This window comes from Amblyomma mixtum, chromosome 1, assembly GCF_055824585.1.
Source record: "Amblyomma mixtum isolate Tamu chromosome 1, ASM5582458v1, whole genome shotgun sequence".
NCBI lineage: Eukaryota > Metazoa > Arthropoda > Arachnida > Ixodida > Ixodidae > Amblyomma > Amblyomma mixtum.
This window is the reverse complement of record NC_143012.1, coordinates 157,346,071-157,418,159: the sequence shown is the minus strand read 5'-3', so window position 1 is coordinate 157,418,159 and position 72,089 is coordinate 157,346,071. Positions and strand designations below refer to the sequence as shown.

Here is a 72,089-nt window from a genome sequence, read left to right as displayed (position 1 = left end):
ACGTTGCGCCAGAAACGCTGCCACCTGCCAGGGTGGCAGGGTGGGTGGAGACTTTACTGTAGATATAAAGACAAGTGGGAATTTCTAACCAACTATGCGGGAGAACATCCTTTTCCTCTCGCTCATAGCTTTCGCAGACCTCTTCTTTGAAAACCAGGCATTCAGTTGGGCTTATATCCATCTATTTCTCCGTCCACAAAGCTTCCTTCATGATAATCAGGAACTGTTAGCGGAGTGTTTCTTGAAGAAGGAATTTGTGGGAAAAATAACAAGTTGTATGTAATTGTACATACATGTCTTGCTCGAATTCTTTGGCTCAATCTATCGAAAAGCTGAAACAGCTGAAGAGCTGCGCTCGAATTTCGCATTAGGATGTAACGTAATCGTCGGCAATTTTTCAAAGCAGACCTTGCGTGGTAGGACGTGCCTTATCGCCAAGGGGACGCTTCCGCCGTGGTCACTCAGTTGGTACCTATGGGAGCAACATGAAGCTAGGTGGTTGGCTCCAAACTCGCCGCCGGACATCCACCGCTAAAAGGGGCACAAAGCCACCCCTGGCCCGGTGCCGGCTTCCTCAGGGGTGTGCGCTTGGAGCAGGCTCTGCGAACCCCGCTGGGGAAAACCCAATTTCGAACACTCAGCCTGCAAAGGTGGTCCGTGTTCCACTGCGAAGTGAAGAGTTCAAGATCGCACGCTGTAACCAGCGTGTCTCAACAGAGTGATATGATCAGCTGTCACTACTGTAAGCGAACCTCCAGTGTTTCGAAGAGACAGCATCGAAGTATCATTGCACTCTTGGGCAAGCGCGGTTTCTCCGGCTGTATGACTGCGAGAAAAAAGGAAGGGCCACAAGTGGGCTTTAGCGCCCCGAGGCGGATTCAGGGTTGCTTGAATGGGGATATAATCACTGGCCCGTCAAAGAAACGTATTTCTCAAAGACCCCTATTCCAAGTATTTCGTTCCAGAAAAGCCGAGCCGACGGGCGGCAATCTTGTACCCATAAGAAAACCGGTGGGCTCCCGGCCGCACTGGGGATCGAACCCAGCACCTCCCGAATGCGAGGCGTGTGCTCTACCACAAGGCCATCACTTTTTGTTTTCTTTATCGCACAAGTCCACCTCTTCGGTGGGTAAACTGTTTCGTTGTGTCGTTTATCTGTGGTCTTTTAGGGCGCACTTCAGCAGGCTCATAAAAAGGTTCTTGAGATGAGGTGTTCACTATAAGATTTTTTTACCTCTAATGAAAAACCTCGGAACTCCCGTGTGAACTTTTTGTGTTAATAGGACTGTTTCTCATGACGCAAACACGTAGGCACGTAGGACGTAATGTTCAAAGAACAATGCATTGTAGCGCAGGAGATGTGCGCCGTTCAAGTTCGGATCCTATGGTAGCCCTTTCTTGAAGTGCGCGTGTTCCGGAATGTTCATGTGCGAGCGGATTAAGCAGCAATGATGGCGTGAGGCCGAATGACCAGATCGCTGAATTCGACGCGGTCAAGTACGGCACTGGGAAGTGCATTGTGAGGAATGTGAGGAACTGAAGAAGCGATGTTCCGACCTTGAGCAACGACTAATAGGCCTGGAACAGTACTCCCGAAATAAAAACATTCAGATAAAGGGACTTCGATCCCAGGAAAATGAAAGCCTGCCAAACATGTTGCAAAAATATCGGCGAAATGATCGAAGAGCCAATACTGGAGAGTGATGTTGATGTTTGCCACCGTGTTCAAATGAAGAACAAGACTAGCTCGAATGTGGTTGTCCAGTTCAAAACACGAACCAAGCGTGACACTGCGCTGGCAAAGGCGAAAAAGACAAAGCTTGCAGCTGAAGACCTCGGTTACGATGGTTCGGATACTGTCTATCTGAATGAGCACTTGTGTCCCCTGCTCAAGAAATTGCTGGGCATGGCAGTAGCTCGAAAGAAGGAGCAGAAATGGAAATTTGTTTGGACGAAAAATGGGCACATTCTTGCTAGGAAAACAGAGTCATCGACGATTGTGCGTATCGCCTGCGAGCGAGACCTGGATAAGATATCATAGATCTGGCGTTTTTTCTAATACCAAAAAGTAAAATGATGCCCTAAGATGTGCACAATAGTTTTGCCTTCTGACCTTTGTGCTGTGTCTGCTCAGGAAAAGAATGCTGTATCCGTCTTTCATCTTAACGCGCAATCTTTGCGAAGCAAGGGTGACGAGATAGAAACATTTTTCTGTACACTAAACTTCTGTTTCAATGTAATAATGATTACAGAAACATGGTATGAAAGCAGTAACGAAACTTTGCGCTTGCCCGGTTACAACACGCATGTGCAGAACCGTACTGGTAAACGAGGCGGTGGTGCCCTGATAGCAACCGAACAAACTTACAAATGCACCATTCTTACAGACTTTTCAATAACCCATGAGGACTACGAAATACTGTCGTTTCAAAGCGGCAGTAGCGTCTTCTCCGTTATATACCGGCCTCCTAAAGGCAGCTTTTCTAATTTCATCTGCTTTCTTGATGAATATCTGCAATGGATTACAGAAAACAGGCTTAATCTAGTTTTAGGCGGTGATATTAACATAGACTTCCTATCCCAATCTGCAAATAAACGTGAGGTCGACTACGTATTGCACAGCAACGGATTTGTAAATGTTATAAATAAACCTACACGGCCGAAGGCAGCGACCGCCATTGATGTCTTCTTAGTAACTGTTCAGTTGACTGTCTTCATTCCGGAGTCAGTAATGCCCAGATAAGTGACCATCTACCCATATTCATGTTTGTGGATTCCTTAACTCCACCAAAACAACGCAAGTTTCCTGTGGTGCAATATCCGCCTATAAAGCAGACCACATTAAATTGCTTTCGGCCAGCACTTGCAGGCGTGGACTGGCATCATGTGATCGGCAAAAATTATCCAGAGGACGCATATGGTGCCTTTATTACTACATTTAAGCGTATCTATGAGAAAAGTTTTCCACTTGAGACTTATAAAAAATCCCGCACGGCCCGCAAGCCCTGGATAACAAAAGAATGCCTTCGAATGATAAAACAAAAAACGAATCTTTACAACTGCTTTATCAAAAGCCGTTCCCTTGACGACCTAGCGCGCTTTAAGGTGTACCGAAACCAAGTGACTTCCTTTCTTCGTCAAGCAAAGCACGAGTATATGGAAAAACTATTTAATCCAGACGTAATTAAAAGAAGTGACCTTGTATGGAAAACAATCAATGAAGTTTTGAACCGAGGTGGACATGCCAACGGCATACTTGAGGTCTTGGTCGACACACACCAATGAGTGGGAAACTTTTGGCAGAAAAATTTAATGATTTCTTCGTGTCACTGGTAAATGGCAGCCATGGCCCCAATACTACGAAATGCCTTGACCCGCGGGTGTCTTCCACGGCATTCTTGATGCCAACGGCCGCAAATGAAATTAAAACCTGCCTCTTGACTCTCCGCAATAGTAGGTCACGAGACATAGACGACCTTAAACTCCAACCAATAAAGTATGTAGCCGATGTAATTAGCCCAGTTTGAGAGCACATTTTTAATTGTTGCCTCGAACATGGAGTGTTTCCCCGACAATTGCAGATTGCCAAAGTAACTGTTGTTCATAAGGGTGGAGACAAAAACGATATGTCAAATTATTGCCCAATTTCTATCCTTCCCATTTTCTCGAAGCGTTTTGAAAAAAATATTATACAAGCGAATGTCCAGTTTCTGCGAGAAATGTAAAATAATAACACCTAGCCAGCACGGCTTCAGAAAAAACTTTTCTACAGAAACTGCGCTTCTAACCCAGAAAGAACTAATTTTAGAGTCCTTTGAACAAAAACTCTTCACTCTCGGCATTTTTATCGACTTTTCGAAAGCGTTTGATCGCATCAATCACAACACAATGTTGGCGAAACTCGAGCACTATGGTTTTCGCGGAAAATTTCATGAAATAATCAGATCTTACCTTAGTTGCCGTGTCCAACAAGTAACGGTAAACAACGAGTCATCAAATTTAGAACATCTGTTTTCTGGCGTGCCGCAAGGCAGTACTCTAGGGCCGCTGCTTTTCCTCCTTTATGTTAACGACATAGTCTGCATCAGTAAACTGCCAATTTTTGTGATTTACGCCAATGACACCACTCTATTCTTCCGAGCGGCACATGTGCGTGATCTTGAACATAAAGCTGCAGATTGTTTGCACCAGCTTCACGACTCGTCTGAGTCGAATTCGCTGGTCATAAACACCGAAAAAAGGAAAGCTGTACTTTTTAGACCTCGCAATAGGGATCCTGCTGTCTCACTAATTTCTTTGAAAATGGGTTCCTCATTCATTCAAATAGTTCTTACGGTCAAAAGTCTAGGAGTGCTTTTTAATGAAAATTTATCTTGGGATGAACACGTTTCAAAGGTCAGGGACAAGTTGTCCAAGGTTGCTGGTATTGTGTCCTGACTGCGATGCCTTTTACCAAAACATATTGTTGCGGGAAAGAATATATTTACAGATATTTACAAATCGACAAGAACAGCTGCGAGCGGCACCGAGAACACAGTCCGAACTTCGTTGTAGTCTTCTACTCTTCCCACTCGTGCCATCGCTCTTTGTCGTCGTCGTCTACCCGCATCAGGACCCCCGGCTGCTGAAACGCCGTCTCGGCGTTAGGGCGGCGACGTATGAGCGTCGTGATAAGGTTTAAGGCGACAGACGTGGACGATGTCGGTGGTGGCGCCAGAGGACGATGGCGAGGTTTCAAAGGGAGCAATTTCATAGTTCACGTCCGTAACACGGCGCACGACACGGTAAGGGCCACGGTAGTGCGAAAGGAGCTTCTCGGAGAGACCGACGCTGCGAGAGGGCGTCCAGAGAAGGACGAGTGATCCTGGGGCAAATTCGACGGCCTGGTGACGGCGGTCGTAGGTTGACTTCTGGGAAACTTGAGAAGCTTGGAGCCTACTACGTGCTATTTGGCGCGCCAGCGTGGCCTGGGAGATGGCGTCCCGAGCGTAAGCAGTGGTGGGGGCTGAAGAAAGCGGCTAGAGTGTGTCCAAAGGCAAGGTGGGATGCCTACCAAACAAAAGGTAGAAAGGAGAATAGCCTGTTCTGTCATGAACGGAAGAGTTATATGCAAATGTCACTGTAAGGGATCGTTAGTGTACGCGGGGTCATCGGAACGCGGCTGGGGGCACTCAAAGCGGAGCGTCTCGTTTCTTGGAACGCGGCCGCTCGCGAACGCGCCGGCAAGTACGGGTGTCCCCCCACCCGCGGTACCGATTCGCACACGTGCTGGTACGGATGTGTATTTGTGTTTGTTTTATTTTTATTTTGTGGCGGAGGGAATGTTCGGCTCCGCACGTACTGGCACGACCGTGCGTTTGTGTTTGTGGAAAGGGCGTTTTGCCCTACGGAAGCTGGAGGGCTGGCCAGGCTCTTGATAAACCAATCATGTGAGCAGTGCAACTTGATTGTAACCTACGAAATGTGGGCCGGGCCATTAGGGCTTTAAAACCGGGCCCCGGAGCTGGAAGCGGGGTCTGTGCTAATGTCAGATGCTCTGCATCTTCGGCTATGCCGAATAGGGGCCTCCCCTAGTATTAGCCAGTTCCACCCTTTTTGTTGTTTGGTTTGTCCGTTTTGCTGCTTAATGTCTCCAGTTCCTTAATTTGTGTATGCATTGTAAATATATGTATATAAACCTTTAAGTTTCCCTTGATCCCTGCATCTCTATTCATCGAGAGACCGTCTCTGACGGGGCACCCCTGGTGCGAAGAAATCAGCTTCAGTCTTCGAGTTACCAACCGTCTCTGGCGGGGCACCTCCGGTGCAAAGAGGAAGAGAAGAACCTGTGAAACTTTACTGGCGCAGTCGACAGGATCCTGCGGCCATCGGAAGACGGCGCAGGAAAAAGAAGGCAGGGAGAAAGGGGACGGTCAGGCAACAGCAGCGTTCGAGAAAGGACCTGCGGAGAGACGGCGGCAAGGACGCAAGGACCACGGCAGTAGTCCAGCGACGCGGGACTGCATACGATCCAGAAAAGCAGCGCGTCGATAACGACGGTCACCGGTGGCGGACCAGCGGCGTGCGACAGCTCATCGCAGCGTCCGGGGAAAGTGGCGGTGGACTCCGACGCCAAGGAGTTGGCAATGCGGATCGACGCATCGAAACCGTGAGTTTCCTTGGTCGCATTGTTCACGTCCCTGTGTTCGAGCCGGTAGGACAGCTGAGGGGTACGGAAGGCGGTATGAAAAGCTATCCAAGCCGGCCCTCACTTGATGTGAAGTACCGAGTAGAATTGGCGAAGGCACGCTTGGCTTATTTTCAGGCAGAGCTTGCAAAAGTGAATGGAGGAAAGGCGCCACTATGCGAGGAAAAACCTCCGGATTTGCAGGCGTTAGAAGCAAGGCGCCAGCAGCTAGAGCTCGAGCTGGCTAAGCTCAAAGAGTCTCGGAGAGCTAGTCAACTAGCCAGGGAGAACTGCTCCGAGTCCCGAGCAGAGAGGCCGCCTGTGCTAGAAGACAAAGGATTATGCTTGTCAAGCACAGGTCAAGAAAACAGCCAGGCTGAAGTAAAAAGTGAGCCAGATTTCTGCGAAGCTGGAATCGCAGTTCAACAAAGTATCGTGACGGAACGCAGCGTCGCGGTATTAGAGGCGGTGAACGCGCACTCCGACGATCCAGCTGCACAGGTTAACTCTACCCCAAATGACACCAGGGACGCGGACGCGAGTTCAGGATTGTTGGAAGTGAGTATCAGAATTCCAAAAACTCGGTCTCAGATAAGCTGCGAAAAAGAGCAGTTGATTCAGCTTGAAACGATCAGTGAAGACCGACTTCAGATCGGCGAGCGAGTGAAAGGAGGAAGTTTAGCGTTGCTGGAACGGCACACTGTATCGGGCATGGGGCAGGAAGGGCCCCGTAGTGTTATTGATGGAAAGAGATTTTCGTCCGAGGCAGAGAACGGAGTTGGGCCTGCTGGACCGACCGGGCAGAGCGCCGCGCAATCCTGAGAACGCACCCGATGTGTGTCTGGCCAGGTCATTTGAGGACCCGGAAATGAGTGGCGACTTGCCACAAGGCAAATTAGGGTCAATTCACTGCGAGGGGTCTCATGCAGCCTCAGAGTTAGAAGATGCCACGAAGCCGGCAAGCGCCGATCAAGGAGGTTGCGGCAATTCCAGTGTTTACCTGAGCAGGAACAGGGCAAATGGCTCCAAGAGAGGCAAAGTAGAGAGAGGCAGGTGCATGGCTTTCACGCTGAAAGTCGACGCGAGGAACAGTATGTTCCGTGCTAGAGGTCAGCATATCAAGTGTAGCGAGACTGACTGTACTGTTATATTTGGACGGGCCAGGGGCTATGCTCTTTACGCACCACGCGTGTCGTACTGGTGCGCCGGAGAGAGAGTAATCTCAAGTGCGTCGCATGGTCAGAGATTTTCACCTATCGATGACCAGGATGTTTTTGATCCTGGAGGGCACCGTCTTTTCAGTTCACGCCCCGTTGTGGCGCCAGCCTAATGAGTGAGTTACCGTTTAGGCGTTAATTGTGTTACTGACAACACGTGGTGGCTCGAATGTACACAGGGACGCTCGGTGCGACTAAGGAGGCTCACGTGGCCACTTACGGACGTCGTGCGAGTGCTACTGAACGCTCAAGTTGCGAGTGTCTGTGTGTGTGTGCGTGCGCTCGTTCGCGAGCAGGACGAGGGTGTGTTCTTGGAGTTGGCGAACTGGGTGCAACGCACCAACTTGGACGCTGTGTTACGGCGCACGGCAGGCATGCCACTGTGTGTATTTAAGTGTGCATTTTGCGTAATGTTGTGTTGGTGCCCGTGTGCGTTATTTTGTTTTTGGTTTTGTTGGTGCCAGTGCTGGTGTAGCTGCGGCATGTCACCCACAGGGTGGTTTTGTGACCCGTACCGATCCCTTTGTTATAATTCTAAAAGTGGCATTTGAGCCCTTTGTAGAATCTTGGGAAGGGCGTGTAAGGGATCGTTAGTGTACGCGGGGTCATTGGAACGCGGCTGGGGGCACTCAAAGCGGAGCGTCTCGTTTCTTGGAATGCGGCCGCTCGCGAACGCGCCGGGAAGTACGGGTGTCCACCCGACCCGCTATACCGATTCGCGCACGTGCTGGCACGAATGTATATTTGTGTTTGTTTTTATTTTATTTTGTGGCGGAGGGAATGTTCGGCTCCGCACGTGCTGGCACGACCGTGCGTTTGTGTTTGTGGAAAGGGCGTTTTGCCCTACGGAACCTGGAGGGCTGGCCATGTTCTCGGTAAACGAATCATGTGAGCAGTGCAACATGATTGGGAGCTACCAAATGTGGGCCGGGTCTTTAAGGCTTTAAAACCGGGCCCCGGAGCCGGAAGCAAGGTTCTGCGCTAAGGTGAGATGTTAGGTATCTTCGGCTATGCCGAGTAGGGGCCTCCCCTAGTGTTAGCCAGTTCCACCTTTTTGTTGTTTGGTTTGTCCGTTTTGCTGCTTAATGTCTCCAGTGCCTTAATTTGTGTATGCATTGTAAATATATGTATATAAACCTTTAAGTTTCCCTTGATCCCTGCATCTCTATTCATCGAGAGACCGTCTCTGACGGGGCACCCCTGGTGCGAAGAAATCAGCTTCAGTCTTCGAGTTACCAACCGTCTCTGGCGGGGCACCTCCGGTACAAAGAGGAAGAGAAGAACCTGTGAAACTTTATTGTCACATAAGGCAAGGCTGCGTCCCAATCTCGGTGGTCTGGCGATACGTACATGGCTAACATGTCGGTGAGCGTGCGGTTGAACCTCTCCGTAAGCCCATTGGTTTGTGGGTGGTAAGCTGTCGCGAGCTGGTGCTGCATGTCACACGAACGAAGAATGTCGTGAACTACTCTGGATAGAAAATAACGACCGCGGTCGGTGAGCAGTTGACGAGGGGCGCCGTGGTGAAGAATGACGTCTTGCAGAAGAAAATCGGCAACATCGGTAGCGCAGCTGGACGGCAAAGCACGCGTGATGGCGTACCGAGTCGTATAATCAGTTGCGACAGCGATCCACTTGTTGCCGGAGAGGGACGTCGGAAAAGGGCCAAGAAGGTCGAGGCCAACACGGTGAAAAGGTTCCGGATGTATGTCGATGGGTTGCTGAAGACCGGCAGGCAAAGTGGAGGGCCTTTTCCGACGTTGACACAGGTCGCAAGCGGCCACGTAACGCTTGACGGAACGATAGAGACCAGGCCAAAAGAAGCGATGCCGCACCCGAGCGTACGTGCGGGACACGCCAAGGTGTCCGGCTGTCGGCAGATCGTGCAGTTCTTCAAGGACAGAAGAGCGTAGACGTTGGGGTATCACGAGCAGGAGCGGAGGGCCATCGGAGCGTAGGTTCCGGCGATACAAAATGCCGTTCTGGAGCACATAAAGGTTCAGAGACGGAGATCGGTTTGCAGAACGGATGCCATCAAAGATAGGACGTAAAGATGAGTCGTGGCGCTGTTCGTTGGCAATATCGGCAAGATCGGAGATAGCTAAGAGGCAGGGTAGGGTCTCAGCGTCCTCTAGGTCAGGTGGTTCCACAGGGTATCGGGATAAACAGTCAGCGTCCTGGTGATGGCGCCCTGACTTGTACACGACGGAGTATGAGTATTCTTGGAGGCGCAATGCCCAGCGACCAAGGCGACCGGTGGGATCTTTTAGTGAAGACAGCCAACAGAGAGCGTGGTGATCAGTGACAACAGCGAATGAACGGCCGAATAGGTAGGGTCTGAATTTAGCTACTGCCCAGACAAGGGCAAGACACTCGCGCTCAGTAATGGTGTAATTTTGCTCTGCGGCTGAAAGTAGGCGGCTGGCATAAGCGATGACTCGATCTTGACCCTGTTGACGTTGGGCTAGGACGGCGCCGATGCCATATCCGGAGGCGTCCGTGCGAACCTCTGTGGGAGACGACGGGTCAAAATGTGCTAAGATGGGCGGAGTGGTCAGCAAATGGACGAGGGATGAAAATGAGTTCTCTTGAGCAGGGCCCCAGGTAAAGGGGGTGTCGTTCTTCAGAAGATCGGTGAGGGGACGAGCGATGCCGGCGAAATCTTTGATAAAACGGCGACAATACGAGCACAAGCCGACAAAGCTGCGCACATCTTTCGACGACCTTGGAAGAGGAAAGTCCTTCACAGCTTGAATTTTGATGGGATCGGGGCGTACACCAGAAGCGTCAACGAGGTGTCCGAGAATAGTGAGTTGGCGACGACCGAACTTGCATTTCGATGAGTTCAGCTGAAGTCCGGCGTTACGAAACACTGTCAGAATATTGGAGAGGCGCTCGAGGTGCGTGGCAAAAGTAGGCGAGAAAACCACAACATCGTCTAGGTAACAGAGGCAAGTGGATCATTTAAAGCCACGAAGAAGGAAGTCCATCATTCGTTCGAAGGTAGCCGGGGCGTTACAGAGGCCGAACGGCATGACTTTAAACTGGTATAAGCCATCAGGCGTCACGAAGGCGGTCTTCTCGCGGTCCTTTTCATCAACGGCAATTTGCCAGTACCCCGATCGAAGATGTATTGAAGAGAAATATTTGGCGCCGTGGAGGCAATCTAATGCATCATCGATCCTTGGGAGTGGATATACGTCTTTTTTTGTGATGCGGTTGAGGTGCCGATAATCAACGCAGAAGCGCCAGCTGCCGTCCTTCTTTTTCACCAGGACGACTGGTGAAGCCCAAGGACTTGACGAGGGCTCGATGATGTCTTTTGCGAGCATCTTGTCCACCTCTTGATTTATGACGGTGCGTTCGGCGCTGGACACTCGGTACGGACGTCTGCGGAGAGGAGCGGAATCACCGGTGTTTATGTGATGCGTCACCACAGAGGTCCGAGCCAAAACACGGCTATCAAAGTCGAAGATGTCGCGGAAAGATGATAAGAGGCACCTGAGATCGCGAGCTTGCATCGGCGGTAGGTCAGAAGCGATCATGTCGGCGTGGTCGTCGGTTTGGTTCACTGTTGATGGGGCCGCAGGCAGCCGGCATTGCTGAGTGGAAGGTAAGCAACTGTCCACCACTGATATCACACATTCGGCAGCAGGGCACAGCGTGGCGAGTGAGATGCCTTGCGGGAGCGGTTGGATGGATGAACCAAAGTTCAGGACCGGAAGGCACGCTCGGTTGGCCGACACTGTAAATACAATGTGTGGAAGCGCAATGCTGCGCGTCAGGGCGACGTCAAGTTCCGGAGTGACTACGTAGTGGCCATCAGGTACAGGGGGAACAGATGAGAAATAAATGTAAGTTGCGGCTTGAGGCGGTAGACGGACAAAGTCGACAGCACAAAGACGGTGTATAACTGGGGACGGCGACTCAGCAGAAAGAGGAAGGTCAAGCTGAACAACATTAGTGGCGCAGTCAATGAGGGCTGAATGCTCAGACAGGAAGTCGAGGCCAAGAATGACTTCATGAGGGCACTGGTCCAGAACAGAGAACAGAACGGATGTATGGCGGCCGGATATGGTCACACGGGCTGTGCATAGTCCAACAACATGAGGCGTTCCGCCGTCGGCAACGCGGAGAACGGCTTTGGGTGCAGGGGTCAGTACTTTTCGGAGGCGGCGTCGTAGGGCTGAACTCATGACGGATACGTGCGCGCTTGTATCGATCAGGGCTCGCACAGGCACTCCATCGACATGAATGGCGAGCAAATTATGGTGTGCGCGAAGGGCTAATCGAGGATTTTGGGACTGGGGCTGTACTGCAGCATCACCTCCAGACACTGCAGCGTCTAGTTTTCCGCTTGCGAGCGTCCGTAGGGGCCAGGAGAGGAGCGACGGCGTTGGGGCGAACGAGACTGTCGACGCAGGGGGGACGGGGAGCGGCTGGAGCGGGGAATCTGGCCGTCGACTGTAGCACTGTGTTGGGCTGGAGGGGGCGTGTAGTGGCTGGGCTGTTCGTCGTCGCGGTAGGAGCTGAGAGGACGGTATGTGCTGCGACGGGACCAATAATTTCGACAGTGGCGGGAGATGTGGCCAATGCGGTGGCAATGGAAACAAATGGGCCTGTCGTCGGTTGTCCGCCAATCGTTAGGGTTTCGACGACGTGGAGAGAAGTACGAAGGTCGTCCAGGAGCAATCGCAGTGATTGCGGGTGGTGGTGAAGACCGTATAGGGCTGACGGGCTGAAAACCAAGGTTTGCAAGCTCTTGGCGGACGACAGCTTGTACCAGAGAGATGGTAGGCAAGCGGTTGTCGCCATCATGCAGATGCAGGGGGGCAGGAGACATAGCTTCGAGCTCGCGTCGGATGATGCGGGTCACATTTTCTGAGGGCGCTGGAGTTTCCCGGCGTCGCAGGTCTTCAGATGAAGAAGTCGCAGCCGTGTTGGGGAGGCGTGTGTACGGCTGGCTAATACGCCTGCTTTTGGCTTCCTCGAAGCGTCGCCATTCCTTAATAATTCCGTCGACTGTAGTGCAGTTCTTGTATACGAGCAAGTTGAAGGCATCGTCGGCGATTCCCTTCAACACGTGGCCGACTTTGTCAGACTCGGGCATGTTGGCGTCAACTTTGTGACAGAGGGCCAGCACATCTTGAATGTACGACACATAGGACTCCGTAGATGTTTGAGCTCGGGAGGCGAGGTCCTTCTTAGCGGCAAGCGTTCGGCCGAGCGGCCGTCCAAACAATTCGCGGAGTTTCTCTTTGCACACGTCCCAGCTGGTCAGATGGTCTTCGTGCGTCTCATACCAGACCCGGGCGGTGTCTTTTAGATAGAATATTACATTCGCGAGCATAAGGGTCGGATCCCAGCTGTTGTAGGTACTCACTCGCTCGTACATGTTGATCCAGTCGTCGACGTCGGTGTTGTCGGTACCAGAAAATGTCCCAGGGTCACGAGGGGGAGACAGAACGAGTGATGTCATGGCCGGGGCTGAAGTTTGCTGGGCGGCGTCTTGGGTCATGATGAGTGAAGGCAACTGGCGGCCGCTGCGGAGCTCCGTCGTCGGTAGACGTAGGGGAAATCCGCACCTCCACCAAATATGTTGCGGGAAAGAATATATTTACAGATATTTACAAATAGACAAGAACAGCTGCGAGCGGCACCGAGAACACAGTCCGAACTTCGTTGTCGTCTTCTACTCTTCCCACTCGTGCCATCGCTCTTTGTCGTCGTCGTCTACCCGCATCAATATTAAGCAGATGCTGTACAATGCACTATTTTCTTCTGTTATTAATTATTGTATTTTGGTATGGGGCACAACATCATTTATTAATATTAAACGGGTACATATACTTCAGAAGAAAATTGTTCGGAATATTGTTAATGCTTCACGATTTGAACACACCGAACCGATTTTTGCATCTCTTAGCATTACCCCTCTCCCACACGTTTTTGAAAGTATACTTTTAAGGCGGTATAAAACAAGTATTAGGCAAAACAATCCATTTATGATGAACCTGTCGAACTTAAAATGTAAAGAACAGAAGTGCACCACCCGTACTGGTTTCACATGGTTCGTGCCAAAAACTCGAACGAATTACGGTCGCCAAATGCTCTCCTATACCCTTTCGTGCTCATTAAATAAGGCATCTAAATTGCTGTAACCCTAGGTACCGTCGGCACTTCGTGTCACGGAGATTTTTACTCACGATTTGTACTTTTTTTTCCTGTGTGCTCACTTGCCGTGGACTGTACAACATTCTGATGCTGCTGTCAAGTTATTGTAGGGTGCGTCGACCCCTGTCAAGCCTTCTCTCTGGCTTTTTGTCGGCGCACCCAACATCCTCAAGATGTTGAATAAAATTGAATTGAATTGAATTGAACTAAACGCCAACACAAAGAAGCTTCCAAGATTGCCCAATAACCTAAAGCATCGGCAAACGAAGCTGCTCTGTTGCGCAGCCATTGGTCCGAATCCCACTGGCGGTCAGAGTATGCTGGTTATTTTTGTTTCTTCCTTGCCGAAAGGCACCGTTGGTGCGGCCAGCGTGTGCGTGCGCGTGCCAGCGTGCGCGTGTGTTCACCAACCTTCACCTCCCCCACTATACCTACAGCCGTTCTAGCCTAGGAGGATTGCTGTGAATATTATGCCGTCGCTCAAGCGTTCTACGAAAGAACGCCAAAAAGCATAACCTTCCGTCTCAGATCTCACGAACGTGAAGTACGACACCGAGAGGCAGATATAAGCCGCCCGACGGAGAGTTCAAAATCCGCAAGTCCAACGACAGCGTTACGAAGCCGCAAGATAGCGACTGAGATCTTTTTTATATATAAGCAGAACGCTGTCAGCGCATCTGCATAACACAAAATCATTTCATCACAGTTGCACTTCAATGGAGTAGCATCTTTCTAGGTGAATTCACTACGGCACGCCAGTGAGCGCATGCCATCGAGCACACCACAGGCCCTTATCTCAGATTGGACGAAATTCAGAAAAATTTTAACTCACTTCATAAGACACCCATTTCCGCACGAGGCAACTAAACATGATCCCAAGAGCTGCTGAAATACCTTCGCTCGCATGAAAGTCTGATCCACTCTCATAGGCGGTCACGAACGTGGATAACCGGCTCCTACACCTCTGGGAAGCCGCGTCGGTGCCTCGTCCGCCGTTCGCGACGCCAGAAACACAATAGAAAGCCTAAAGCTCGAATTGCCGAGCTCGACCAGAGAGCGACAGTGTACGCGGTCCAACTCGCCCATTCTAACTGGGTGGATAGATGCAACACGGCCGCTCGACAAATGTCCAGCCACAACACATGGCGCCTCTTTCGAGCCTTAATTGACACAGCCCAAACACGAACCGAAACACAGAAACATTTACAGCGAGCCATGCAAGCCTTCTCTGGCAACATAATTCAACTGGTACAGAAACTTCTGGACCAGTATTTGTGTACAGCCCAAGACCCCCGTGTATCTGCATACTATTATGTGGGCAGAGAGAACACCAAGCTGGATCAACCTTTAAAACTCCATGATCTGCGGGCAGCTCTCGTCGAAATGAAACGGGGCACTGCACCGGGAAGGGATAAGGTAACCGTCAAGCTTTTGGCGAACCTTTCCGACTCGGCATACCAGACCCTCCTTAACTACACCAATTGGGTTTGGCACGGGAACACCCCACTGCCGATCGACTGGAAAACTGTTCTGATGACCTTTATTCCTAAAGCAGGCAAGCCAGTCGACACAGATAACCTCCGCCCCATCTCACTCACCTCCTGTATGAGCAAGCTGATGGAGATGATGATCCGGGATCGGTTATCTGCATATCTTGAACCCAAGCATGTTTTGTGATCACAATGTTCGGATTCCTTCCGCGCAGGTCCGCACAAGATGTCCTCCTCCAACTCAATCGGGAGTCCTTGACCCCTTCGAGTGCTCCGTTATGACCGGCCGCAACTCGCCTTGGATCTTACAGGAGCAATTGACAATGCACCAAACGAGATCATAATCATCAACCTAAGCCAGACCGACTGTGACCTCAATACATTCCTATGCATACGCTAATTTCTAACAGATCGTCAGTCCAGCATCCGCATTCAAGAGATAAAGCATGGTCCTTACCTACTCAACACGCGGGGAACCCCCGAAGGTGCGGTACTTTCCCCGCTGCTCTTCAATCTGGCTGTGATGCGCCTGCCGGCCCAGCTGGCTGGAGTCGCCGGCGACACCACTACTTTCACTATGGCACTGAAAACTTCCTCACTACCCGAATGATGAAAAGGCGAAGTTTCCAACTTTGGAAACAAAGCGGCAGCTCAATCCAGGCAACCACGGGGTCTAAGGCTTGTAATTAAGTGATTGAGTTGACCTGCCGAAGGAGAACCAGAATACGACCAGTCACCCATGATAATCTGACCTAAATGTATATTTTTGTTTGTACCAAGAAAAAAAAATCATTTAAAAGTTTACAAACGCTTTTAGATCCTTACTGCTGATGGTGTAAGGAGATTGGTAGGGAGATTAAGTGGTAGTTTGGTGCTCAGGATTCCGAGTAGGCATACAATGTGTCAAGAGCCTGGATCTACAGTTCATAATTTTAACTTTCAGCGCAGTCACGTAAAGCTTACGGACTTTACCCTTTGAGAGTTTTGCCCTCCACAGAAGGCACTCTTGTACCTATCTCTCAACTTATGCAAACAAAGCTCATAACAGTCATCAACAGAATAACCAGCAAGAATGGTCTCCAGCCCGGGACGCGTGCACACTCACTAGAACAGGCAAGTGTGTCATTACTCCTGCGCTGTTAGGGGAAACCATATTCGTTTGTCGGCAACTCAGAGTAGTAGATAATTATTGCCGCGAATCTTTGTAGCGTTTGTTTGTAGTGTTTGTTTGTTCATGCCTCAAGGCTGCCGACACGCCGCTTTATCGCTTCGTTTTTCACGCAAGACGCGCCTAGATTTATCTCGATTGATCGCATCCGGGCGGAGCCGGGTTTACTTTGCGCCAGAATGTTCTAGTAACTTCCCAAGCTTTATCTCGAATATTCGCTATCACCTTTAAAAAGAGCACGGCCGACTGCGGCGGGCATTCTGTTCGACGACCGCCGAGCACGCTTGTTGCTACGCCGTCGCCGAGTGATTCAGTTCTTTGCGGGCGCAAGTCAGCCCGAATAAAGACATTCGTTTCGTAGACATTCTCGCTGTGTTCCTGTTCGCCGGACTGCAGTCCCCACTACGTGACATCTGGAGGAGGCGCTGACCTGCTATCCAGCTATGCCCCTCACAATAGAATCTGGTGCACAGTCAACGCCCGTGGTGCTTCGCCAGCCCCGTGAGTCTCCGTCTTTCCGGGGAGAACCACACGAGGATGTGGAAGACTGGCTGGACATGTACAGTCGGGGACAAAAGTCTCCGGATCACGTGTTCCTCGAACGAAGCTTATAGCTTTGCTATCAGACAGCGGCTGGAGACCGCACTTGTACAGATTAAAGAACAAAAATTTAACTTTTACCTCCACAAGTGTGGTCTCCAGCCGCTGAATAATAGCAGACCTATCGGCTTCGTTACAGGAGTACGTGGTCCGGAGACTTTTGTCCCTGACTGTACGACCATGTGGCAGCGCTGAACGCCTGGAACGACAGCACCAAGCTACGAAACGTTTATTTCGCATTGGATGGCACTGCGAGAAGGTGGTTTGAAAACCACGAATCTTCCCTCACGACCTGGGCGACCTTCAAGAAGCAGTTAGTTGGTACGTTCACTAGCATCGTACGGAAGGAAAGAGCGGAGCGCCTGCTGCAGTCACGAATTCCGCTCCCAAACGAGACCGTGACTGTGTATGTGGAAGAAATGAAACGCCTTTTCACGCGCTCCAACCCTGACATGACTGAGGAAAAGAAGCTCACCTTTCTGATCCGTGGCGTAAAGAAGGAAGTGTTCACAGGTTTGATCCGAGATCCTCCAGAAACCGTCGCCGAGTTTTTAGTTGAAGCTTCCACCACTGAAAAGACCCTTGACGCCACGACCCGTCACTACAATCGACGACTTCAAGTGCTCATGGCAAGCCCCCCAGAAGATACCCTTGCAAGCGGGGATAAGCTGCAAGATTCGATACGCGAAATTGTTCGCGAAGAACTTCATCGTCTACTGCCATCCCCAACACAGCAGAAGCAGCAGACTCAGGTGGCGTACAGCATGCACTTGGCTGCTCGTCAAAGACGACACCAACGGAAGTTGAAGCCATGAACTACGCCGCCGCTCTACGCAGTCCTGCGCCCCAACGAGACCGACGAAGCCCTCTTCGACAGTCACCAGCTCTACAAGAACGACGACCCCTTGCTCCCGCCCGCCGACCTTACGAGCGAAGCAACGGAACTAGGAAATGTGACCAGTGGAGAACTTCCGACAACCGCCCACTCTGTTTCCATTGTGGTCATGCCGGGCACATACTTCGCCACTGCCCGTACAGACGCGCCGGCCTGCGAGGTTTCGCCATCGACGCCCCACGACCGCTCCCCGCCCAGCTACCACGGGAAATCGACGACTACTTGCGCAGACGAGAGTACGTGTCGTTAAGCCGTCTTTCCCACTCCCCGTCACCGTCCCCCGCACCGCACGCTTTGCATCACCGGGCCGCAGCTACGCCGCGGCTCTGTGAGAAAGGTCCCCTAGCCGCCGTAGCGGAAACTAAACAAATCAACCTGTGGAGGTCAGGTTGCTTGCCGAGGAAACGACGAAGATCCTCCATCGACCACACCGTATGAAGAAGCCGCACCAACTACGCCGACGCCGCATACAACGACAACCTCGACCACGACGCGAACCACCTTCAAAACGACGCCGCCATCATGAAAAGCTTCGACCACACGCCCCACCCACTATTCACATACCCGAAGAAGCCTTGACCGGACGCTGAAGACGACGTGCAACGCCAGAGCCAGGACATCCGACTTAGAAGTCGTTTTCGACGGCCGGAAAGTTACCGCTCTAGTCGACACAGGAGCCGGTTATTCGGTGATGAATGGACCATTCGCTGCGCAGCTGAGGAAAGAGACGACCGCTTGGGACGGCCCACATATTAGCACCGCAGGGGGCCACCTTATTACGCCATTAGGACGATGCACAGCGCGAGTGACTCTCAAGGGACATACCTATCCCGCGATCTTTGTAGTGCTACGCCATGTTCCCGCGAAGAGATCTTGGGCATGGATTTCCTTAATGAGCATCAGGCGATGATCGACCTGCAATCCAAGATGATCACGCTTTCCATGGACGAGGCCATCCCGTCGACGAGGACTCCGGAACATCGCGTTTCACTGAGTGTCCTGGAGGAACAAGTTAGTGTCCCACCCGACTCAAGCGTCATCGTCACGGTAGGCGCCACGGAAGCGAGTGATTATCGAGGGGAACATGCAGTTGCTTCTCGACCGAGGAATCGACATCGCAAGATGCATCGCACATTTCCGCAAAGGACAAGCCGAAGTACTGCTGACTAACTTCAGCGAAGAATACCGGCACATTAACAAAGGAACTAGGATTGCTTTCCTCGATGAAAAAATGGCCTGGCTTAGCTTATGGTTAAGCCTAGGATGCGAAGCATACCGCCGGCGGAGGCTGCGCGTCCGCAAGCGAGCGCACGAGTTGAGCCCCAGCTTTCACAGCTGTTGTGACGTCATATTACGGGGTGCGCCGATGTAGGTCAAGTGGTAGCTACGCCGCCGCGAGCGGCGCAGCAACGAAGAGCTCGGTTGTGCGGCTAGTATGCTTCGTATAATATCCGACGTACGAGATTTCTTCGCCCTCTCCGACCCATCCGCAGAAGATTCGCCTGAGCAAGAGAACTCGCCAACTTTCGACATAAACCCAGCCCTGCACTGGAACAGACAAGACCAGAACCGCAATCTCCTTCGAAGCTACAGCGAGTTCTTTTCGTCATCGCTGAAGGTCCGACAAACGCCGATTGCCAAGCATCGCATTATAACCGACCAACACGCCCCACCACTCCGCCAAAGCCCCTACCGAGTGTCGCCGCGAGAACGACAAGCCATCCGCGACCAAGTGGAAGAAATGCTTCGCGACGACGTCATCCAAGCTTCAAAGAGCCCCTGGGCCGCACCGGTTGTTCTAGTGAGAAAGAAAGACGGCACCGCCGCTTGAACAACATCACACAGAAGGACGTCTACCCCCCCCCCCCTCCCACACCCCCGCATCAACGACACATTGGACTGGCTCTGCAACGCTAAGTATTTCTCATCGATGGACCTCAAGAGCGGCTACTGGCAAATTGAGGTCGATGAAAGGGATCGCGAGAAGACCGCGTTCATCACTCCAGATGGCCTCTTCGAGTTCAAGGTGGTGCCTTTGGTCTCTGTTTGTCTCTGTTCCGCACCAGCGACATTTCAGCCAGTAATGGATACAGTGCTGGCAGGCCTGAAGTGGTAGATCTGTCTGGTATATTTAGATGACTTCGTTGTCTTCGCCTCGAACTTTGAGGAACACCTAAAAAGTATTCGAACAGTGCTCGACGCAATCAAATCGTCCAGCCTAACGTTGAAAGCAGGGAAGTACCACTTTGCCTATGAAGAGTTGCTTTTTCTAGGCCACATTGTTAGCAAGGAGGGAGTACCCCCAGACCCACAGAAAACAGCTGCTATCGCAATGTTTCCGCCGCCAGCCGATAAGAAAGCTGTGCGCAGATTCCTCGGATTCTGCGCGTATTGCCGACGATTTGTAAAGACCTTTTCGCGCATCGCCGAGCCACTGACCCACCTTACAAAGGCAGACGTGCCCTTTAAATGGGATGTGCCGCAAGTGGAAGCCTTCAAGGAACTTCAGCGTCGATTACAGTCCCCACCGATCCTCGCGCATTTCGATGAAAACGCCGAGACTGAAATTCATACACACGCAAGTAGTGTGGGCCTAGGCACTATCCTCGTTCAGAAAGTCGACGGAGTGGACAAGGTCATCGCGTACGGTAGCCGTTCCCTGTCCAAAGCCGAAGCTAATTATTCGACAACTGAGAAGTCCCTGCCATCATCTGGGCTACATCGAAATTCGGCCCCTACTTGTACGGACTACCGTTCAAGGTGGTCAGCGATCACCACGCAATGTGCTGGCTCGCCAGTTTGAAGGACCCCTCCGGCCGCCTCGCTCGATGGAGCCTGCGGCGCGAGGAGTTTGATGTAACCGTCGGTTACAAGTCTGTACGGAAGCACTCTGACGCCAACTGCCTGTCACGAGCCCCTGTAGATGCACCACCGCCGGAGGACGCTGAGGACGCCTTCCTGGGACCCATCAGCTCCAGCTCCTTTGTACAACAGCAACGCGCGGACACCGACATAAAATCCCTCATCGAATACTTGGAAGGAAACATTTCTTCGCCCCCCGGCTCGTTCAAGCGAGGATTGTCTTCGTTCTGTTTACAGAACGATGTCCTCGTGAAGAAGAACTTTGCAGCGAACAAGACAGCCTACCTCCTTGTTGTACCTTTAAGTCTGCGTGGAGCAGTTCTTCAGGCCTCCCACGGCGAGCCGACAGCTGGACATCTCGGGTTTTCTCGCACCCTCCGCCGCATTCAAGACAAGTATTACTGGCCCCGACTGTCTGCCGATGTCTCACATTATGTGAAAACGTGTCGAGATTGTCAGCGACGAAAGACCCCTCCAACCCGACCAGCAGAATGTCTGAACCCCATTCAACCCCCCTCAAGGCCCTTTCAATAGATCGGCATGGATTTGCTTGGCCCTTTCCCGAAATCATCAGGAAATAAGTAGATAATTATAGCGACCGACTACCTGACCCGCTACTCCGAGGCAAAAGCCCTACCGAACGGAACAGCTGCACAAGTCGCCAAATTGTTCGTGGAGAACGCTCTTCTGCGACGCGGCGCCCCCGATGTGCTCATCACTGACTGAGGAACAGCATCCACAGCGGAACTGACGCAAGCCATCCTCCATCACAGCCAAACCATCCAGCGGAGAACAACTGCATACCACCCGCAGACCAACGGACGGACCGAGCGCCCCAACAAAACCATCGCTGATATGCTCGCCATGTATGTCGATGCCGAACACAAGACCTGGGCCGTCATCTTGCCTTACGTAGTCTTCGCCTACAACACCGCCGTGCAGGAGACCACCCAGATGAGCCCTTTTAGGATCGTCCATGGCAGAGAGGCCATGACCACGCTAGACGCCATGCTGCCGATCGTTACCGAGGAAGATAACGTTGACGTCGCCGCCTCCCTTCAACGCGCAGGAGACGCCCGAAGACTTGCCCGATTAAGGATCAAAGACCAGCAGCAGACCGATGCCAGACGCTACAACCGACGAAGACGCGACGCGGAATACAAGCCAGGAGACCGCGTGTGGGTTTGGACGCCCATTCGCCACCGAGGATTGAGTGAAAAGCTTTTGCGCCGCTATTTCAGCCCATACAAGGTTCTTCGTCGGCTAGGTGAATTGGACTATAAAGTCGTCCCTGACCAAATTACTACGTCCCAGCGACGCCGCGTACGACCAGAAGTAGTCCATGTCGTACGCCTAAAGCCCTATCATGTACGCTAGAGGACGCCGTGCTTCCACATTCGGTGTTTGTTTTTGCAAAATCCGTTTTTTATTGTTTATAGCCGCATTAAGTTCTAAAGCATCGAGTCGATGCTTTTTTGAGAGGGGAGTAATTCCGCGAATATTTGTAGCGTTTGTTTTTAGTGTTTGTTTGCTCATGCTTCAAGGCTGCCGAAACGCCGCTTTATCGCTTCACTTTTGACGCAAGACGCGCCTAGATTTATCTCGATTGATCGCATCCAGGCGGAGGCGATTCTACTTTGTACCAGAATGTTCTAGTAACTTCGCAAGCTTTATCTCGAATATTCGCTATCACCTTTAAAAAGAGCACGGCCGACTGCGGCGGGCATTCTGTTCGACGACCGCCGAGCACTCTTCTTGCTACGCCGCCGCCGAGTGATAGAGTTCTTTTCGGGCGCAAGTCAGCCCAAATAAAGAGTTTCGTTTCGAAGACATTCTCGCTGTGTTCCTGTTCCCCGGACTGCAGTCACCACTACGTGACAATATGATACGCATGCAAAAATGGATAAGAAGTCAGTAAAATAACAGGTAATAGGGTGAGCGAAAATTATGCATGAAAGAATATCCACAATGAAAAGATCAGTGGCACTGCAAGAATAAGAATTCCATGTCGGCGTAGCACTAATGTTATTACGGGGCAGAAAGCCGTCGTAGCACGTAGAAACACACATGAAGGGTCGGTTGGGGCGGTCGGTAGGCGCTCTATGTTTGATACGAGCTCATTATCACGGCGCTGTTCTTCGGCAATAGTGGTGAAAGAGGAGAGCAAGAGCAGGTCAATAACGCATGTAGTATCAGTAATATCTGCCTTCTCAACAGGCTAACGAATGAGGCAGTCAACACCCCTGTGAAGCTGACCAGATATCTAGACCGCGATGTTGTATTCTTGAAGGCGTAACGGCCAAGCACCGAGGCGACCTGCAGGATCCTTTAGGGAAGAGAGGCAACAGAGTGTGTAATGGTCGGTGATTACTGTACACTTCCTGGCGTATAGGTTAGGTCTAAATTTCGCAGTAGCCAACACTATGGCCAAGCACTCTCTTCTGTAATTGAGTAATTACTACGAGATTGGGAGAGGAGGCGGCTGGCATAGGCGATCACGCAATCAGTTTCTGTTTGACGCTGGGAAAGGATGCCGCCAATTCCATCGCCACTCGCCTCAGTACGGAATAAGTACGGGGCGGTTACATCAAAATGTGTCAAGACCGTTGCGGTGATAAGCTTTGTAGGAAGTTTAGCAAAGGCTTTTTCGTGAGAGGGTCCCCAGAAGAAAGCGAGATCTTTTCTAGCAAGTGCTATGAGGGGCTGAGCAATGTCGGCGAAGCCTTGAAGAAATGAACGAAAGCCGACCCGCACCTCCACGAAACGTTCCGTGACGGCAAGCTGATGAAAACAGAACTACATGACAGATGGCGTTGCCATGATTTTAATGGAGGCGGGCCGAGCGCGAGCGCTCCGTGCTGCACGGCTGCCCACTTTTTCGACATCTTGTCCGTGACACTACTCGAGGTCACTGAGCAATCGTCCGTATCGTGCGAACTAGAAGAATGGCACTGACGATCGGCGTAACAGGTGGGATGAACACAGAAGAGAAGATGTAGGGCTTTTCGTCAGGATGAAAGAGATGAGATGATCGGATTAGCACTGATCCGCAGGCTTCCGGCACACAGGTCACCTTGAGAGGACGGCCAAGGTCCATGGGCGCACCAAGTGGCATGGGCATGTGGATTGTGCTCACATGTCTCGGAACGGCCGGGCCGCTTAGGGTCTGGCCAGTAGAATCAGTTCGTCGTGTCTTGTGGTCGGGGCTGGGCGAACGGAGAGGTCCGTTATCGTCACGCACGCTGGGGCACAGCCGGGCGGTGCAAGCCAGCAACACAAGGACGACGACCACGGGATACACAGCACGCCGAAGCCCAAGCAGCAGCATGGCAATGATAGTCCAGTACCTCCACCAAGATGTTATGGGATAGAATGCCTTCGCAGCGCGTACAAACACACATCACAAGCACAAGTACAACGCACACACGCACGCACGCACGCACACACACACACACATGCACGCACGCACGCACACACGCACGCACGCACGCACGCACACACGCACGCACACACACACACGCACGCACGCACGCCCGCACGCACGCACGCACGCACGCACACACACACACACACACGCCAGGAGCACTAGGCACAGGAAGCCGTGATGGATCCGGCCAGCGTGCACGCGCCAAGCGCAAACAACTTCGTCCGCGCCGTCGCCTTTCGCTTGGTTCGTAGCAATATTACTTAAACCATTGGAGCGATTGTGTACTTTACCTGACTATTGGTACTAGAAGTTTCTAGTATATTTAGGTGCACGTCACCACCTGTAATTAAAGAAAAGTAAGCTTCCGAAGGAAAATTAAGTAATTTGCCGAGATATATGGGAAACTAATCAGAGTTACCTGGCGGGGGCCGGTAAAAAAGAGAAACAATTTTCAACACTCTGCAATGAAGGCATTTCACAGTAAGAGGTAATTATAGACCGGTCTCATAATCCATCTTTTTAGGTCGTCTTTTACGTAAATGGGAACGCCCTCTCCACGAGAAGGGCGATTCAGCGAACAAAGATTAAAATCCAGCTATTTCATAAAGTAAGCATCGGTTATGGCCGACGTTTCAGTTAACAAAACTGCCTCAAAATTTTCCTGCAGATTATTCATAAAATATTGCCACACTGCTGGCACTCTGCCGGCGCCACATGGTGGCCGAACCTTGGCTCCCAGCGCGTGGCCACGCGTCGTCTTTGTTCTGTATGAGCTCGGCGGTTCGGCGGGCTTCGTCCTAGGAAATGCTGTGCTTCCCGCTTGTCTGCTGCGTTTGTCGGTGACATTTGGTGGAGGTGCTGGGTACGTCGTTAATGCACCGTACGCCCCCTTCAAGCCGCAATTCGAGCCCCGTGCAAATACCGAAGGTAGACACGCCAGTCCACCAGGGCAGTCGCCGATTACAGGGCTTACCTCCCGAATTTGGACTGCTCCCTGTTTCCCATTGTTCACGGAGGGCAGGTCCTACAACGATGAATCCTCCAGCTACAGTGTCGCCGGTCCTGCTCCACCACCAGCAAGAGCCACCCCATTTTCGCGGTCAACCACACGAGGACGCCGAACACTGGCTGGACCAGTATGACCGGGTGGCCATCTACAATGGTTGGGGCGCTGACTGCAAGATGCGGCATGTTTATTTCGCCCTTGAAGACTACGCGAGGACCTGGTTTCAGAACAATGAATCTGGCCTTGGAACGTGGGATACGTTCAAGACAGAGTTCCTCCAAACCTTCAAGGACAGCACGTCGCGCAAGGAGACGGCCGGCCTGCTTTTAAAAGCCAGACGTCAACTCCCTAGCGAGAGTGTGACGGTGTATGCTGAGGAAATGAAGAGGCTGTTCCGGCGTGCCGCCCAAACATGTCGGAGAAAAGGAAGTGTGTGTGTGAAAGTGATCTGGAAGCGCACGTCTGTTGACCCGCTGTGGACCCTCAGCCGGTGATTACCAACGTGACAGCCCGCTCTGCTACCACTGCGGGGAGCCTGGTCATATTCTGCGGCATTGCCCGTACCGGCGTATGGGTTTGAGAGGATTCCCGCCCGACGCGCCTCGACCTCGCTATGGTGAAAGACCGCAGGACATCGACGAATACCTCGCCGCTCACGTGCTGCCTCCGGCCTCGCAGCAGCGCCAATCGCGATCGCCATCCCCGAGGCGCTTTGCTTCGCCCAGTCGGCCCTCAACATCTGGTCAGTTCAGACGCACGTCCCCTCACCGGGAAAACTGAAGACGGCGTCCTCCGGGGGTAGGACCGCCGCCACTGTAGAGAGTCAACAGCCTCTACCCGACGATTCCACGCGCCTGCCCGGGGGGTGGCGACCCGATCCGACGACCTCGCCGACGTGCTGCGAACGGTTAGTTTCATCTGAAATTTTTGTAACCACCGACAGTTATCAAGTGACCGCACTCGTCGATACCGGCGCTGATTTTTCTGTGATGAGCAGTCAACTCGCCACGACTCTCCGTAAGGATCTGAGGCCTTGGTGTGGACCCGTGATTCGCACCGCCAGTGGCCACGTAGTGACGCCGATCGGCGCCTGCACCTGCCGCATCCAGATCCGAAGTCTTACTTTCACTGGCTCCTTTGCCGTCTTACGTGACTGTTCTAAAGACCTCATTCTGGGCATGGATTTTCTTCGGTCATCGACCTTCGGGAACTCATGGTATCTTTTTCCGCCCAGCGAGCCGTTGACACCCACAGCGAGCCCTGCAGATTAATGTTGCGCCTATGTGACGACCATGTAACGATCCCTCCGCGAGCCAGCAAGTTCGTCACAGTCGAGTGTAATGGCAGCACCGGCACCCTTGGCATCGCTGAAGCGAACATGTCGCTGCTACTCGCTCGGCAAGTTTGTGTAGCTCGAGGCCTAGTAGACCTTACCAACGGTCGCATCGACATCTTAGTTACGAACTTTACCCGTGAACCGCAACATCTCACGAAAACAGAGGTAGTCGATTATTTTGACGAGCTCGGAGAGTGTACCAGGCAGTGCTCTTTGTCCACGACGTCAGACCACGACGAGGCGACAGCTACAGCCATCCCGACCGACGTCAACCCGCACCTCTTAGCCAGTCAGAAACGCTGCGTAGAAAACCTCATCTACTCCTTCCGCGCTTGTTTTGCATCAACTTCCAAGGTGCGACAGACGCCGCTTACAAAGCACCGAATTGTCGTTGCTGACGACCAAAGACCAATATGTCCGCGCCCTTATCGGGTATCTTCAAAAGAACGTGACGCCATCCGCCGCCAAGTTACACAAATGCTCCAGGACGACGTCATACAACCGTCCACGAGCCCCTGGGCATCACCTGTTGTCCTCGTCACGAAGAAAGATGGCACCCTAAGGTTCTGCATGGATTACAGGCGCCTCAATAACGTCACGAAAAAGGGTGTGTACCCTCTGCCACGCATTGATGACTTTCTAGACCGCCTGTGCCATGCCACCTATTTTCGTGTCTTGACCTCCGCAGTGGGTATTGGCAAATAAAGGTCGACGAGCGCGACCGAGAGAAGACCGCCTTTATTACCCCTGACGGTTTATACGAGTTTAAGCTGCTCCCTTTTGGCTTGTGCTCGGCCCCTGCCACATTCCAACAAATGATGGACACCGCGCTATCTGGACTGAAGTGGCAGTCGTGCCTCGTATATCTCGACGATGTCGTGATCTTTTCCGACACGTTCGATCAGCACCTGAAACGTTTGCGTGCCGTTTTCGAGGCCATACGTTCCGCTGGTCTCTCACTCAAGCCAGAGAAATGTCACTTCGCGTTTCAGCAGCTGAAGTTTCTTGGTCACATTGTCAGCGCTCGAGGCGTTAGTCCCGTCCCCGAAAAGACGGCCGCCGTAGCTGCCTTCCCCAAGCCCACAGACAAACGGAGCCTGCGTCGTTTCTTGGGCCTCTGCGCGTACTATCGCCGGTTCGTTCATAATTTCTCCAAGCTAGCTGAGCCTCTGACCCGCCTGACGAAAGACGCTGAACCCTTCTTGTGGGGGCAGGACCAGGAAAGAGCCTTGACGGAACTCAAGTCCCGTCTCCAATGTACGCCTGTGCTTGGCCACTTCGACGAGGAAGCCGACACTGAACTACATACTGATGCCAGTAACGTTGGTCTCGGTGCGATCCTTGTTCAGTGGCAGGATGGTCTAGAACGCGTGATTGCTTACGCCAGTCGCACTTTGTCCCGTTCCGAAGTCAACTATTCCACCACGGAGAAGGAATGTCTGGCTGTGCTGTGGGCCGTTACGAAATTTCGTCCGTACCTGTATGGCCGCCCATTTCGGGTTGTGAGCGATCATCATTCCCTGTGTTGGCTGGCGAATCTGAAAGATCCCTCGGGGCGGCTTGCTCGATGGAGCCTTCGGCTACAAGAATTTGATGTCACCAACGTGCACAAGTCCGGCCAGAAACACAGCGATGCTGACTGTCTATCCCACGTTCCTATTCCCTGCCCCACGGGCGAGTCCGACGACGATTCCGCTTTTCTCGGTGCTGTCACCGCGTCCACCCTTGCCCGCCAACAGAGGGCCGACGCCGAACTGCTTCCTCTCATCGAGTATCTCGAAGGAACCGCTCCATCTCCTCCTCGAATCTTCAAGCGCAGGCTGTCATCGTTTTGCTTGCGCGATGGTGTCCTCTATAAAAAGAATTACGGCCCAACGGACACTGTCTATCTGCTTGCCGTACCTACATCGCTTCGTGACGAAGTTCTGCGTGCGTGCCACGGCGACCTTCCTTCGGGCCACCTCAGGTTTTCCCGCACGTTGGCGCGCATACGTCACAAGTACTACTGGCCCAGGCTTGCTGCGGTTGTTCACCGCTACGTCCGAACCTGTCGTGAGTGCCAGCGCCGGAAGACGCCGCCGACTAAACCAGCCGGGCTCCTGCGGCCGATCGATCCCCCACGCCTCCCGTTTGAACAGGTCGGCATGGACTTACTCGGCCCATTTCCGGCGTCTTCCATGGGTAACCGGTATATTGCTGTTGCCACTGACTATCTTAGCCGCTACTGTGAGACCAAGGCCCTCCCCCGTGGTACCGCAGCCGAAGTTGCACATTTCTTCATTCACAACATTGTACTTCGTCACGGAGCCCCTACAGTCGTATTAACTGACAGGGGCACCGCCTTCACGTCGGCACTTACGAACGAGGTACTTCGACTCAGTGGCACCAGCCATCGAAGGACTACAGCTTACCATCTGCAAACAAACGGACTGACTGAGCGGCTTAACAAGACAATTGCCGACATGATTTCGATGTATGTAGACGATGACCATGGGAACTGGGACCGGATACTGTCTTACATCACGTTCGCTTACAACACTGCTCTACAGGAAACGACAAGCTTCACTCCGTTCCATTTGGTGCACGGTCGCGAAGCCTTGACCATGCTGGACGCCATGCTTCTTCCGCATCCTGCTCCCTCTTCTTTCGTAGCGAACCAATTTGCTCGTGACGCCGAAGCCGCTCGTCATGTTGCTCGACAGCGAATCCGGCACCAACAACAACGCGACACCGAGCGTTACAACCTCCGCCGCAGGGAAGTGATTTACACACCCGGTGACCAAGTCTGGGTGTGGAGCCCAATCCGCTTGCGGGGGCGCTATGAGAAGCTTCTCCGTCGTTACTTCGGTCCCTACCAGGTGTTACGCCGCCTCAGCGGGGTGACCTACGAGGTGCTCCCTCAAGGAACTGTCCGGTCCTCACGACAACCGACGTACGAAGTAGTCCACGTGGCGCGACTGAAGCCGTATTACTCCCGTTAGCCCCTTTTCACGCAGACACACGCGCCGTTCACTTTCCGCCTTCCCTTCATTATTTTTTTTTCCGCCCGTGCGGCATCGGGTCGATGCCTCTTGAAAGAGGGGGGGCAATGCCACACTGCTGGCACTCTGCCGGCGCCACCTGGTGGCCGAACCTTGGCTCCCAGCGCGTGGCCGCGCGTCGTCTTTGTTCTGTATGAGCTCGGCGGTTCGGCGGGCTTCGTCCTAGGAAACGCTGTGCTTCCCGCTTGTCTGCTGGGTTTGTCGGTGATAATATTATGTCAGATTTTCTGCCTAGAGACCGGAAAATAAGATGTAAGGCGGACGAGTTCTATGAATAGAACAAGCAACTAACTTCATGCGGAAGTAGTATATCGTGATACTGCGTTTTTCTGAAAAATTACTGAATCAATAGAGCATGGTGCCTCTCGGACGAAAAGAAAAAATGGCCGTGGCTTAGCTTGGTTAAGCCTGGTAATTGCGAAGCAATACGTTGTTCTGCTATTGTACCGCTTGTGGTGATGTTCTGGTTAGGCTTATGCTAGTATGGCTCGCGGCCGTGGCTATGCGCCGCGCAAGGCAACGGCGTGAGATGGGGCCCCGTTTTTAAGCAGATGGTATGACGTCACATAGCGCGCAGCGCCCCTGGTGAGACGAGCGGGAGTCAGGCCACGGCCGTGGCTATGCGCCGCGCAAGGCGACGGTGTGAGATGGGGCCCCGTTTTTACACAGATGGTATGGCATCACATAGCGCGCAGCGCCCCTGGTGAGAGGAGCGGGAGTCAGGCCGTGGCTATGCGCCGCGCAAGTCGACGGTGTGAGATGGGGCCCCGTTTCTACACAGATGGTATGACGTCACGCAGCGAGGTCACGCGAAAGGTCAAGCGAGGCTATGCGGCCGCGACACGGCACGGGCTGAGGTGGTAGCGAAAGTAGTATTGCTTCTAAATAAAAGCATTGCTAGAAGGCGTGATCCACTGCCGCCATGGTACAACTTCCCTGCAATCTGCGATCTCACAGGGCCTCTTCGATTTACCGCGCTCGGGCGGCCCGCAAGTTCGCCTCTGACAGGAAAACGCATCATGGTCACGCGGGCTGGCGGCCACCGGAACCAGCCTGCCCGGCAATTACGGCGGCAAGCAAGTCACGGATCACGGAGGGCAGATGCTCTCTCTAGCTTCGCGTTCGGCCGCGTCTCATTGCTACGCACGCGTAAGCTAGAATTAGGCTGCTTGGTATCGAAACCAACGACTTACAGGTATTGAAGGCTACGTGCCCCAGACTGCAAAACTAGCAGCTGATCAAGCTCGCACTCGTATACATCGGAGACGACAACGCGAGCGTGTGCCTTCGATGCACAGTGTGCTGTGTAATTCAAAAGCATGCGATGAGCAATCGCAATCTAACGTGTTTCAGTCGACACCACAAGGGACGGAAAAACTGCCCGTGCGTTGTTTATCAAACGACAAGCCGTACTCTCGGATTATTGCGTGTTTGCCTACTACGAAGTAAGTATATATGACTGGTATGACCGCCGACGAACGACCCTGCATGGTGGACGCTGCTGTGGTCGTTGCGATTTGTACGCTCGTAACCTGCTTCCTGTAAGCGGTAAGCAGAAAAGAATCGGGATGCGTTTCGTTCAACTGTATTCTGTCGGCTGCCGGCTTTCGCTGCGGGCAAGGAATGCACGCATAATCTCGACGAAAGCGCATATCAGCTTCTTGAACGTTCACCTAGAACAAGCGGGTGTACTGTATAAATTTAGCTGCGTATCGTATCTGTAATATTACAGCTTTACAGCAGACAACTGGCACTGGAATGGAAGGCGCTACAATAAAGCCCTGCGTGTCGGCGCCTCACGTTCCGCGTGTGCTTGCATGGTGGTCAGCGCTAAGAGCTTATTTTTATCCCGTTTTTTTTTAATGAGCCAAACGCAAGGGGATGCATACCTACGGTACTTCTCAGATATTTTGAGCATATCTGGCGGAAGGCCCGAACATCAAGCTGTACAACAGTTGGCGACGACAGAATCAGCACTTGGTCGGCTGCCGTAATAGCTACAACTGTGTGGCCACATATATGCCCGCAGAGATGCCTCGAGCAATATGCTCGTGAGGGCTTTTAACAAAGGACATGTTTCATTCAAGCGTTTTCCAAAGCATATCCACTTTTGCACTGCGCCAAACGCAATGAAGGCCATACGCTCCCGTACCGCGCTCAACCAACACATCGTAAAACACGTTCAGCACATGCATATTTATATGCGCGCGTCGGAACGCTTACTCGGAACTGGAATCTGCGGCTGCTCTCGTGAAAGGCCTCGAACATCATCGCAATATCAGCCGGGTGCACGAAATTAACAGCCGAATTAAGGTTGTGAGACGATAGAAATATGATCGCGCATACGCACGCAAAACATATCAGTAAACAGCGAGACCTACCGCAAAAGGTGCCATTGCAGGCGACACAGACGATACGCACCGTGGCCTAGTCGAAACAAGCGCCTGCTACGCGCAAAATATCGAATGAAGAACCGCGGTCCTTCTAGTCTATATAAAAATGGCCGCGCGAGCTTCCCGCTACCGTACACCTCTCCGTCGTCTGCTATTTGCCCGAGTGCTGCCAGCACAAAATCGTCCTGGCGAGTCGGGCTGCCAGCTAGAGAAGCCGCCCAGCCAGAGAAAAACGAACGCGTTCCGAGCGGCCACCGGAAGTGCGCGAGCAGCCCGAGAAAATCGAACACCTGGCGCCGCGCACGGGCAGCCCGCAAGAAGCCCGCGGGCAGCCAAAGACGGATAATCGAAGAGGCCCACCCTTACACAGTTCCATAAAAAACAAATTTCACAAGAACATATAATACAAGAATTCCTTACACTCCAGGAAAAGTACAGTATTTTCACTGCTTTTTATACAGATGGTTCAAAAACTGATTCTTACATCGGAAGCGCAGTGGTGCAAGGTAATTGGAATAATATAGTAAGGCTTCCACAGTGTGCATCCGTCTTCACTGCCGAATGTTACGCGATCTGTGTAACCGTAGAAAAAATAGTAAACAAGAACCTCGTAAACAGTATTATTACACTGACTCACTAAGTGTCCTTACAGCCCTTAACTATATAAATGCAACCACTCCGCTGCTTGGCGACATTTATTTATTTATTTATTCAAAATACCCCCAAAGGCCCTCATTTGAGGGTATTACATGGGGGGGGGGGGGGGGGAGTAAGTACAAAGCATTGTTAGAAGGTTAAAAATATTGCACTAAAATAAAATAGAAATCACAAAATATTAATCATAAATAGGCATTCACAGAAAGGGTCGCAACAATGCACATAACAGCAAAATTTGAGCATAAATAACAGCACCGCTAGAAAAAGAAAAAGACGACACTGGAAAAGGTGCGCTGAAGTACAAAACAAAAATATAAAATAAAAAGAAGACAAGGCGGAAGAAAAGAACGCTCAAAAAAATACTTTTTTAGTTGTTGAAACATGAGTGCATAAGATGTTGGAATTTATTTAGATCAGATTCTGTGGCAATTTTTGATGGCAAAGCGTTCCATTCGGTTATTGTGCGTGGTAGAAAAGAATAGGCATAATGGAATGACTGGCAGTTAATGCGTTTAACTTTATAAGGATGATCGCGACGTGGAAAGATAACTGGTGGTGGCTGAAAGAATTCATCATGGAGGGAAGGATGGTGATAAGTTTGTGGAAGAGTGATAGACGGGAAATTTTTCGGCGCAGTGCGAAGTTGTCTAACTCGGCTTTAGTCTTCAATGAGGTGACGCTGGTGTAACATGAATAATCAGAAAAGATGAATCGCGCAGCACGGTTTTGCAGGGCTTCGATGTTACTGATGATATAATTCTGATGAGGATCCCAAATGGCAGACGCGTATTCGAGTTTCGGACGGATTAATGTGGTGTACGCTAGTTTTTTTACATGTGTCGCGGCCTCTTTTAAATTATGTTTGAGAAGTCCGAAAGTACGGTTAGCGGAGGCAAGAGTGAGATTAATATGATGATTCCATGATAAGTCGGATTGAAGGTTAATGACAAGATACTTGTAACTTGTGGTGAATTCTACACTATTGTTATCAAGAAAGTAGGCGGTAGGAATACGTGGCTTGTTGGTGAAAGACATGAGCTTAGTTTTGGAAAGATTTAAAGGCATTAACCAATTAGAACACCATGTGCTTATCGCATTAAGATCAGACTGCAGTGGCTGGCTGTCAGTGTTACATACAGAACATAACAACAGCCATCGCTCAAGGACGAAACATAAGGCTATGCTGGGTACCAAGTCATGTCGGCATAAAAGGCAACGAAAGAGCAGATTTCTGCGCTGCCCAAGCTCGTGGCAAGCAAATTAAAAATGCAAATATGCCGCACAATGACTCCGTAAACAAAGTACATCTTAAAGTGCGACAAACATGGCAGTCCGTTTGGAACAAGGAAATAAATAATAAACAACACTCGGTAAAGCCAGTTTTAGGAGATTGGAAGTCATGTGTGCACCAGGAACGTTTTAAGGAAGTCGTTAATGTCGTCTCCGTATAGGCCATACACACCTCACACACAATTTTCTGCTGGCTAAACAAGACAAGCGAGTTTGTACATTTAGAGATGAACTGAAGGTAAATAATTTTATTTCAATGCTCTAGACTCGAAAAGCTAAGGAAAATGTGCTTTTCGCTGTTTTATAATCAATCCATTGCTTTTCATCCAGCGTTACTCATAGGTGATAATTGCAATCGTGGACATGTCCTGTGTTTTTAGATTTTTAACAGAAGCAGGTTGTCTCAGCAAGATATAAATCATGACCCCGTTATTCACGTGATGTCCTTCAGCCACTTTCTCATTCTTGAGAAAAAAAGGCTAAGGTTTTTATTTTATTGGTTTGGAGCTTCGACATCCATGCCGAAGCAAGGATGGCCGCTGAGGCCACCTGAACCTTTTTAAAAGCTTTTGCCGTTAGCCATTCCTAAATCTCTTTTTCTCTGTTATTAGTAGGTAGGTAAACTTTTAGGCCCTTTACACCTTTGAGCACTTTTAACCTTTTTATTAAATCGCGCAGAAAACATTTCCTATACCTTGTGCTTGCCGCATGATGGCCTTTGCTGCCTATGTGCCCTTAAACCCAACCCAACACAACATAAATGAAAAAGGCACGATCCCCTTCAGTTCTTGGACATTGACATAAGTGAATAATCTGAATTCAAACCATTCCACCTGCTGCTTCACTACCTCGAGGAGTTTTGGAGAATACTTTGTCACGTTTTCTGTGAGAGAGACAGAGCTCTCCGCATTGCACAGTGCGCTACTTGCTACGAGCCATTTGTCTCTGAGGTCGTGACGAGAATAGCGGTCAAGAATAACTCGAGCTTAGTCCTGTTTCGCGCACAGCCTGTGTGTGGCCATCAAATGCTCTCACGTTAATTAGGGGTTCAGGAGAAACTTCAGTACTCATCTTGTTGATCGTAGCCAGTAAGTCTCCCAGTTTAGTTTTGACGATATCGCAAAATTTCAAGTAGAAACACCGGCTGCGGTATTCCAGGTCCTCAATACTAGCCTTAATTCTAGTAAGTTAACGTGTAGAACAGCTTGTTTCCAGATCCCCAACTATAACATTGAGCTCTTTCGTTTCCCTTTTTTCGGGCTGGTACATTTCTGGGCGCTTCGACGAACGACGAGCACGCGGCGAGACCGAAGGTTGTTAGGAATGCCTTTATTCTATCTCGGCAGCCGGGCAGGAAAGAGCAGCGCAGCACTCTGCCGTGGCGTTCATATAGCCCGCGATATCTCCGTGTTTCATACGCGACACAATGAGCATGCACTCAGCAATACGTTCCGCTCGAGAGAGGGTGTTATCACCAGAAGAACGTAACAACTCCTCCCCCTTTTAGGAGGGCCCCACATAAACTGAACAAGTTTTCCGCTTTGCGCAAACAGCTGTGAAGAGCTCCCCTACAGTCAGTCGCAAGTCCACAATAACGAAGTTCGCAAATGCAACACACACCACTGCTCCATGCAACACAGTCATGACAAGCCCGGCGCAGGTGAAATCCTGCTTCCGAGATCTGGTACGCCGGAGTCCACAGACGAAAGCACAAGCACATGAGCACACTGTTCCGAGATCTGGCGGGACGAGGGAGGAGATTGTAGCACGAGGATGAAAGTACCCACACATTGTGACGACCTAGGTGCAGTCGAAGAGATGTGGACTGCACTGCCCAGGATTCAAGGGTGGCCCCGACGGGATCTCTTGGAACCTTCGGGCGAAGGCACCGGTGACCCATTCTTGAAAGAGGCACATGGCTGGGCAGACGGGGAAACAAACAACAACCAAGCCCCACAGAAGCCACCGCGATGTCAATTCTGTTCACCGAAAGTGCCTTTGTTTGCCTCATTAGACTGCCCAAAAGTATTCCTACATGAAACCAGATTTTTACCCTAAAAGAAAAATATTAGTAGCGAACATTTGTAAAGAGGAGTAAGCATGAGACTATTTACAGGGATCCAGTTGAGCCAAAAGAAACAAGAACACTACATGGCGTACTTATCCGTGCGCTCGACTTAAGAAGTCTGCGTTCACATGAAGTTTGCCTCTCTTATGCTTTACCACAAAAGCATATTCCTGGAGAGTTAAACTCCACCGGAGCAATCTGCCGGTTTTTTGAGACAGTTGCTGGAGTCACGTCAACGGTCGATTATCAGTAATTAAAATAAATTCAGAGCCCAAAAGGTAACAGCGAAGCTTCTCGACCGCCCACACGAGGCAAAAGCATTCTTTTTCAATTGTGCTGCAAGCTTGTTCCCTCGAAGTAAGCTTCCTGCTGACAAATAAAATAGAACATTCTTCCCCTTTGTCGTTTTCTTGGCTTAGTACCACGCCCATCCCTCTTTCACTAGCGTGACACTTTACCAGGAAAGGCTTCGCGTAGTCTGGGATGGCCAGCACAGGCTGACATCAATGCCAGCTTCAGGGACTCAGACGCTTGATGCTTACGATCGTCCCATACAATGTTATTGGGCTCCTTTTTCTATAGGGCATCCATAAGTGGACTCGCCTTCTCCGAGAACCGGGGCATGTAATGATGGTAGTAATTCAGCAGCCAGATGAAAGACATCAAACCCTTCTTCCTTTATGGCAAAGGAAACTCTCTGATTGCCTGAATTTTAAGTTGTTGTGGTCGTCTTGCTCCCTGACCGACGACATGACCCATATATTAGACTTCATTGCGGCCGAATTTACACTTAGTAGCCTTAACCGTTAACCCTGCTTCTTGCAAGCGGGAAAAGACCTGCTGCGAATTTTGGATGTGATCCACCCAGGTGTCTGAACAAATTACTACATCATCCAGGTAAGGTAGCGAAAAAGCCTATTCCGGCCAGAACCTGATACATCAACCTTTAAAATGCATACGCGAGCATTTTACAAACCAAAACATATAACAAGCGGCTTAAAGACACCGAACGGAGTCATGAACGCTGCCAGGTTGCTCGCTTGTTCAGTAAGGGGTACTTGCCAGTATCGCCTGAAAAGATCGATGGCTGGAATGCACTTTTCCCTGCTTTCTTTCTCGATGCAGGCTTCAATATTCGGGATCGGGTAGACCTTGGTTACAGTAACGGCATTTAACTTCCGGTAGTCCACACAAGGACGCGGATCTTTGCCGGGGTTCTCTACCAAAATGATAGGAGAGACATAATCACTTTCTCTCTTCTCAATTAACTGCAGTTGAAGCATTTGATCTACAGCATCTTTTAAAAGCTTTACTTGACGTGGGGAAAAGAGATAGGACTTGCACTTAATTGGTGACTGACTGGCCACTTCAATATCGTACTGGTCTGGATTGGTTATTCCGGAAATTGTGGAAACCAGATTCTGGCATTTTTCGACCTGGGTACGGGGAGCTTTTTGTCGCTCGTTCGGACGTCCCGTCCTTTGACACGTGTCACACGAACGAACAAACTCCTCAACGTCCTTGAAACAACCGGGCCAATAATACTTTGCCAATAGCCTGCACTTCGTTTTCGTGATTCCTACGTGCCCGGACCACCCTCCCTTATGACCAAGCTCAAGAGGTCACGCCTGTACTTGTACGGAACTACCAGCTGGTCTACTTCATCCCCACCATTGTCCTTAAAGTGGCGATAAATAATGCCATTCTTCCCAGGAAATGATATATTCGGTGTTACATTTTTTCCCAGGCTATCTCGACATTTTTGTAGCATTTTGTCTGTGGACTGTTCCTCGCCTGTTCCGGCGAAACGAGTGTGGTTGCGTCTGCTTCTTCGAATATATCCTCCGGAATCCCTTCGTGCAGTTTCGTTATCTGACTTGTCAGCTTCTGCCCTCGTCGCGAGCGTTTGCGGCTCAGAGTCGTTCGCTGTCGTCATGAAGCGAGTGACTACTAGAACGGGATTGATGTCAAGCGAGACGCCCGAGTCATCGAGCTGCCTTCCCGTTCTGTTGGAAAGAATGTACCGCGAACAGCTGGGCAATACCCCGTCGGACACTGCTGCCTCCGTGTCTACTACACCAAAAGGCTCGTCTAGTTTTACTCTGGCTACTGGCAAGCTGATTCTACGATCTTCCAGGGCCTGTCGAACTCACAAGCAGTCGCCTGTGAAATCGTCTTGCTTGACTACCGAGGAATGAACCAGGTCGGGCGTGGCTGCGGTGTCTCTTAAAGCCTTGCAAGACTGACCATTTACCTCCATGTCGTACATGTATGGCCTAAGCAGGTCTTCTGCCTTATCCATGCACAAGTTAACCGGGGACACTCTAGGCACACGACAGCCTGAAGCTACATGACCTGGTTGGTAACATTTGTAGCAACGAATAGGCTTTCTTGCTTCATCGACTCTGTTTTTAGCTTTTGCTTTTCTGGATCCAACGCTTCCTTTGAAGGTGGAACATGCGTCGAACACTCTGTGCTTTTAGATAACGGATGAACCGTTCCTCGCTTGTGGCTTCAGACAAAGCTAGGCTTCTCGTTATTAAAGTTCTTCCCATGTCTAGAGCAATAGAGGTCTGCGTAATTAGCCGCCACGTGTGCGTGTTTGACATCTGGCCTATCCTGAATCCAATCATTCAGGGTTGAAGGAAGAAAACAGAAAAACTGTTCGAGTGCAATCTGCGCTAGCACCTTTTCACGGTCCTCATAAGAGTCTACACCACCGAGCCAACAGTCTAGAAAGCACATTAACTTGTAAGCAAACTCAGCATAGCTTTCTTCCGGCTTGTTTCTTGCCTCTCGAAACTACTCGAAAAACTTCAGGGGACAACCTGAACTTCTTCAATAGGCAGGTTTTTACGGACGAGTAGTCATCCTCCTCTTTGGACTCTAACTTTGCCAGAACGTCGGCCAATTCCGCTGGCAGCAAGCTCGGAAGCCTTTGTGGCCAGCTCGACTCCACGAAGCCCTTCTTTCTGCACACCCAGTCAAAATTTGCTAAGTAGAGACCTATGCCTCCCCCGACGCAAAAGCGCTGCAACAGGTTTACATGTCCAATTTTGTCGATATATCGACAGCCATGGCTTCCTCCTCCTTCTTAACCTTTTGCTTAAGCATTTCTACCTCAATGTCTTCTTTCTTCCGTTTTCACTGCACCTCGGCCTGAGATTATAAAATTTCGTTGGCACCACACTTTTCAATGGCGGAGATGATTTCGGGCTTTCTCATGGCTTTTGTCACCTTTACGCCCTACTGTCCGGCTAAAAGCATTAATTCGGGCTTATCAATCGCACCGAGATCCATCTTGTTACGACCGAAATATTTACGAGGAAAAAATCTGGCTGGTTTCCACCCACTGCCCTTTCTAGTCAGTAACAGTTTACTTTCGTCTTTCAAGCTACTTGGTGAACAAAAGAGACTTTTCAGGCACTCACCGACAAATGGCGCGTAACCCGGAGTCGTAGATCTCACCGCTGCCACCAGCCGTTATGTTTCTGGGCGCTTCGGCGAACGACGAGCAAGCGGCGACACCGAAGGTTGTCAGGAACGCCTTTATTCCATTTCGGCAGCCGGGCAGGAAAGAGCGGCGCTGCGCTCCGCCGTGGCACTTATACAGGGTGTCCACGCTAACTTTAGCGACGGGTTATAAAATAAAATATTTCAGGTAGTCCAGGGAAACCACTTACATACATCTACCAACCGGCTTGCGTATCATAGGCAATTTTTTTGTTTTTCAGTTAATTAATTAGGAATTAAGATAATTTTTCTAAACGCGTAAATATTGACTTTAGGCAGAAAATGTGAATTGCAAAGTTGGAGAGCACCTTCAGAAACCCGCATTCCACTTTTTTGCGATGAAGAAAACCGCACGTATTTTTTTTCCCAGCTCCAAAGAAAGCCCGCAAAATACAAAAAAAGTCACTTGACTTGTGCATTCGCGCGCCGCGATAGCGCTGCTCTCAACCGTGTCTTGAGTGAACGAAATCAGCTGCTGGCAAGGCGCGACGACTTCAATGCGCCGGCAGGCCGATATGTCAACGGCGGTTGCGGCGCCCGCGAGAGCCAGTCTGCAAGCGTGACGGTACAAGTTGCAGCGAACGTGCCGGGCATTGTGCGCTATGAAATGGCCAAAGGTGACAAACACAAATGCGATGAGCTTTATTCGTCATTGGGAGGCAAAAGAAGATAAGTAAAATACTTGCCTATCTTCTTTTGCCTCTCAGAGGCGAATAAACACGTCGCATTTGTGTAGCGCACAATGCCCGGCGCGTTCGCTGCAACTTGCACCGTCACGCTTGCAGACTGGCTCGCGCGGACGCCGCAACCATCGTTGACATATCGGCCTGCCGGCGCATTGAGGTCTTCGCACCTTTTCAGCAGCCGATTTCGTTCACTCAAGCTACGGTTCAGAGCAGCACAATCGTGGCGCGCGAATGCGCTAGTCACGTGACTTTTTTTGTGTTTCGCGGGCTCTCTTTGGAGCTCGGAAAAAAGATACATGAGAGGTTTTCTTTGGCGCAAATAAATGGAATGGGGGTATCTGAAGGTGTTCTCCAACTTTTCAATTCACATTTTCTGCCTAAAGTCAATATTTACGCGTTTGGAAAAATGATCTTAATTGCTAATTAATTAACTGAAAAACAAAAAATTGCCTATGATGCGCAAGCCGGTTGGTAGCTGTATGTAAGTGGTTTCCCTGGCATACCTCAAATATTTTATTTTTAACCCTTGGCTAAAGTTAGCGTGCACACCCTGTATAGCCCGCGATATCAGCGTTTTTTATACGCGCCACAATGAATATGCAATCAGCAATACGTTCCGCGCGACAGAGGATGTTATCACCAGAAGAACGTAACAGGGCACCTACTCTCTCTTCGAACTTCACAAAGTTGCTATTTCCATCCCGTCCACTTTTTAGGCAGGCAAAAGGAGTTGTTTTCTTCTGATGTTCAGCAAAACTGCAGGAATTTTAAATTCTGTCTGCTCCGCTTTTACGACGATAGGATCTTTTCCTATACTGCGTGGGCAGGAAATGCACTTCCAAGTTTTTGTAAACTTAACTCGCTTGCTTTCCGAGGTTCAATCAGACACGCCTGAACAAGCGCCCATGTGGATAGAGAAATCGTATACGTAGCACATAAATTATAAGCGCATTTCAAAAACACTCTTCTACATGCACAGGAACAGTACACGTGTAATGTGAAGCTGCAAACACATCAGTGCATAAACAAGTTTGGCAGCTCCGGCATTACTAGGCTGGATATGAAAGTGATGAAATAGAAAAACTATAGATCGAGTGGTTCAGGCGGTGTGTGCCATACTAGCTTCCGCTGCTGACAAATGAAAGCGAAAAAAATTTAACAAAGTGGAAAGCTGGGCAGGTTGGTGCGTGATCTTGTGGCAAAAAGCATCGCTTGCACCATACAAAAGACAGAGGGGACATGACGCAGTACAAGAGGAGAGACGGGGCATGACGCTGTTCCCTTTCTCCTTTGTAACATGTAAGCGCTGTTTTTGGCCACAAGATCATGCGCCAACCAACCCAACTTTTCACCTCGTTAAAGTACCTTTCTAGGTCAACGGGCACTTTCCTTTGTCCTTCACTGTTTCACCCTTCTTCCGTTTATTTGAACCTTGTGGTCTGTGCAACTTGCAGAGCCTGGCTGCACAGTTTTTGAAACAGACTTCATTTGTACCAACCGACGTCGCCCTGTGTTTCGGAGCCATCATACCATTCGAAGGCCACGCCAATTGATTGTACCGAATCCTCCGTTCAGAAGTGTGAAGACAAGCGCGCTTTTACTTCGACTGCTTGCTAGCGGTGAGCCTGACCTTTCAGCGTCGCGTCCTCTCTCTCCTCTGTATCGTATAAGCGCTCTTTTTCGCTCAAAAAAAAATGTTAGCCGGCGGTTTAGCATTGCTAGCACAAAATGTGCGAAAAGACGTTATTTTTGTTTAATATGGACTCCACTACCACGTACCTAAAAGCGTGACTAAGTTGTTCACTGGCCCAGGGATCAGTTTTGTGTATTTCCATTCCTCAAAATCATTGCAGTCCACAATGTTCTCCGCCAGTGCCAAATCTCCCCCACCTTTCACATATAAGGGTGTCCCTGCGAAATTTAGCCGCGTTTTAAAAGCACACCGTGGCCCTCTAAGACGACGCGACCAAACACATGCTGCTGGCGATTGTATGGCCCAAGTCAAACAATTTTTGTATTGTGATTAATTACATAGTTAGTCGAGATTGATTAAGCAACTTCGCAAAGAATTAAAGTAGGTGAAAAATTCCAGCGAAAAAGTCATAGAACGTTCCGCAAATCCTCGGGTTCTATTACCTATTAGGTTTATTTCGCTCACTGCAGATGCCCACAAAGTATAAAATACACTACGTGATATGCACGCTTACGCGCCACGATTGCAGTGCTCTCAAACATTCCGCCTACAAACGAACAGGTCAGTTGGCGGGGTGGGCTGTCGCTGAAAAGCTGACAGGGCTGTGACGCAGGCGCTGGGTTTGTGATTTATGTCAGCCCAAGCGATAAGGGCTGCAACTGCTCGTCACTATCATTCACCACAGTGACGGAAGCATATCACTGGCATAAATCGCACATCCAGCTGTTGGGTCGCCGCACTGACGCATTTCAGACGGCAGCACACCGTGCTGAATGACCTGTTGATTCCTATACAAAGTCCGAGACCACTGCAATTGCGGCACGTAAGCGAGCATGTAAGGGGTTATTTTTGTTATTTCGCGGGCTTCTGCAGGGAGGGAAGGAAAGCTTATACGTAATAAATGGAAAGGTCTAAAACGTTCAACAGGACGTTTTGTGGACCCGTTGTACAACTTTCTCATTGGAACTTTTACCTATCTTCCTTGCTTGCGAAGATGGTTAATTAATCTCGACAAATTATTCAATTAAGCAGAATTACAAAAATAGTGCGACTTGCTCCATACAGTCGCCAGTAATATGCATTTGGTCGCATCGTTTTAACTACGGCGGCATATCTTTAAACCAATGCAAAATTTATATGGGACACCAGTATAAGACCTATTGCTCAAGTGTCGCGTTTCTGCAGCAATGTTGTCAACGTGCTGTGCTTCAGTGCTGTGTTTCTGACAACGCATGAAGTGCACAGCCCTGTGTGACTACCGACACGTAGCTCAATGCGCGAATGAGGTGTCCACTCACCCAGGGAGCCAGTTTGCGCCGTTTCCTTCCCTTTGTTGAGTGTCTCAGAGGTTTAACATCCACCTTAGGAACGTGCTGGGTAGAAGGCTAATAGTGCTTTCTACGCACGCTTGGATGTTGATGCAGACGGGAACGTGGAATGCACAGAGAAAAATTGTGGCAGTTTAAAAAGAGACGTAATCGATGGTGGCAATACCGTACTGGTCTCGTGCAGTGGCCAGCGAAGCTGATCTATTTGCGCCATCGCGGGTTCGACGCCCAGTCGCGACAATATGTATTTTTATTATTTTTGCGGGTATATAATCATCAGTATTATCATCAGCCTTACTACGCCCCCTGCAGGGTAAAGGTTTCACCCATGCCTCTTCAATTAAACCTGTCCTTTGCCGGTTCCGCCCACAGTATTTCCGCAAATTTTTTAATCTCATCCGCCCACCTACATTTCTCCCGCCCCTTGCTACGCTCTCCTTCCGCTGGAATCCACTCCGTTACCCTCAAGGACCAGCGATCATCTTCCTCCCTTACCCTCACCAATAACCCACTCCGCCCGCTTCCGATCTCTTAACGTTACGCCTATCACTTTTCTTTCCATAGCTCGCTGCGTTGTCCTTAACTTAAGCTGGACCCTATTGATTACTGGTGAGATACAGCTGTTGTATACTTTTCTCTTAAAGGATATTAGCAAACTGCCATTCATGAGCTGAGAGAATCTGCCATATGCGCTCCACCCCATTCTGATTCTTCTAGTTATTTCCCTCTAGTTATTTCCCGGATCAGCGATAACAACCTGCCTTGTGCAGACATATTTTACTACTTTCAGCACCTCGCTACCAATTGGGAACTGATATTCCCTTGTCGAACTGTTTTAACATTACTCTGCTTTTCAGCATGTTAATTTTTCGTCCAACTGGTCTGCTCTGCCTGTCCGACTCATTCATCATGCTTTGCAGTTAATTCCTGAGTGACTTAGGAAGGCAATGTCATCAGCGAATCGCAGATTACATAGGTAATCTCCATCAACTCTTATCTCAGACTGTTCCCATTTCAGGCCCCAGAATACCTCCTGTAAACATGCGGCGAACATCATTGGCGAGATCATGTCTCTCTGCCTGACACCTTTTCTTATTGGAATTTTATTGCTGAATTTATGGACGACTACGTTAGCTGTGCCATGTTTTAAACACAAAGGCGCATATGGGACGAGGCAAAAAAAATGTTAAGCAACAGGAGATGCGCCAACTATCAAATGAGGTTTATTGCACACACACTGCATTGATACGCAACGCCCAACCTATCACAGAAGCCAAACCCCAGGAAATAACTAAAGAACCAAAATTAACATCCACAATAAGCATAATGATTACAGGCGAACGAGGTCACTGGCAGGAAAACACCTCAGAACAATAGGCAAGTCAACTAAGACACCAGAAAGCATCATCATCATCATCAGCCTGACTACGCCCACTGCAAGGCAAAGTCCTCGCCCATGTCACTAAAATTAGCCCTGTCCTTGGCCAGTTGCGGCCACCGTATTGCCGCAAATTTCTTAATCTCATCCGCCCACCTAACTTTCTGCCGCCCCCCCGCTACGCTTGCCTTCTCTTGGTATCCACTCCATTATCCTTAAGGACCAGCGGTTATCTTGCCTGATAATGTTAGCGTTTTTCAAAGCTCCAGGTACGCTTCGTCACAAGGCATTGTGTATACAGGGTGGCTAGTTTTTCAAGCATAACCTCCACCATCCTTCAACAAATCTGCTGTTATTTGATCATCACCAGCTGCTTTCCCCTTTTGCATTGCTCCTCAGGCTTTCTTTACTTCGTCCTTCGTTACTAACGGGATGTCCCATTGCTGTTCTCTACTGCCTCTCTCAGGCTTCGCTTCTTTACCATGCAGGCCGTGCTGGCGCTTGCCATATCAACTTTGCCGGCTGCAGGCACTGACTCGACGTTTTTCCCTGGTCCGGTGGCTGCAAGATCTGGGCTTCGGTTCACCGACAACTTCAGCTTTTCACCCGGCCAGGCTTTCCTGCTCATCGAATCTCCCGTCCACACCCGTCCAGCGTCATCGACGATGGCAACACCACCCACGCCGAATTTAACGCAAGAACACGCTGGCTTTCTCTTCAGTGGGCACGGGAACAGTGGCATCGGCATGCCTCCAATGCTTCGCTTCTTTACCGTGCAGGCCGTGCTGGCGCTCGCCATATCACTTCGCCGGCTGCAGGCACTGACTCGACGTTTTTCCCTGGTCCGGTGGCTGCAAGATCTGGGCTTCGGTTCACCGACAACTTCAGCTTTTCACCCGGCAGGCTTTCCTGCTCATCGAATCTCCCGTCCACACCCGTCCAACGTCATCGACGATGGCAACACCACCCACGCCGAATTTAAAGCAAGAACACGCTGGCTTTCTCTTCAGTGGGCACGGGAACAGTGGCATCGGCATGCCTCCAATGCTTCGCTTCTTTACCGTGCAGGCCGTGCTGGCGCTTGCCATATCAACTTTGCCGGCTGCAGGCACTGACTCGACGTTTTTCCCTGGTCCGGTGGCTGCAAGATCTGGGCTTCGGTTCACCGACAACTTCAGCTTTTCACCCGGCCAGGCTTTCCTGCTCATCGAATCTCCCGTCCACACCCGTCCAGCGTCATCGACGATGGCAACACCACCCACGCCGAATTTAAAGCAAGAACACGCTGGCTTTCTCTTCAGTGGGCACGGGAACAGTGGCATCGGCATGCCTCCAATGCTTCGCTTCTTTACCGTGCAGGCCGTGCTGGCGCTCGCCATATCACTTCGCCGGCTGCAGGCACTGACTCGACGTTTTTCCCTGGTCCGGTGGCTGCAAGATCTGGGCTTCGGTTCACCGACAACTTCAGCTTTTCACCCGGCCAGGCTTTCCTGCTCATCGAATCTCCCGTCCACACCCGTCCAGCGTCATCGACGATGGCAACACCACCCACGCCGAATTTAAAGCAAGAACACGCTGGCTTTCTCTTCAGTGGGCACGGGAACAGTGGCATCGGCATGCCTCCAATGCTTCGCTTCTTTACCGTGCAGGCCGTGCTGGCGCTCGCCATATCACTTCGCCGGCTGCAGGCACTGACTCGACGTTTTTCCCTGGTCCGGTGGTTGCAAGATCTGGGCTTCGGTTCACCAACAACTTTAGCTTTTCACCCGGCCAGGCTTTCCTGCTCATCGAATCCCTCTTCCACACCCGTCCAGGTGGCGGTGGTGGTGGTGAATACATTTATTTAGAAGGGACAGCAGGTATGCTTGGATTACCCCTTAAGGAACCGATCCTTACAAACTCTAGTTGGAGGTCTCAAGTATAGGACCCCAGTGGCGGGGACCGCCGCCCGGGCGCGCCCGACTAAAGCTTGTTGGGCATGTAAGTCGTGGCAGCCGAGCAGGGTCGCCTCCCAGTCCTCCCGGGTTTGGTTGGGGATGGCGGGAATGGTCGGGTTGGAGGGGCAGGCCCACACCATGTGATAGGTGTCTGCAGACAGCGCACTACAGTGCAGGCAGCTGCCGCTAAAAGAGGGGTCAAAATGTTTTAGTGCTGCCGGGCACAGCAATGTATTGGTGAGAAGGCGGAGAAGGAGCCGCTCATCCGCCTTCTTGAGACATTTACATGGACTAGGGTAAAGGCGAGGACTATCTTAATAACAGGTTGTAATATCTTTGAACGTATAGACCGGACTAAAATCGGGTTCCTGATCGGGTTGGGGGAGAAAACAGCCCAGTGAGAGAGCGCGAAGGCTGCTGCGTCTGCTGTCTCGCTTCCTGCCAACCCGTGATGAGCAGGGGCCCGTATAAGGTAACGGTGTGCGGGTCCATATCCCGCATGCAATTTTGATAGATTCGATAGGCTAGGAAGGGGGTGCAGCCTTGTTCGACGTTCCGACAGGCCCCTCGCGAGGCGGTGATTAGGTATTTTTAATCGGAATGTGAGGCCGCGAGGGCAATCGCGACAACGTCGTCGACGATGGCATCACCATCCACACCGAATTTAAAGCAACAACACACTGGCTTTCCCTTCAGTGGACACGGGAACAGGGACATCGGCATGCCTCCAATGCTTCGCGTCTTTACCGTGCAGTTTTGTACGCACTATCCTTTGCACGCTAGGAAATGCGACGATCGCTGTTTACTTCTGTTCCCGTTCCCGCCGGTGTGCTTTGATGTTGCTTGTGAATGCTTTTCAATGATGTTTCTGCCTGTGCGCTCTGGCGACATTCAACCTAACCTGGGTCCTATGAATTGTTCCGAGACCTCCCTTGACATAGACAACCTGCCAGAGAATCCGTCTGAACAAATGAAAGTAATGCTTAAGCTGCCTAAGGATGTACATTCTCGTACGTTGCAAAGCTCGAAAGATCAGGCCGAATTAGCAGCTGATACTAAAGACATTGGGAGTAGTCAGAAGAACATTGAATCAAAGTTAGCTGGCATGCACACGAGGCTTGAACTCGAGGAAAAGGCAAAGAAATTCGACGACATGGATCAGGAGCTTTCATCTTTAAAGAAATCTGTAAAAGGCCAACGTACTCAAAATGATTTGCTGCAGTCTGACCTTGAGGAAGCCGAAGATAGATCGCGACATGAAAACTTAATCATGATTTGAACAGCGCGAACTACAAGGGACAAGAAAAGAAGGGACACAGGACGAGCGCTGACTCGCAACTAAAAGGTTTATCACTGAAACCTTCTTATATGAAGAAACAATCAAAGGGAAGAAACAACACAAAAAAAACTAAAAACCATGAAACGCAACATTCGTCAGGTGCTCCCGAGAAAATTCATCTCCCTATCGCAAAGGAAAACAGATGGTTTGCTGACGCAATTCAGTTGATCCCCTGCGATGTGAAAAGCCTCTTCAACTTCTCGTGTCGTCTGATCACTGTGGGTGTATAGTACACGTGTTTGATTGAATAATGCAGTGCATTTTTTCGTTTTCTTTTTCATGACTTTACATTCTAGACAATGCTTGACCAAATGTGAAAGGTCATCACCATTGTTTAAGTTGTTCCTGTGCTCTTGCAGGCGCTTGTTAAGGCAACGCCCTGTCTGACCAATGTAACGCGCTCCACAGGAAAGGGGCACACTGTATACAACACATGTTTTACAGGCCACAAACTTATCCCTGTGCGCAACGCCACATCCTTCTTTTTTCTTCTTGGCCTCTTTCTTTCTTTCAATGGCAGGGCATATCTGTTTGAGCTTGACGGGGGCTGAAAGGAACACGCCAACTTTGTACCTACTTGCTACGTTCTTTAGTCCGTGGGAGACGCGGTGAACATATGGCAAAACGTCAAATTTCTTCTTTTCAGGCTGGACGTCTGTCGTAAGCGGAGTGGCCTGACGCTTTAATGACTGAATTAAACGAGAACACGCCCCTGCTATCATCTGGTCTTGATATCCAGCAAACTTAACCCTAGAAAACTGGGTCTGGAAGCTATCTTGAATGGCGTGATGAGCGTCGCCCCTGTCTTAAGTGACATTTTTCTGTTGTACGTTGACAGGGATCTGGAAACGAACCTGTCTGTCCTACATCTCAAGACCGTCAGATATGTCGATGACTATCTTATTTTTGTAGAACGTGGGCGTTTTCCGGCTCGAATGGTTGACGTTCTAAAAGTGTTCAGGGAGTGTGTGTCGGGGTTACAGTTCACTTTTGAGGCACCAGTAAAGAAATGTCATCACGCCATTCAAGATAGCTTCCAGACCCAGTTGTCTAGGGTTAAGTTTGCTGGATATCAAGACCAGATGATAGCAGGGGCGTGTTCTCGTTTAATTCAGTCATTAAAGCGTCAGGCCACTCCGCTTACGACAGACGTCCAGCCTGAAAAGAAGAAATTTGACGTTTTGCCATATGTTCACCGCGTCTCCCACGGACTAAAGAACGTAGCAAGTAGGTACAAAGTTGGCGTGTTCCTTTCAGCCCCCGTCAAGCTCAAACAGATATGCCCTGCCATTGAAAGAAAGAAAGAGGCCAAGAAGAAAAAAGAAGGATGTGGCGTTGCGCACAGGGATAAGTTTGTGGCCTGTAAAACATGTGTTGTATACAGTGTGCCCCTTTCCTGTGGAGCGCGTTACATTGGTCAGACAGGGCGTTGCCTTAACAAGCGCCTGCAAGAGCACAGGAACAACTTAAACAATGGTGATGACCTTTCACATTTGGTCAAACATTGTCTAGAATGTAAAGTCATGAAAAAGAAAACGAAAAAATGCACTGCATTATTCAATCAAACACGTGTACTATACACCCACAGTGATCAGACGACACGAGAAGTTGAAGAGGCTTTTCACATCGCAGGGGATCAACTGAATTGCGTCAGCAAACCATCTGTTTTCCTTTGCGATAGGGAGATGAATTTTCTCGGGAGCACCTGACGAATGTTGCGTTTCATGGTTTTTAGTTTTTTTGTGTTGTTTCTTCCCTTTGATTGTTTCTTCATATAAGAAGGTTTCAGTGAATAAACCTTTTAGTTGCGAGTCAGCGCTCGTCCTGTGTCCCTTCTTTTCTTGTCCCTTGTAGTTCGCGCTGTTCAAATCATGAATATCTACCAACTCGCCCAACTGAACGTTATGAAAACTTAATATTTAGAGGTATACCGGGTGAGGAAGAGACTTCGGCAGGTACTAAATCTTGGTTTGGTTTGGTTTTGTGGGGTTTAACGTCCCAAAGCGACTAAGGCTATGAGAGACGCCGTAGTGAAGGGCTCCGGAAATTTCGACCACCTGGGGTTCTTTAACGTGCACTGACATCGCACAGTACACGGGCCTCTAGAATTTCTCCTCCAAAGAAATTCTAGCCGCCGCGGCCGGGATCGAACCAGCGTCTTTCGGGTCAGCAGCCAAGCACCATAGCCACTGAGCCACCGCGGCGGCACTAAATCTTAACTCCTGGATGCCTTGACTAAGATTGTCGAAGTACGCCCCTCGAGTTCAATTTATCGTGTACATCGCCTGGGCGTTTTTTCAGACGGGAAGTGTCAGCCAATCATAGCTAAATTTTCTGACACTACTATAAAAGTGAAGATATTAACCCTTCGTAACCAATTCAAAATGAATAACGTCACTATGAGTGAAGTTTTCTCACCGGCTACGCGCCAGGCTCGGAAAAAACTTTACGAATTCGGTAATAATCACGTTGGCCCTCGCTCTTTTGAAATACGATATAACAACCCTATCAGAAAATCCAACAGGCTGTAGGTCTGTTGGCAATCCGTAAATTGGGACCCTGCTGGTGTCGGGCCTGCTGGTGTTGGGCCTATTGGTGTTGGGTGTATTGCTGTCGGGCCTATTGGTGTTGGACCTAATGGTGTCGGCCTACTGGAATCGGCCTACTGGTATTGGCCTGGTGGTGTCGGCCTACTGGTATTGGCCTGCTTTTGTGCATGCCTGAAGGCCTGTTGGCCCGTGAGCATGAAGCTCACGCAGACACATGACCATGGCACCTTCACATTGTTTCAACACACAATCCTGCTGGTATCTTTGGACAAGCTTAAAACGATTATCTGAATACTTGAAAAGAAGAACTTGGATAAACTGGAAAATTATTTCTGCATGCTGCAAATAAATGGTGCAATAACTTTTTTAGCAAAATGTGTGTCTCTAGATAACAGTCACAAAACATTTCACAGAACACCTTTATTATGTTGCGCACTATTTGCGCTGTACATCACCCAGTTTCTGAGCAAGATGCTTGCGCACCGCGTTCAGCCGTTTTGCAGACTCCTCTGGGCTTGTGTCCCCCGTGTAGAGGCGGAACAAAGCTGCAGAAAGAATAAATATTAAGGGCAATGTATGGATTGAGGGGCATTACACAAAAATTTCCACAAGCAACTCTCAAAAGAAGAAGTAAAGCAAAGAAACCCAATGCAGTCAAGGACTGCAGTTTCAAAAGTTGAATATAGTGCATTATATATAGCCAAATGAAAAATTGCTTTGTGACTAAGGGCCAGCCCAATCTGGAACACAATAGCCACTGGTGGTTCATACAAGTGAATTGTAGCACTTTGCCTTTGGCAACATACATTTTACACAATAAACTGACAAAATAGTGGCAGCATAAAAGCACCATCATGTTACTCTGCAAGGTAGAAACTTTTTTCTGAGATGATTCGATGCGGTCAAGAGCTTTTAGGTAGTCAGTGCAGACTGCGACATATTCATGAGAAGGACTAGCTGTAGTTGCTTAGTGGTTAGGATTTCAGAAACCGAGCCTGAGTATTCAGGCTCGAACCCAGTCGCGGCCACCCAATTTCGATGAAGGCAAAATGCAAAAGGCGTCCATGTGCTGGACGATGTCAGTAAAGGTTTAACACTTCTGGTGATGTAAAATTATTCCAGAACACTCTACTACAGCATCCCTCATAGGCTGAGTAACCTTGGGACGTTAAATTCCACACACCACAACAAATTTATAAGAAGCCTTCGTAAAATATATGAACTCAATCTCAAACTGCTGAGCTAAATCCAGCTAGGCCAACTTCAATTTCTCCTCCGTACCTCTGTAAGCTCTGCCACGGACAAACATTTAACGCTTCAATAATAACTATGGGCAGAATACAATGAATTCTTAGTTAAGAGCAGAAGAACAAGTTTAAGTAATACAGCTTGCTGCAGAACCAGCTTCATGAACTGCTGTGGTATAGCGCAGTGTTCTGCATTGAAAAAAATGCACACATGATAACTTTAAAAGTGAGTGAGCTGCCATTAATTACAGGACACAGCTCTGGATCTGTGAACTATTTATTTTATTTTTATTTTTTTATTTTATTTCACATACTGTCAATCCCATTGGGATTTTTACAGGATGGGCATATAGTAAGAAGGTACAAAGCGAATACAAATGGAATGGTATACATTAAAAACACTGTTATTTTCAAGTAATTACATGAGTATGGGAAAAAAAACACAGATAACAGAAAATAAAACACATAACGAGAGAATATTTTTCACAGAAAAGGGTGCAATTTTATACATTGTAAGTAATATGTTCATAAAGATGCTGTTACATGCAGTGATACGAGTGGTCTGTTGTACTTGAATAATTATGATTTAATTATCGATTTAATTATCGCTCAACTGTTCTTCTACCAAAGTTACAAATTTCTGCAAAGATGTATTAGTAGTAATAGAGGGGTTCAAACTATTCCATTCTTTTATGGCAAGCGGAAAAAATGAATATCTGAAACAGTCGGTTCGGAATGCGTACTCTTTAAGGGTTAATGGGTGCTTATGCCGGGATGGTCTGGATTCATCTACAGATATATATAACGAAGTATCTATGTTTAATGTGTTATGAACTAATTGGAACAATAATTTTAGTCGTGCTAGTCTGGCGCGTTTCTGTAAAGTAAGAATACATGCTTGATTTAGTAGTTGGGATGGTGAATCACTGCTCCTGTATTTGTTAAAGATAAATCTAATTGCCTTTCTCTGCACTCCTTCTAGTTTGTTAATGAGTTGTTGTGTGTAGGGAAACCAAATCGTATTTCCATATTCGAGAACTGATCGTATAAATGTGTTATATGCTAACAGTTTGGTCTCCGGTGGCGCTTCCGGTGGTGAAAATTCCTTGAACAATGGGTCTGTCATGACTTCCTAAATTTGTTTAATTCCAGTTTTATTAACATACTTTGCACGTACACGATGATGCAAATGATGATGCATTTAATGTGACCAGTTCCAGCAAACAGCTTCCTGCTTGTCTAGTGTTTGTAAATAACCTGTGGACAAGTTGTATCCTGAAGTGCAGTCATTGAAACATTTTTCCTTCTGTACCAAAACTCACAGCCCACAAGGTATGATGAGAAGTTTAGGTTCCAAATTATTGTTACGTCGCCATTTACTAACTGAGCAACGCTAGACATAAAGCAAAAGAGTCACCAAAGGGTCAACACACCTTTCAGAGAAGTCAGCTTCTGCGGCGTCAATGCAGGCTTTGGCTCTGTCTTGCCCAGAGACAGGCTTCTGTTTGAAAGCGTTCCAGTCACACTCCTGTTTTTTAACTCTTCTGTGCTCCAGTACACCTGAGCCGCCATCCGGCAGAACATCGAGTCGGATGGCGCCTGGAAGAGCCTAGTCCACACCTGTGGCTCCACCCAGGCACCGCTTCCAGCATAGACCTGCAAAATATGTGCACACAGCTGTTAATACTTTCCTGCGGCCTATTTTTTTCAGACCTCTTTCTGCGCTCTGAGGCTATAAGTACCTTGACAGAGGAGCTTTCAGTAGCACCATCAAGCATTACATAGTACTCTAGCACATGATGGCGACTTAAGGTCACTTGACAATGACGCAAAACAAAAACTGTCACGCTATTTAGCACTTTTTGTATAGTCCCCTCAAAGCCAATATAACAGGCTGGGCAACTGTTTTCTCCTGAGTCTCATGGTATGGAGCACAAAAAATGCAGAAGTCATGAATATCACAATTGTATGCATATGAAAGCAGTTCTACCACACCTTATGAGTTTTTAGAGTGTTGCATTGTCACTTTTTTCAAGCGTCACATTAGTGTATTGCCCACATAAGACTTCAAACTCCAATAACAACAGCAACGCGTATTATGACAAAACATTGCTCCAAATTCCATACTCCACAAAAGCTTCAGCTGTCAATCAGAAAAAGCTACTACGGGTTCTTTACAAAAATAGTGTTCCAGTTTAGACATGAATGCAAAAACGACTGCCTAAATTTGTCTTTGAGCAATATAGTTAAGGAGAAAGTGGATTCTACATCTGGCCCCAAAATATTCAAAGCTAATACACCACTGATGATAACATGGGCTTATGCAACTTGTTCAATACATTGGACATTGTTAGCAGTTTAAGCATGATCAATGCACCTGTGTTGCGAACAGGCTTACCAGCTGCACAACTAAAGTGCCTGACAGCAGGTTAGAAATGCAGGAGAGGCTTTTGTAAATTTACTGCTCACATGAAACAGCAGTTCAGTATGACAAATTAACTCTCCTTGCAAGCACCCAATTAGCAGCTTGAAGTCTTCTGCCACATCGAAAAGCAGCAATTAATATGCTTGTGCTACAGGTTATTCCCTTAGAGGTGCTATCTTCCTGACCTATGCAATCTTAAAACTAAACAAAAAATTAAGCAGACTCAAAATGTTATTGAGTAGGCTTAATTTAACATAGGGTCGGATATACGGCACTCTCTTGGGGCAGCAGTCACATTTTAGCCATGTATTTCTTCGCCTTTTGTTAAAAAAAATGGTGTTCTGCATGTTTTCCTTAAATGAAATTTACCAATGCCCCACCACCTCCCTCCATAAATGCTCCCCTGAGGCTCATTTAAAATGAATACTGTAGCTGTCTGCCTACCTGTTCACATCTATCTATAATAATTCAAAAAGCCTACTTTAGACCATAAGAAATTTGTCGTCCCATTTAAGCTGACAAGATATTTTATATTTTAAAGCACAGTCCTTACAGTAAAACTGGGAGCCATGGAACACCATCTCCACCAGATGTTTACATGCTTGCTTGTAAAAAAGAAAGGTGATTACTTTTCCATCATCCCTGGTAGAGCCCACTTGTATGTCAGCTTCGGTGATAGGGCAGTGGCCATGGCCTCCTTCTCCTGCACAAAGACAAAAATTGACTTTTTGTTTTGGACACCAAAAAAAGTATAAAATGTGCATGCACAGGGATGATCAAACCATAAAATGATCAATTAACATAGCTTCTTATATACTTAACTTTTTCATGGGGGCTGGAATATTCAAACACTGCATGTGGTACCTCTACTCCGAAACTGATATAAAAAAAGCAGTGCTCGTCGTGGCTTGTACCACAGGTACACAAGTAAAAGTAGTTGTAGAGGCGTTGCTCTTCAGTTAAAGCTTGGACTAAGGTGTGCAGATAATCTAGACAGTTGCGTGGCTATATTAGGCAAAACAACCATGGAAAGTCATTCGAGGAAATGGTAATCTTCTGAAAGCGTTCCATTTATTCTCACTCTAAAGGAGTTATAGCATTTTTCGCACTGTATGGAGAATGCAATGGTGCTAAATAACTGAGAAATACCAAAATTATTTGACACTCATTAGCTTTTAAGCATTAAGCAAACTCTCCCAGGCAAGTCAGCTTCAGCTTACAAACACTATATTTTGAAGTGGATCAAAATTGTCAAATCACCAAACCAACAATCGAGTAATCTTACCACGTAGACCTGGGCTCTCCAGGGGACCAGCACTTGTCGAGGCTTGTCCTGCGGATGGAGTGAGTAAAAAGGAGTTCCAGATGTGTTATTCTTCCACTATTACCTGCAATAAGGCACGCAGGCACTCCAGACTGTTGCATGGCTAATGCAGGCAAAGAAGCCGTGCAAAGCCTTGGCAGTAAGACGAACAGGTAGTCTTCAGAAAGTGCTTTCATGTATTGTTGCTTTCAAAGAATTAATCATGGCATTCTTTTCGTACTGCATGGGCCGTGCAATGGTGCTAAGTAATTCTCAGCAACATCAAATTGGTCTGATGCTCATTGGCTTTCAAGCATTAAGCAAACTTTCCCAGGCGAGTCGGCTTCAGCTTATGAACACTATATTTTGAAGCAGATCAAAATTTTCAGATCACCAAACCAACACGGGAGTACAATGAGAATCTTACCAATCAGACCTGGGCTCTCGAGGGAAGAAGTGCTCGTCAAGGCTTGTCCTGCAGGTACAGCAAGTAATAAGTTAGCCAACTACCGAGGCTTTTTTCTCCCAACATACGACTACGATCGAAAACAGCGCTAAACTGTCAGATCACTAAACCCAAAACATGAAAGAGTATCTTACCAAGCAGACCTGGGCTCTGGGAAGCAGTGCTCGTTGAAGCTTGTCCTGTAGGTGCAGCAAGTAATAAGTTAGCCAACTACCGAGCCTTTTTTCTCCCAACATACGACTACGATCCAAAACAGCACTAAACTGTCAGATCACTAAACCCAAAACATGAAAGAGTATCTTACCAAGCAGACCTGGGCTCTGGGAAGCAGTGCTCGTTGAAGCTTGTCCTGTAGGTGCAGCAAGTAATAAGTTAGCCAACTACCGAGGCTTTTTTCTCCCAACATACGACTACGATCCAAAACAGCACTAAACTGTCAGATCACTAAACCCAAAACATGAAAGTGTATCTTACCAAGCAGACCTGGGCTCTCCAGGGAAGCAGTGCTCGCCGAGGCTTGTCCTGTAGGAACAGCAAGTTATAAGGAGCTGCAGAGGAATTTCTCTTCCATAATTATTTGCAGTAAGGCATGCCAGTACTTCCGACTGTTGCACGGCCACATCAGACAAAGCAGCCGTGCAAAGTCTTGCCAGTGAAAGGTATACTTACGTCACCACTTTCATTTTAGCCTCACTTTCAAGGAATTAAGCATAACATCTGTGTCAGTCTACATGGTAATGCAACGGTGCTCTATCATTCTGATAACTCTCAAATTGACCCGGTTCAACTAAACAGTGTTCTCTCCCTAGGTTCAAGAAGTTTACAGATTCTGCTTACAAACACACGTCCTGAAATGTCATGAAACTGCCACCAGCAAACCCCATGTCAACAAACCAATACGTGTTTAGAATGTATACACCTTACCATGCTGAACTTGGCACTGTGGTTGGTTGGTTTATGGGGTTTAACGTCCCAAAGCGAGCAAGGCTATGGGAGACGCCGTAGTGGAGGGCTCCGGAAATTTCGACCACCTGGGGTTCTTTAACGTGCACTGACATCGCACAGTACACGGGCCTCGAACTTCTCCTCCAAAGAAATTCAACCGCCGCAGCCGGGATCGAACCCGCGTCTTTCGGGCCAGCAGCCGAGCACCATAGCCACTGAGCCACCGCGGCGGCACTGTGGGGATGCAACGCTCGCCGAGGCTTGTCCTGCAGATATTACAAGTAAAGAGCTTCAGAGGCATTCAAATCAGTTTAGAAAAGTAAAAGAATGCAAGTGGACAAATAATTACTTACCATTCTTCTCCATACTATCTAGTGCGGGCTGATACACAATATTCAGTGGAAGATCAGAGGCAGCTGCATATATCAGCCTCACTTCTGAAAAAGAAAAATAAATTTAAAAGTAATCCCTTCTTTCCCCCTTACATATCATAGCACATAAGAGTGAATAATTCGGTTTTTAAGTACATAAGTTTAGTTGCCTAAAACACTTCTGTTAATTCATTACTCCAGCTTCCTATACCTGAGGATATTAGTGCCAATCAGGTATCACATAAATTCATCAAACACAGGCCAGTGAGCTGGCACTTAATGATTTTGCTCACAGCGCAACTTAATACCGAGAAAAGATTACTGATAGCATTACCTTGTTATTTGGAAAGCCCATACAATTACTTGCAATGTCATAATTGAGTAAACATTGCCGGATCGAACAATAAATTTTCTCTGAAGTAGAGTTTAGAGAAAAGGTAAAAATTTATTGTCCCCTATGGCAATGTTCACCAGTGCCACGACACTGGAAGAAATTGTATCGGCTTTACAAACAGCAATGCAACGCTACCGATAATCTTTGCTAGGTTTCTTCATACAACTCTTTTTTTTACCTGTATACAAGAGTTTACTTCCACGTTATCCAGCTTGTCGCCTTCCACCATGCTATCCAAATCTCTGCTATAGTTGCAAGCAGTACCTGCGTGTCATGAAACTGAACTCCTGATGTTGGATACTGTTTGCAAACGAAATCTGCCTTGCCTACTCTGCAACACTGAGGCCGCAGGAGGGATAATTCCATGGTTCACAGGCTGCAGTACTGGTACATACTTTAGCAGAAAAGTTGCGATCTGGGTCAGCTGGTGCACTGTATTGAACAAATAACCCAGGCAAACGCTGAAGGACAAGGAAGGGACGAGGCGCACACTGCAACTGGAACTAACAACAGTGTTCTAATGAAGCACATCCATCTCCCAAGAAAACTTGCTGCACAGTTGTTAGTTTCAGTCGCAGTGTGCACCTTGTCTCTTCCCTGTCCTTCGTCCTGTGGCTGGGTTATTTGTTCAATACAATGCTAACCTTCCTGCTTCAGTCTGGCAACTTCTATGACATACTCAGGCTTCCTGTTTATGATCAAAAGCCTAGCTATGTGCATGGAAAAATCAGACCTTTTTCACTGATTTCTAATCAGCTCAGTCCTGTGACAGCCGCAGCTAGCCTATTTTAGAACATTTCTTTTGGTGCCGGCACTGCATGGTTGTGGGCACACTGCATCTTCCAAATAACAGCACTATAGAATGCTTACACCTTGTTTATTCTACTGCACTGCAGTTATAATGCATGAACGAGGAACAATATTCAGCACTTATACATGTTAGTTTCATTTTTTTTTGTAGTCTTCCTAAATTAGAAGCAAAGAAATATCTATGAGGAATATGTTAAAGGGACGCAAAACAAAAATTTAAGTTCACCTGTATCAGTACGGTAGCGTGTTCAAAACAAACTGAAAACAAAGCTTTCATAAGCTAGAACCTAGAAACGAAATACAGGCGTAGCCATCACTGGCCGTTCTCATGAATGAAGCATGTGTATCAACATCAATTTTATTGCGCGCATCTCAGAGGATATGCTAGACCATCATTAACTTCAAAACGGTGGCAACCTGTCCTTTTCAGCAAATACTTCAAAAGTTTGAATCAGCCAGTGGAAAGATTTCCAATCTGATTTTATCAGCAATAATTATGTCCTTTGCTGCCAAATTAACAACAACATACCAGTGAAGAGGCTAAGATTCAATTTTCACTGAAAACAATGCAATTGTTCTTTATACCCAATGGAAATCTGGTACTCAGCACGAAGGGCTACATAAAACACTAGATCATTTCTGTAATGCAGCTCATCAGCTTATAATGGCCTAAATAGAAGCGAAACATGCTCTTTCTTCTGAGCTCCCAACAAAAATACTGCAGATTACTGTTTCATAATGCACTAAGATTTCACTTGGCCACTTAGCAATGCGCGTCCACCATCAACTAGCCTCCTTTCCAACTTTTGTTGACATAAGCAGTGCCTAACTGTGTGCTGGCATGCAAATAATGTGCGCCACCAAAGTCATGCATATGCCACCTTGTTTTTTTAATGTGCAGTGAAAATGAAAGCTAAGAAATTAAGGAAGCTTCCGCTAGCTAAGATATTGAATGAATGAATATGCAGAGCATGCACTGATATATATTCTGAACGCGATGAGCACATGCAGAAACAAAAATTTCCGATAAATGAAAAAACCTGGCCTGCCTCAAAAAAGAAAAAAAGATTTTAAATTCTTTTTTAATGCTTAATGATCTCCCATTGAGTTAAAAGGCACATGATACACCGAGGGTTCCTTGCACAGACCAGCTGCCTATCCTCTTCCTGTCTTTTTGGAAACTTATAGCCAGCGAGTTAACTGGAAATTTGAGGAAGCAATCACGACAGCAACAAGCATCCCTCCACACAGCTATGATGGATTTCAGAAGTTTAGAAGTACCTGTTCCCCACCATCTTCACAACACATTTACAAGTGTGTGTCTGTGTGGGGGAAACAAAAAAATTGTTTCACACTACACATGATTCTGTAGATGGATCTGAAAGTATGCTCTGCATCAAGACATAACAGCTCCAAAGAAGCTAACTTTTCAAGAGGATTTACCAGCATCGAAGAGCTTGGAAGTAAGGCTGCGCTGCAGTTCCATATTCAGAATACGGAGCTGTCCAACTTCGTCCTTAAGAGCTTCAAATTCAGCTGTAGCTGGCTGGTCACCCCTTGCTTGCTTCAACGCAGCCAGTTCAATCTCCAAGGCCTCTGTTTTGCGCTTCAGCTCGTTGTGCAATCCAACAGGAACCATGTCGACGGCTCCATCCACCACTGCCTCCTCAATCAACTGCAGCTCCTGTTGGCGCTGCACATCAAGCCGTAGCTTTTTTGCTGACTTTGTCACCTGCAACTGAATAGGCGCAATTAAAATTTCCTACTGAACTGTTGAACACACCAAAATATGCAATCCATCAGGATTAATCCTGACAGCAGCACGCCACTGCATAATGGGGAAAGTTGTGCAATGCACTAGTACAGGGGGGAGGAGGACGGGGGGGGGGGGGGGGGGGGGGGGGCAAACTGTAGGTCGCGAGCTACATGTGGCTCTTCACAGGTCCAAGTGCAGGTCGCAATTCTCCTATATCTGCAACTTGCAACTTCCGACGCAAGAGCTCAACTTCAAAAATTCTTTTCTCCCTTTAAACAAAAATTACCTCGATTAAAATGTAAGAAATGAAAGGCAATAAATTGTTCTATGTAACCTGTCATTGTTTGTATTTTTACTTGGATCACCTCAGGGTGAAATTAACCAGTGTTTTTGGCTCAAAATGCACTTTTTTGCAACCTTAGTATTTTTCTTACTTCAATGTACACAGTTTCATCACCTGTAACATTGGTTATAAGTTCTAGACATCTAGAGAAGCCAAACGGCTATTTATGAATATGCGAGAGCAAGTTGGTATAAAAAAACAGCAGAAATGGTGCATTTTCATATTTTCTTTAATTAAAAAAAAAGATTTGAGCCGTAAAAACCTATACGCTCTGATTTATGTCGAAAGCCAGAATCTGCGCAAATGTCACTGAAAAAATTGTGGAGTGTTTTCTAAAAATTTGTTTTTCATTAATCTTTTCTCTTAATTGGTTTGTTCACAGAAGGTTGTGGCCAGGTACTACACCAGGGTGGCCAAATCCTGCTCTGGTGAGGAAGTGCGTTGTCGGTTCTGGTCACCGAGATCAGGCCGCACTTCAGGCCTGGTTATGCAGTTCCATCGACAGGCAGAGTATTTTTTTTTGTGGGGGGAGACATGGGAGAGGCCTTTGCTCTGCAGTGGGCGTAGGCAGGCTGATGATGATGATTAATCTTTTCTAAATGTTATTATTTTCCAAATGTTAATATTATAGTAGAATACAACTTAAAAAAACAGCAGTTGCTAACACTGGACCGCAGTCGCCGCTTTCCAATTGGAACAGAAACAAAATCAGCCTGACTTTTCTAAACGGAACAGTAAACGAAATCAGCTTGAATGTTTGATTTTATCAAACAATCCCCATATCAAAATTCAAAAGCTCATAATTTTTTTTCTTGCAATAAGCTTGTTTATAGGTAACAAGGTATGTTTAAGCAACGGACTACTTTTTCGTCGTGGAGGAATTCTTGCGCGGAGGCTAAATATATGGGCGGAGCTTCACTGCAGACTTAAGTTGTATCCGACTATAAGTGTTTTTATTAAAACCTTCTCTAAATGTTCAAGCTGCACTGACCTCACAAATAAATTTTTTCAACGAAAATGTTTCAGGCTTTGATTAGGCACATTGGCATAACTTGCCATGAATATTTTTGAACAAACTGTAGATGGCTGTGTGCAACGTCTGGGGTGTTTGGCATGGAATGACCCAGTAGAACTGTGTTTGGTCACTCAGAGTCAACCCCTAAGAAGGCTGCTAGCCTGGTGCACAAAGGTCAGCTGACCTTGCAAGCTGATCCAAGTTGAGCCAGGAATCACGTGGAAGAGTGTGTGGGGAAAGGAGCATACTAAATGTCAGCACGGCATCCTAGTAGGCAGTGCATTTAATGTGGAGCAGTCCCTGAATATAGATTAGCTGTCCGTTCATCTTCGTGTGTACACCTTCTTCCCATGTCCATATTTTTTAACACTGCTTTCAATAAATGTAACTCACCTGCCCGACAACCTACTTAGGATCAAATATTTTACAGCTTGAAATAGAAGTGGATATCTGGAGGCAATGATCTGTCTTCAAGGCCAGTCACAAGCCCCACCTTGTGAGCTGTTCATCAAGTAGACACACACTTTTACAGTGCAAAACTGCACATTTGAAAGTAATATTACCAGCCTTTAAAAGCTATGACTTTACCTTTCCTTTTGTCCTTTTCTTCCCTTCGGGTGGTATAAGAGGTCTTCGGTGTCGTTTTTCATTGTAGATGTCCATTTCCTCCTTTGATTCTGCACAGCACATAGAAAGTTAGAAGCAATGTGCATTGATAAAAGGTTAAGAATGTATCATGGAGCTGCACCGCATATTATTTTGAATTTTTCCAATCTGATATGCACACAACCTTTACAAAATGTTCAATTTTTTTGTATTGTAATGGAACAAACCTGCATCCGCGAATTCTGTGTACAAGTTCCTCTCCGTCTACTGCAATCATACTGTATGCAGCTTACCAGATGATGATGATTGCAGATCTTACTGGTTTAAAGGCAGCTTTGTCCAAAGAGCACCATGGCACAAGGAATTTTCGTCTACTCAAGGTGAAATTAGAGACACATTTTTCGAGCATTTTACCGCACATATGCCAAACACCAGGCCAAGGGAAACCTTGCACACACTGCATCATCTCTGAGTACCTGGGGGCACTGTATGGGGATTGAACCCAACACCGCTTGCACGCAAGGTGGATGCTCAAACCAAGAGGGCACAGCTGCGGTACTTCACGCTGCATTCATATGTCCTTTGTTGAGCAAGAATTAGTTGAAGACACATTAATTAACGTCTTAAGCAGTAAAAGCTTGATTACAATTTCTAAGCACATACACACTTCATTTTAGTGTTTGAGGTTGAGCACATATCCCCTCCTTTTGTCCTGCCTTGAGGGCAAGAACTCTGTAGGGTAATAAATTATAAAACACTAAAAACAGAGAAACACATGCTTGGCTGAGCCACTATAGCAACATGTACCCCACAGCGTTTTGCCTCAAGGAGGGCATCCCTGCTGAAAAAAACTTCTATGATGCAATAACCTCATAGAGGCTTCATCATAGAATATCATGCAATCTGAATGATATATCATACAATTTGTATGATATTCTATGACATCTCTATGATGACTATGATTTATAGAAATGTATGACATTTATATGATAATTTTCTATGATTTGTATGATAAGTCTATGATATTTCTATGATAAACTGTATGAGTTTATTGCAACATAGAACTTTTTTCAGCAGGGATGGCAGTTAAAACTATTACCATTATTTATAAAATATACCTTAATTTAATATATATATGTGTATACATACATACTACATAAAACTTTGTATGCTGATTTCACATTTGGATTTTACGCTCCGCTAGCTGCAACAGTTCATCATCATCATCATTTATTAACCCTTAAGGGTCCCGTGGGGACATTACATAAGGGGGGGGGGATACAAGTGTCCGACGGTCATACATAAGAAAAGGCAGAAACAAGAACAAGAAGAGAGAAAAAAAGAATAAAAACTAGAAAGAAAGCTAGACAAAGCAAAACAGTAAACGAATTATGAAGTCAATCAAAGACAATGTGAGAAACAAGCAAAATAGTAAATACATTAATATAGTCAATCAAAAACAATGTGAAAAAAAAAACATACAGAAATACACACCACAGTAAAACAACGCGTCAAATAAAGCGATCATTTTGTAGCACATCGCAGCTGATACATGGAAAGTTTTATTTTTCTTGGAAATGGTCGATGAGTAGCTGTCGAAAGCTGTCTAAAGCTGTCTAAAGTTACTGAGTCATTAAAACTAATACCCTCATATAGTCCTCCCCGGGACATCAATAGTTAAGAAGGAAGTATACAAGTGTATAATTAGTAGTACACAAAGCCTTGTTGTGTGCAATAAAGCCATTTTTTTCTTATACATGAAGCCCAATACTCACTGAAATAAAATTAAAAACACGAGCAGAAACCCGCGAAATACACGAGGCACCGCGACCCGCGAAACCGGCGGCACCGGCACCGGGAGGCACCGGCGGGGATATCAGAAGCGCAATTCGTTGACAATGTTAGACAACTACGCATGAGAAAACAAGTCATTTTATGAACTTCGCAACCTTTCGTTATAATTATTCGCTAGAAGACAGGTGAAGATACGAGAATTACAAAAAAAAAGAGAAATCGAAACTTTAGAGCACATGTTTTCCATTCGCCGCTTCCCGCGACCTCAACTTGCGCGCTTTGCGTGGTTTACTTGTCATGCCTCAAAATATTTTCACGAGCCCTTGACGAAGCGACAAATATCTATAATATAGCCAATGGATCCCCGAAAGTGCTCCATTTTGAGCTCTCAAGACGGTTGTGTCGTTGCGTAGAGCAGCGCGCGCACAGGTGCGGAAGTCATGCATACTTAGGGCACGCGCTTGTATATACACCTTCCTAATACCGCAAAAAGTTGTTCAGCCGCAGAAAAAGAAATACAATGGATGACCTTTTGGCGACTTACCTGTCATGTGTATGATTCTGGCATCGTAGTAACCGCCAGCAGTGAAGTCGTCGCCGCACCAGTAGACGCTGTAGTTTTTTCCCGGATCGAAATCCGCGACGTTCTTTGGTTCAAATGACTGAACTTTAGTGTGTTCAACAACAGCAGTTGTATGATCACACACGTACTCACAGTAGACGAACATTTCGGGAACAATTAAAACGAACCGCAAATGCGCACTAAGTTTGCAACGCGACGCGCCTTGATTTGGCAATGGACGCATCTCAACTACGCGGACAAAACTATAAGGCGTGCATAGGCTTTCATGCATCATGCGCAGCAAAATATAGTGCCACCTGTAAGCGATCGTACGACGCAATTTCTCATCGGCGCCTACTCCCGTCGAGATGGCGGCAGTCGTCCCCTCGACTCAAGAGGCTCACGTGAATCTGTCTCGGTTCGCCGGTCGGTCCAGAGTGCACACCGCATCGCCTGCCTCGAGTGGCGCTCACGTGAATGTGGCTCGGTGCGTAGGTCGGTCCGGAGAGCATACCGCATCTCCTGGCTATCCTCTTCCATTTCCTTCGAATCGAATCGAGCCGCGATTCTTTTCTATTAGTACACAGAAAATTACCTATGACACGGAAGGAGACCATCCGAAGCAAAGCATGCTGACTGAATAACCGTACGGGTTGTCTTCATGGCATACAGTGTCAATATTTTGCTGCGCATACAAATTTACCTGTTTGCACGTTGCTATTGGCTACATGGCGTGTTCACCCAACAAGTTTCCTGGTTGCGATTCAAGCCACTTATTGGTGTTGGCTTACTGGCGTCTTTGGCCAACAGCTGTACCAGTCAGGATTTTCTTTCCCATTCAAGCCACTCTGTTGGTGTTGGCATAATTTCGCGTTCCGCCAACACGGCCCAATAAGGAATCTGTTGGTGTTGGCTTACTGGCTTGTTTGACAAACAGAGTGCCAATAGCAATTCCTGTTTGCCATTCAAGGGCCAACAAGGAGAGACTGTTGGATTTTTTTATAGGGAAGCTGCGCATCAATAAAACATGCTTCATGTATAACCCTGCCACGGACACTGTTGAAGAAATCGTGGCACGTCTGGCTTGGATTCCATGGCTGGATCTTCGGCTGCACCGTAGGGAATCGCGATTGGTAGTGGACATTTCTCATCATCGATATCTGTTCTCTATACTAACGTCAGAAGCCTACTTAACAAGCAGACTTCTTTTTCTTCTGCCATAGACACATGCTCAGCTGACATTATAGCGCTAATGGAAGCCTGGCTCCCAACGCATGTGTCAGATTCCTAAATCTTCCACAACGCTCATCGCTACTCGGTATATCGTTGCGATAGAATAGGCAAACGTTGCGGCGATGGTTTACTTGCTATTTCTAAAGACATTCTATCTTCATGTATCCAAGTCTTCAGCGAATTAGAACTAATTTTTGCGCCAAAAGTGATAGGTGAACTTAAATTGATTATTGACGTCTGTTACCGTTCTCCTTCTTATTCACTCTAAGAACTGATACTCTCTATGATAGAGTATACCGGCTACTGCACTCTCTTTAGCAGCAGTTTACTCCGCCTAATTTCCCTAAGGAGTGAAACGGCTCCTTCGGTAAAGAGTAAAACTGCGAGCGCACTCCCTCTAGGGCCTGAGGGAGTTGGAGGTTGTTTATTTTCTTAGCTTTTGTACTGCAGCGGAGCCATATATATAGTGACCTGTGACTCGCGTCTCATGCAAACTAGTGATAAGCAAAAACAACCAAACAAGAAAGTGCGCTGTGCTCCGCCCACAGAGCCAGACCTTGTACATAACCGATACGTGCAGTGTATACTTTGGAGATTATTGCGTTGCATTCATACAGCATATTTGATTTGATTTCAATGGATTTTACGTCCCAAAGCAACTGCACTGACATCGCGACATCCCAAAGCGACGTGCACTAACATCGCGCAGTGCATGAGGCTTTGGAGTTTCGCATTCATCGAAATGCGACCGCCGCGGGGTTCTGAATAGTCTATACCATTCAGCGAAGTCCTGCACTTCCGTAGAATGCGTTTAAGAAGAGACTGTCATGGTAACTGTCGCAATTTATCCTAAACATTAGTTTATTGCTGTGTGAATATATTTTATGCCCTTCGGAACCGCCATTCACGTTTTGCAACATCTATTTCAGCACAACAACTTCCAAGAAAAAGCGGTTTGCAGAAACGAGCGATGCTTCTGTTAAAGGAAAACACTTCTGTCAGATCCCGTAAACCTTCGTGGTCGACGGCGAAACATTAGTCTAAATCTTTATATGGCATTCCTACAACGGTATGAATGATCGACGAGTGCTCTAGGGAAGCTACACATCATTTTAATACGAATAATAGTGCATCAGGACACCAGTTAACTCGTTCGCGAAGGGCGAGTCAACGTACTGTGCACCATGAAATTGCTGTCGAGTAAAGATTTACCGTGGCGTTGTGGCCTTCAGATGTTGCCTTTACTGTTTCATCATTTACTGAGCTGTGCCAACTCTAACCAGCCAGCGATCTACCAATTTAGAGAACAGAACTCGCGACATATACGCACTAAACTGCCGCTGAACTCAAAATGTTAGCACATATAACTACTGAAAAGCATTAGCACTCGTCCCAAGAGGTTGCGCACTTGGCTCGCAATGCAGATGGTCTCCTCGATTTGGCTACACTTTGTACACTAGTGTAGGCAGTGTTACACTCGCGCACTCGATTTGTTAGTGTAGCCAGCGCCACCTACACTTCGGCACTCGATTTGGCCAAGCGCTACACGAGTTCTTCTACACTTCTGCACTACCGTTTCGGCGAGTTCACGTCGTGTAAGCGCTTAAGTAAGTACCTAGCAGACGCTTCCGCAGCCATCATGCTGGTGCTCACCCTTATAAAAATGGTCTATAGACTTTCTATAGACTTTTTATAGACTCTATAGCCATCCTATAGACTTTTCCTTTTGTCTATAGACCGTCTATAGAAAATCTATGGACTAAAGTCTATAGCTGCTTCAATTTCCTTTTGCCTATAGACTGTCTATAGACACTTTATAGACTAAAGTCTATAGCTGGCTCAAATTTCCTTTTGTCTATAGACTGTCTATAGACACTTTATAGACTAAAGTCTGTAGCTGGCTCAATTTCCTTTTGTCTATGTACTCTCTATGTACTGAAGTCTATAACTACCTTCATTTCCTTTCGTCTATAGACGGTCTATAGACTCGCTATAGCCTAAGGTCTATAGCCGCCTAAATTTCCTTTTGTCTATAGACTGTCTATAGACTAAAGTCTATAATTGCTTCAATTTCCTTTCGTTTATAGACGGTCTATACACTCGCTATAGACTAAGGTCTATAGCTGCCTCAATTTCCTTTTGTCTATAGACTGTCTATAGACTAAATTCTATAACTGCTTCAGTTTCCTTTCGTCTATAGACGGTCTATAGACTCGCTATAGACTAAGGTCTATAGCTGCCTCAATTTTCTTTTGTCTATAGACTCTCTATAGACAAAAGTCTATAACTGCTTCAATTTCCTTTCGTCTATAGACGGTCTATAGACTAAGGTCTATAGCTGCCACAATATCCTTTCGTCTATAGACGGTCTATAGACTCTCTATAGACCAAGGTCTATAGCTGCCTCAATTTCTTTTCGTCTATAGACGGTCTATAGACTCTCTATAGACTACGGTCTATAGCTGCTTCAATTTTCTTTCCTCTGTAGACGGTCTATAGACTCTCTATAGACTATGGCCTATAGCTGCTTGAATTTCCTTTTGTCTATAGACAGTCTATAGACTGTCTATAGACTACAGTCTACAACTACCTCAATTTCCTTTCGTCTATAGACTGTACAGTATAGATAGTCTACTGCCTGTAGACCAGTCTATAACAATCGTAATTTTATTTGGCAATGTTCGATACACTGACTTTCGACTAAGTCCAGAACAATGTCAATTTCTTTTTGCACTGCATGTTGAGGGGACCTGCATCTAGTGACCGCAACTATGTTGGGAGTCCCCCACCTCCTTCGCTATTACGGAATTTAAAAAGTGTTGCGTAAGGCCATTACAACACCCTCCTGTATATTGTTTTCAGGAGCATTGACAAGCTCCTTTTCGTTATACCGTGAAGTATATTGTCAATACAATTAGATATTTAATGCTAACAAGTAATCCGAGGAAAGGCAGCCGTTATTGAAGTAAGGGCACCCGCAAACTGTACTACATCGAACGAATACGCTGTCCCTTAAAGGAATCGCTCTACACAATTCCATTCCATCTTTCGATCGTTCCTGTCCAACGCGCTGAAATCAGAAACATTTCATCAACGGTTCTACATTTCTCTTTAAAACGTCCTGAAAATAAAGGGGGAAATACGGGTGTGAGAATTCAAGGAAGCGCCCATCCCTTAGAAACATCTTAGATTAATCTCAAAGAGCCTGGTCCTCTGTGCGATTAACATCTGCCATTTCTACCTTTGCAGTTTGTATTCACGTGAATAAGTGCTGCGACGCAACAATCACAAAGAGAGTATTTTTTTGTTCCTACCCTTGCACCTGTTGCTTCGGAGCCGATGACACGCTGATGTGGCGCATATCAGTTTTCTAAACACGAACACACGCAAAAAAGACGTTATGCTATGCAACCTTATAATTATTATTTGAGAATTGTACCACACACTATTCGGTGGGAGATGCGGCGCGTATACCGACAAGAAGTTAGTTTTTGGTTCTGTTTTCATGAAAACAATAAGATTTTTAGAGGGTAAGCGAAGAATTTAAGCTTATAAACCAATTGCCTTCTGTGGTCTTGGATATCAGATCAAGCTGCACACGGCAAGAGTGCGAGCGATAAAGATACGACCGTGAAATGGGTTTCTGTTTCACGTTTTACCCATTTTACCGCGAGACGGCGGAAAATCATTCGGGCTGCAAACAACCCTGTGCGTGGCTACATGAATGGCGTTGGCGTGTTTTTCGCGGATTACGTTTTCTTCAAAATCCAGCTTCATCGTCCGCTTACGGTAAGTCTACACGTGTCTCGACGCCGTCTATGCATAGACGGCGTCGAGACACAGGCATATGCCGTGCTTGACGAGTACGGCTCGCATATGCAAAGCGATGGTGGTTTTCTGTACGAGACTGAAGGTGAGTAACGTTGTTGGTTAAGCACGTGGGCTATGTCGCCGTTTGTGATGTGCTGCAAGTTATTTTATTTGTCCAGGCGGCCTTCGCATAAGTGTGCTGCTGCATGTGGCAGCACCCAGCTCGCCTTCACCCACGACACCGGCTGTCGTTGAGGGTGCCAGTCGGCTCACGCCGCCGCCTCTTCGGCAGCCCACGCCGTCACCTCTGTCTCGTGGTTCGCCGCCACCGTCCGGCGACGGTGAACGCGAGTCGTGGAGCGACAGGAAATCGCTATTCCTGATCGCAAAATATAAAGAAGCTAAACGTGACATTGGCAGAAAGGGTGGCTTTAGGTAAGTCGCAGCGTGTGAAATGCCGTAATGACGCGTGCTTATACACCAGATAGCGCAGATGCCCGATCTCTGCAACGCGCCATAGGCGTACTTTGTGGCGTTAACCCCTTTGATTTTGTTGCTGAATTTTGGATGCACGTTTTCTCAGCCTTAAGTTAGGGCTCGACGTAGTGGCAACGGATATGTTTACTATCTACTTCTAGAAGCACATCATTCATTGTTTCTCGGCCTCATCTCTTCAGCGTTATTAAAAGTTACACAAAAGCACACAGGTCCGTGGTGTAAGCTTGCAACGTGCTGTAACTTATGTTATCCTTATGCAAGAACTTATATAATAGTGAGGTACTAACGCTTGGCGAAATCTTTCTTTCTCAGGACAAAAAAGGCCATGTGGGAGAGATTTAATTGCGGCGCAAGTCAATTCCGAATTCGGCTGCCGCGTCACGCCTCTGCAGGCGGAGAATAAGTGGAAAACAATGGAGAGAGCATACAAAAAAGTCAAATATAAGAATGGTTCATCCGGCCATTCGCGAGCAACCTGCATGTACGAACGGTATGGACAGCAAGCATTTCAGTTGTTTGTTCAAGTAGCTAGCTATCCTCTAAAGATAATCTCTGACCTTGTATTTTCTTGACAGCGAACTCGCCGAGGTGCTGAAGGTCGAGCACCATATTACTCCGGTGGCATTGCTTGCACCAGGAAGAGTAGTTGCGTAAGTCTACAACTTGGCATTTTTTTTCTAGGATGCAATATTTTAAAGCTGTGCCATCTTATTTTGTTCACATAATTTTAACTGGCATGTTTTAGTTGTGGTTCTAATTTTCTTTCGCATGCTTGCATGCCTGTGTCTGTTGTGGGGCCCCATACAGAGAAATCTTGACTGATTAATGAATTCTTATTATTGTACATTTTAGATAAATGACTTTCTTGAATCTGCAATTCATTTTTTTTACTTCGCTTTGTAGTGACCTCTCAAGCTCTCAAATATGCTATGTACGCTGCTCTGCTTACAGGAATGGCGAGAAACCAAGCTACCCAACAGCAAATTTCTCTGCCACTTCTCTTATATAGTTACAGCATGGAACAAACAATTTCTTTTGTGTTGAAATTAATGAACCTTTATTAATGAAAGCAATAGGGAAGAAGAAAACATGCTGCCCGACAATGGGCCTGCTGATGTTGCGGAGGAACCAGCCGTACCCTCCCGCAGCACCGAAGCAACACCAGCTCGCAGACGTCGGCAGGACAGGACTGCAATTGGCAGCCTCGTAAAGGTGCTGCAAGAAGCGATGGCGCAGAAGAAGCAGCAGCACGAGGAGAAAATGCGTCTCCTGGAGCGCTTACTGCGAGCTGCTGAAGCTAATAAATGAGTGGCAAGTTCACATTGCTCCTGTGTGCATTCTTTTTCGGTCAGCACTGGTGCTGGGCTATTAGCTTCCCTCGGCTTTCACAGTGTCCTGCATGCTGCCAGAAAATGGTCCTGCTGACGACATTCAAGATGAGGCAGCACCAGCACCCTGCAGCAGCGCAGTGACAGCATCGAGGAGAGTCGGCAGAGAGGCACACGTATTGGCAGCCTGATTAGAGTGATGCAGGATGCCAAAGCTGCAAAGCAGAAGCAGCATGCTGAAAAAATGCTCCTTCTGCAGCCTCTTGTACTCGTTGCCGAGGCAAATAAATGAGTTCAAATAGTTTCTTTTCGCATGTTGCTCAGCATTGAGGCTGGTATATGTGTCGTCTCCGGCTTTCACAATGTGCTGCGGATGTGTCACTTTCCCTGGGCTCTTCATCATTGCCAACGTCGTCGTGAGCAGGCATGTCTGCAAGCTCCGATATGAAATCCCTTTCAGAGTTGCACATGTTATGAAGCACGCATGCTCCCATAACAATGCGACAACACTGCATAATTGTCTTTGCATCGACCAAATAAAGTCTTCTGAAACGTTGCTTCAGAAGGCCAAAGCAGTTTTCAATGGCCACCCTCTGCTGGCTGTGGTACTTGTTGAATCCTTTTTCCACGCCGGAAAACTGGAACCATTGTCTTTGTACGGGGTCTTTGTAGCCAAGGTAGCATGGAGCATGCGGAATCGCCTAGTATATAATTATCACCGCACTTGTCTGCAGCCTCTTCGAAGAAGGTGCTTTCTCTCAGTACCCGGGCATCATGTGCAGAACCAGGAAAGCCAATGAAGACATCCACAAACCTGTTCTGATCGTTGCAGACTGCTTGAAGGATTATTGAAGGCCACTTTTTCCGGTTGATATATGATGCAGTGGAGTCGTCTGGGTTTAGGATCTCAATGTGGCTGCCATCAATGCACCCCAGGGCGTTGCGGGGCCCTTTCCCACCGCTTTTTCTC

At 48.1% G+C, this 72,089-nt stretch overlaps 1 protein-coding gene, 1 long non-coding RNA gene and 1 pseudogene across 2 annotated transcripts; 1 reads left to right on the top strand and 2 right to left on the bottom strand.

The window, feature by feature from the left end:
• Window positions 1-52,585: 52,585 nt before the first annotated feature.
• On the bottom strand, window positions 52,586-54,553 carry LOC149369484 (uncharacterized). Its single transcript, XR_016288834.1, has 2 exons — window positions 54,515-54,553; window positions 52,586-53,116 (listed from the first exon to the last, which is right to left on the bottom strand). It is a non-coding gene; the product is annotated as an uncharacterized LOC149369484 (long non-coding RNA).
• A 702-nt stretch (window positions 54,554-55,255) lies between these two features.
• On the bottom strand, window positions 55,256-64,647 carry LOC149369483 (uncharacterized). The gene is made up of 6 exons (XM_089575695.1): window positions 64,233-64,647; window positions 61,877-61,965; window positions 59,618-59,912; window positions 56,953-57,036; window positions 56,807-56,865; window positions 55,256-55,273 (listed from the first exon to the last, which is right to left on the bottom strand). Exons 1-6 carry the CDS (start codon window positions 64,543-64,545, stop codon window positions 55,256-55,258), a joined length of 858 nt encoding a protein of 285 aa, XP_089431821.1. The 5' UTR covers window positions 64,546-64,647.
• On the top strand, window positions 64,619-71,099 carry LOC149369482 (uncharacterized; annotated as a pseudogene).
• Window positions 71,100-72,089: the final 990 nt, after the last annotated feature.

Bases quoted from the DNA above. Each gene is read 5' to 3' on its own strand.
- LOC149369483 (XM_089575695.1), bottom strand. From the start codon at position 64,545: ATGATGCATGAAAGCCTATGCACGCCTTATAGTTTTGTCCGCGTAGTT. The intron at 61,966-64,232 runs GTAAGTCGCCAA...TGTGCTGTGCAG, and splicing joins CAGAATCATACACATGACAG to AATCAAAGGAGGAAATGGAC. The intron at 57,037-59,617 runs GTAAATCCTCTT...TTTCTTTTTCAG, and splicing joins TTCCAAGCTCTTCGATGCTG to AAGTGAGGCTGATATATGCA.